The sequence below is a fragment of the Tenebrio molitor genome, chromosome 3 (genome assembly GCF_963966145.1).
Source record: "Tenebrio molitor chromosome 3, icTenMoli1.1, whole genome shotgun sequence".
Taxonomy (NCBI): domain Eukaryota; kingdom Metazoa; phylum Arthropoda; class Insecta; order Coleoptera; family Tenebrionidae; genus Tenebrio; species Tenebrio molitor.
In genome coordinates, this window is record NC_091048.1 from 13,982,258 (window position 1) to 14,054,346 (window position 72,089).

The following is a 72,089-nucleotide window of genomic DNA, read 5'->3' on the forward strand; positions in this document are numbered from 1 at the left end:
GTTGCATACAATTACAGGAAACTTTGCCAAAATCGAAAACTTTTTTTCAAGATTAATATTAACACCGTTGCTTTAAAACGGACGTTTCTTTGACATTTCACGGAAAAATCTGCTTACCAGTGGCGTCGCGTTTGGCAATAAAGCTGGTAAATTACCCATTCTTACGAATGTAAAATGTTGCTCTTGTTTATTTTATAAATTTTCTTCATTATCAGAGAAAAAAGTAATACCCAATTTTTGTGGCGGTGAACAGTATTTATGCATCTATAATACCTTCATATAAATATAATTTAGTTTTAAAGTCATTTTCCTACGGGACACAAGTGATGGGACACCCGGTACATACAATACCTTCTCAAAAACATAATTATAGGATCTGAAAAATTGTATGGACGATTTTGAGAAAGGAAGAAATCGCTTTCTGTTCTTTTAATATTAGTATTAGGTAGTACTAAATTATACAGGGTGCGTTCTAAAAAACGCCGCAAGCCATATCTCCGTTATTTATGACTCGATTTAAATAAAACAAAAACTAAAATAAATCACCTTAAAAGCGCTATAAGCACAACATAGACTTTTTTTTTGAAAAGTCATTCAAGGTCAGACGATAGTCAACTTTGTTTTTTCAAATAGCTTGGTATATTTTTTATACCCATTTTGAAAGAGATTATTTTTCTGAATCTAGTGATATGCCACATGTTAGAATGCATTTAACAGTAACCGCGAAAATAAATTAATAAAATAGCATTATTGGAAATGTTTTCTCCAAAAAAAAATCAGGTTACTATGGAAAACAATCCTAAACGCAATAGGAATACTTTCTGAAGAGCAGAACAAAAAATAATGTGACAGAATGTGTAATAAATATGTACTGCGTTTAGGATTGTTTTCCATAGTAACCTGTTTTTTTTTGAAGAAAAAATTACAATAATGAGTGAATAATGGTATTTTATTTATTTATTTTCTCGGTTACTATTAAGCGCATCCTAGAATGCAGCATATCGTTAGATCCAGAAAAATAATCTCTTTCAAAATCGGAATAAAAAATATACCAAGCTATTTGAAAAAACAAACTTTACTATCATCTGACCTTGAATGACTTAAAAAAAAACATTAATCTATATTGTGCTTTTAAGTGTTTAAGTGTTTTTAAAGTGATTTATACCAGTTTTTCTTTTATTTAAATCGAGCCATAAATAACGGAGATATGGGTTGCGGCGTTTTTTAGGACGCACCCTGTATGTTCGAAAAATGTGTATCTTGGTGAAATGTAATTGAAAAATGTAATGTAATTGAAACTAATTTGAATCATCGATTTATAAGTTGAGTCAACCTTGATAACTGTTGATAAGGTTTTATCTTTTTCTTTATCTTATTCACCAACAAAGTCCCAACTAAACTGGTTGTAAAATGAGTGCATCAACAAGTTTAAAAATTGGATTTCATAATAAAAAAAAACAAAAGCCGGGCATGCCAGGTGTGTATGATTGTTTTTAAAACATCTTTTATTTAATAATACTGTGTGAACAACAATTACTGATTGAGTTGGCAATAAATTCTGGTGACTTTTATGTCATGTTCCAACGAGAAAACCATTTTATTAATAAAAGAATACAAAAACCAAGGCGTTTAAATATGAAATGTATACCAGCTTGCAATAGTGTCAATAAAACAAACCGAAATAAGTACAATTCACAGTCTTGAAAATTTCATGTAAAATTTTTTATTGCCAACTTAAACAGTTATTGTTGTTCGATACCGTCAGAATTTGAGAATTTTCTTCTGTGTGAACGGATTTTGATAAATGTTACAACTTGTCAAAACGAAACGTCAAGCTAATTTTAAAGATTTTAAGCGATTTGAAAAGGCTTTAAGGGACTCGTCGAACAAAAAAATGCAGCAAAGTTTATAAACGCCATTTTAGTCACGAGTTTTATTAGGCACGAGCGTAACGAGTGTTTAATAAAACGAAATGCTTAAATGTGTACCTATTCCGATATGCATAATAATCCAATGAATGTGTACAAATTGTCATCTTTGTTACCTCAATGTTATTTCTTGCGCTGTGCATGTACAATATTTGTTCAGCAGCAATCAAGCTTGTAGATATATGATTTTAGATTATTATTGGCGAGATTATACCGGTGAAATACCTCATGACGCTATACTTGGAGGTTACGACGTTAACAAAAAACCAACTTATATTGGACAAGCATTTCTTGCTGATGTCGGTATCATACCAGGAACTATTTACCCAGGACAAGTTGGTATTAGGTTACCATTCGGTTGGAAAGCAACTTTTTCTGATATTGCGGTCAAAGTAGAGTTAATTTTTATTAATTATTTACATAATAATGTGCTTATTTTTAGATTCTTTGCAGTAAACATTTAAATTGTTTTTCTTGGGAACCAGCTGAAAACAAGACTTTACATTCCACAACAATTGGAAGACATTTAGTAGTTGGTGGTTACGAAAACGGCCAAAAACTAAATGTGGGAAGAGTTATGTATGAAAATCAAATGATTGTGGGTAAAGTTCTCGGATATAAAGCAGGAAATGCAGGTTGTTATTTCGTGTTTGGGGACAAAGAAATTGGTGTCGGTTCTTATCAGGTTTTAATTTATTACTAAAAAATGTTTAAATGACAACCGTCAATTTACATTAGTAGAAATTTAACCAGAATAATAATCAAGTTGCATATCTATAGCTTTAATTTGTATAGTACATATAGAAATACCATAGTTATTAAAAAAAAGATAAAGATAATATTGAGTACTTCTAAAAGTCCTGTTGATTTTTTTGTCTAGAAGTTCAATCCTATATTAGCTCACATAAGTCATTGGTAATATTGTGTAAATAATAAAAATTTAATAATTTAAAATTTGGAATAAATTTGCCATCAAAATGTGTACCTACCCGCCTGAGTATAAGGGCGAAATTTTTCTGTTGTGATTTAAATGGAGCCTTGTCAAAATAAATACATTGTTATAGAAAAAATATAATAATTAAGAAAAATTAAATAATATCATCCATGAAATCAATTTGACGTGTCACGTCATTTTCGCATCCACTAAATTGAATTTTGGTTCTGTCGAGAAATTAAAAAAAAAAAAAACTTTGAAATATGCAGATTAATACATCGTGTTAAAAACTTTTGTCAAAAAATATTACACAGTAATTTCCCATATCAATATTAACGCGAAATCGTAATCAAACGTTCTTTTTTATTATACCTGAATCATAATCCCTGTTTTTGACAGTAAAATGCGGTTACTAATATGCACATTCTAACATGCGGCATATCGTTGGATTCAGAAAAATTATCTCTTTCAAAATTGGAATAAAAAAATATACCAAGCCATGTGAAAAAACAAAGTTGATTATCAGCTGACCTTGAATTACTTTAAAAAAAAATTAGTCTATGTATAGTCCTACAGAAATTCTAGTGGAATTCGGCTTTGGTTGTAAATTTATGTTTGTCACTTGAAAAATAGAATTTTATGCTGCAGCAATAATCCTACTGATAAATGCTAATGAGGGTTGTCAGTTTGGGGTTCGCAATGTTAGCTTCAGGCAGGGATGTTACAGGTAGTGGTAGTTGTATTTATGACAACGGTTATTACTTGATAATAAAATCTTATTCTTCGGTTGTTGTTGTTAAATTTACAACCAAAGCCGAATTCCACTAGAGTTTCTGTAGGACTATACTGCTTATAGTGCTTTTAAAGTGATTTATTCCAGTTTTTGTTTTATTTAAATCAAGCCATAAATAACGGAATATGCCTTGCGGCGTTTTTTGGAACGCACCCTTTATACTGTTTTTTTACATTGTTGTAAGATCGAAACTATAGAAACCATACATACACATAAGCTTTTCTTTTTTTCACTTCACTAAAATACAGTATCGCGATTTCGTAATACCGTAATACCGTAATACCGAGGTTCGCATTATTGCCGCTTTACTGTATGTGGACAGTTATTGTTAATTTTTGAAAAATACAAGTTTCGAAAATACAGGGTGTTAAAAACAAGTGAAGAAACAGTGTGGCGGTGCACAAAGAAAAATTGTATAGCGACAATTTACACTTAAAATCGTTTTTTTTTTAAGAAAATGCTACTCATGATTATAGTTTTGAAGAAGAATTATTGGAGATACTAAAAATCGGTAACTCCGTCCAGAGAAAAGCTCAGGAAGATATTTCTGCCAAATCAGGATACTTAGTGCAGTTCAAGTGTTAGTAGAGGTCAGTTCACGTAGAGAAAATTTCTTGAGCGCAGTTCGAGTATTGGATAAGGCTCTAACGGGTTTTGCGTGCAGTTCAGTTGTCTCGCTTCATACAACCCCATAGAAAAAAGTCACCGGCGACCCGACAGGCCACAAATCTGGACCGTAAGTTCCGATTAATCGTTTCGGAAAATTTCTAAAGTCAAAATGTGGAGGCGAGACGGAAAATTATTATTATTCACCCAATTGCGTGCAATGTGAGCATTGTGACAGGGAGCATCGTCATGAAAAAACCTCAAAAATGCTCTAGTTTCTAAGGGTACATCCTCCAGCAAATGGAAAAGGACATCCTTAAAAAAAATTAAATTGTGTTTCGCATTCACAAAATGTGGTAAAAAATTGTACAACAATCAATTAAAATTACACCCAGAGTAAAGTTTCATTAATTGACGAGTTCTTCCACCGGTTAAAATTAACACACTCATCTCATTTATTTTAAATATTAAAAAAGATTTTGACTATTTATTTTTCACTAGCCAATGGTAGATATACCAATTGTTTAATAATTCAGAATGATTAGTTTTGCAGTTATTTACTTCATTATTTACAACACTTCCAAGAAGTGATTTTATGTCGATTTTACCTCAAACTTACTCGTACATATGGCATCATCGTTTTGATTGTTCTCTCTTATTTCCATGGATACAACAAAAATGAACTATTTGCGGATTATTGGGATAAATGGAATGATTTTAATGTTTTAATGTTTAATGTTGCCACATTTAGTGTATAACAAATAGGTCCATATTTTCTACAACAAAGAAGAATGATTTATTTTACATATTTGTACCTGATGCACATTTTTATGACTACTTAATAACGTACTGCTAAGTTGTTCAGCGAATTTTGGGGCCAAATGTTTCTTTGTTTGAAGTAAAATTAAAATCGTTTTTAATACATATTTAAAATAAATGAGAATAGTGGCTCCTCCATTATACCAAGTTACGTCCCCCTCGCCACTGACTCACATTTTCAAGTTTCAAATTTGTAACGTTAAAGATGCTAGAAATAAACGCAGTCGATTTTTTTCTTTGCAAGATGTTAATGTTTCACTTGATAATGTGTTATATACAGGTGATCAAGAAGGACTGTTTGAGTTGGTAATACTGAATTAAATTTTTAAATGGTACAACTGGAGTAACTTCCGGTTGTTGACGGCTTAACACTGACAGCCTCATCAATCATTGATAAGTAACGTTTGACATTTCAAATTAAATTAAACATTCTGGTGAATCTACTCGAAAGCCTAAAAAAGTGTTAATTTATGTTGAGAGCACTTCGAGCATATATTTAATTTTTAGATCATTGTTCTGCATTTCAAGTTTAATTTCTTTTTACCGTTAATTTTTACTCTCATAACCTACCATTTTGTCGCTATTAATGCTACGTCAGATATCTGTCAAATAAACCAACAAAACATATCCGCTTGCAGTGTTGCAAATAGCCTAATAAAAAAATGTTCTTAATTGTATTGCCAAAGAGTTCTTCTTGATCACCCCGTAATATGTATAGAGCTTTTGATTGAACAACGCTGATAAAATAATTATTCTTTTAAAACTGTTTCTATGTGAATTGAAGGTAAGTTGTGAACAAAATAAAACGAGACTACGCGATTCGATTGAAGACTCATTAATTTTGATTCAGTTATAGTTACGTTTTCTTTACTACGGGCCGGTTTCACCAACGCCAGTTAAAGTTAACTGTAGGTTAAAATATACGAAAACATTGTTATAACAATAGGTAACTACGGTAACGAAGCATTTTAACCTACAGTTAACTTTAACTGCCGTTGGTGAAACCGGCCCTACATTAAATATTTTTTATCTATAATATATAACTATAACTATAATAACTAAACTCGATAATTTGTTTTGTATTCTGATACAATTGGTTTTATTAATTTGGTGGGTTTCTAGTGCTACGTTTTTGTTTGTTTTTGAATGTTTTTAGAAGCAGAAAGTTTTGATTTTTCAATTTGTTTTGTCACACATACCTACATACAACATTTTGTCAAAACTGTTGTGAGGGAATTTCGTGAAAATTGTTACTTTTAAATGAGTAACTTATTTTGTTATACAGGCTGATTCATCTTTTACCGCCGGTGGGAAAATTGACCTTAAAAATTATGATTTCCCTTTCATATTTTGCAGACCTAATTTATTATCCATAAGGCACATAATATCAAAAAATGAAATTTATAAGTTAATTAGGTCAAATTTTGGCATTTTCTCAATTATTAATTGTTTAATTTATTCAACTTTGTAGCATATGCACACTCAGGTATTTTCACACAATTTTACCATGTTAAATTAATTTTAGCGTGTGGTATTATTGAAATAAACGCATTTTGATATTCAAATTTGTATTTGCTTCATAATTTACGACATAATGTCCAAATATCTTAACAATAAGATTTATTAGAGGATTTTTACTGCCACAGCAGGGGGTCCTTTGTAAAATCGAAGAAATTCATCTAAGCAGGTCAGTTTTACAAGGTAGTCATTGTTGGAGAAAATTTACAACACTAAAAGCCAACAACCATCAATAAAAGCAACTTTTCCATTAAAATCGATTTAATTCAAAAACTATCAAACATTTTTCGAAACGGATTGCAGATATTGATTTTATACGCCATTAGCCACATTCTGATGCAAAAATTTGAACATATTTTTTTTTTGAAAAACAGTTTTTTATAAATATCTGCTCAATAAAAAAACTTTTTTTGAAATTAATTATACCGGTCGAAAGTAAATTTTTCGACAAATCAACTCTGTAAACTTTATAAATTTTTCTCAATTCTTAAGGGTCATTTTGCCACCGGCGGTAAAAGATGAATCACCCTGTATACATTTAGATTTATATGACTTTACAAAAGTTTAACTATACTTAGATGTATTTTTATTAGACATAAACATTTGATGTTTGAGCGTTGTCGTCTCCGTATCGTTTTCGCTATTAACAAGTCAATTTGTTGTGAGATATGATATTTATGTTCGCTCAATAAATCTCTTCTGCAGACAAGAAAAACAAATCCTAAATCACGAAAGAATGTCAGAAGGGCATTTAAATGCGTTAACACCTCTGGACACACAACTTAAATATCATCGAAAATCTGCAAGATGACATTCGTCGGCACTTTTAATGTTCACCAGATGTTGGTCTTGAAAGTCTAATTTTCTTTGATATTTAATATCTGCTTCATTTTAGGCGTGACACCAGACTATCACAAAAAATGCAAAGAAAACACACATGTATTATGAAGTTTTAGGGTTTTATTTACAAGTGAAACTTTACAATACAGTTAATAAATACAACTTCTAAATACAACAATTGCGGATTTTTACACTAATTATACAGAGTGGGACCAAAAACTAAAAATGTACCAGTTATTTTTATATTTACAGTTAATTATGGCACACTTTCCAGTTTGTTTCTAAATTAAATAAGTACTTATTGCACCATGGAGATCAATCATTGTTGCCATTTTTACTTGAACTTTCAAGAACCTAAGTTGTGTCCGTGGTTTGCTAAGTGGAAATACGGCGCGTAAGTCCCCGAGCTCGTTGCTTGCAAAGGGTAAACTCCCCCGTACGGTACATGATGGGAATATAATAGTCCAGAATGAGTGTGGTGGCCAGGAAAACCGGGGAAACCACCTCCGGTGCCGACATTCGGTGGTGGAACCGTCGGTGAGTTTACGTCCATTCCAGGATTTTGTTTTTTCCATTTCGTTCTTCGGTTCTGAAACCATATTTTCACTTGTGTTTCAGTTAAACTTAAACTCAGTGCTAGATTCAGTCTTTCGCAGACGCTGAGGTAACGTGTGGTTTTGAACTTGTTTTCTAAAGCTACTAGTTGCTCGTAAGTGAAGGCGGTCCTTGCCCTTCGCGGTTTCCCCGTATTTTGGGATTTAGAATCGGATTTTTTCTTTTTCATATTGGGATCCTTGATGTCTTCACTTATATCGCTCTGAATTTCGTCGTCGTCGTCTGAATGATGGTCCTTCCCTGAAATTAAATGTTTCAATGAATTTTTGGATAAATAAAAAAAATGTCAATCATTTTGCTAAATTAATTAACAACCGTAATTTTATTTTTATAACATAGATATAACACCTCGCCTGCGACACTATAACATTTATCTATATAGCCATGTCCATTTCATAACCTAGTAGCACAGTTGCAATATTTAATTCCTCAAAATTAGTGCCTTCTTGTAAATCCACACAAAAATATTTCATAATATGTAGAATATTTTAAAAGAGCTTAAAACCTTAGTTACAATTATTAAAATCGTAGCAACAATTGTTTTTAAGCTTAGTTTAAAAATAAGGAACATCGCCGTCGGTGTAAACGGGCAACAGCACTATAGGATAAACAATAAACTATTATAATATACAGGGTCGCTTTAAGAATGGGTACAGTTGATTATTTTAAAAACCCTTTCTAGAATCTCCGTGAAACTTGATATACCCTTAGGAGGATCTAAATTCTATAAATGTGTTTTTGAGATACAAAGCCAACTTGATTTTTTTTAAATGGGATGATGGGTAAAATTTAACATTTTTGAATAAAGCATTTTTTTCTGAATTCAGTGATATGCTACATGCATATCTTTGTTTATTTTAAAAGCAAAAAAAAATTTCCAAAAACTTAATTCTCAAAAAATAAAACCAATTTGGCATTGATAATGCTGTCATCTGTCACCTGCATATTAACCAATATTAAATTTGTGTGAAAAAATTAGTGTAACAATGGTACATTTAAATGAAACTGAGCGTACAAAAATACTTATGATATCATGGTTGTATATGGCGACAAAAGGCACAGTTGTGCTCAAGTGGTGACTCTTTTTTTTAGTTTTCTTCAAAAATAAAATATGCATGTAGCATATGATTGAATTCAGAAAAAAATGCTTAATTTATTCGAAAATATTAAATTTGAATCATCATCCCATTAAAAAAAATTAAGTTGACCTTGTATCTCAACAACAAATGGCGGTACAAAATTGAAAAAAAATATGTTTAAATAGAATTTAAATCTTGCTAAGTTTCACGGAGATCCTACAAAGGGTTTTCAAAATAATCAACTGTACTCATACTTAATACCGACCTGTATATTACAAGTCTATATTTGTTGTGTATGAAAATGTCTTATTTAAATCAATTCAAGTGCGTTTCAGTTTCACATAAGCTTGACTGTTCTGTTATAACTTATAAGGTATAACTCATGCAATAATTATTGCAGATATGTAGTTGTAAAATGTAGAAGTATTAATAATCATTTTAAGAATAATTTTCATTCTAAAAGTTTAACCATTGAAACTTAAACTATTTAGGCTGATGATTGAGACTTATTTTTCTTTTAATATTATTAATGGCAAGAACACATTTTACCAAACGGAACTCTAGAAAATCGATCAGAATACACAGGGTGTATCTGAAATACGTGTGTTAATTTTAACCACTGGAAGAACTCGCCAATTTATGAAACTTTTCTCTATAACATTTTGCAAAATTCACAAAAGTATTCCAATATTTTTTGCCCCCCCCCCCAATTTTTACCAAACGAGTCGTTTTGTGTGATTAACTAGTCTCTATTTTTTTGTAACCATGAAAATTTTAATTTTAATTATTTAATTTTTTCTATAACAATACAACTTGTTGACAAGGCTCCGTTTCTATCATAACAGAAAATTTTCGCCTTTACCCGTAGGCGGGTATACACTTTGATGGCTAATTTATTTCAAAATTTAAATCAATTTGTAATGCTTTTTCGTAAAAATGTTATAGAGAAAAGTTTCATAAATTGAAGAGTTCTTCCACTGGTTAAAATTAACACACGTATTTCAGATACACCCTGTGTACCCCCAAACTTAAGAATAAAATGCAAAAATATGCTTTACAAAATTTTTGACAAGTGTAACTGTTCCTGTTCACAAAATTTTGCGAATAAGTTAATACATATTCCGAGTGGGTAAATTGTATGGATTTGATTAAGGATAAGGACCCTATATTTTTCAAAAGTTGGTTCGCGATTTAACAAATATTTACACAAATAGGTATAGGTGCTGTTATAAAAAATTTAAAATTGACTAAATTCTATTCAAATTTTCTCAGATGTTTATTTTATTAGTTTTTGACTTTGCTACACATCACGAGTTATTTAATTCAACTTGTTAAACATATCTGAACATTATAAATGCCATATTAATATAACCCTATTTGTTGTTTACTTCATAAATCCGTACCTACCTATATCTACCAGTTATTTATACCGGGTATCAACCACCAAACCTGGCCATAGGCACATTACACATATTAAAATAATATATGAGTTGCTATGAAACATATTATTGTTTCGTCAAATTTGCCCAATAATTGAGCATAATACTGCTTTGTGATCGTTCTTCCCTTTTCCAAATTTCAAAAGTATTTCTACTTTCTACGTCTACCTACATCAAAAGTTTCCTAATGGCATTGTTTGTACGGATGATAATTATAGCTGTCAGTATGACACAATAATATGTTTCATAGCAAATCATATATTATTTTAACATGTGTAATGTGCCTATGGCCAGGTTTGGTGGTTGATACCCGGTATACTACATCTGTCCGAAAATATGGTATATAGTTCTCCCAGAGCTGCAGCGATTTTATGGCAGGGCAATAGTAATTATTACGCCTGTTGAGATGCCGATAAGCGACATAAACACACCCCTGTCAATCATCATTTTCGTTCTATACCTGTCAGTTTACAGGGTAGTACTTGGACGAATTTACGATTAGGGGTTGTACTTGCGGTTTAAACCTATTGTTGGTGTTGTTAACGTTTATACAATGGTACCCTGTCATAAAATCGCTGCAGCTCTGGGAGAACTATACATTTGTATATGTATTTTCAATTTCAAACGTATACCATATTTTCGGACAGAGGTAGTACAATTTAATACTTTCAGACATCTATAACAACGACTGACGTTTGTAATTTTTTCTCTTCAATACAATTCTACAGTAGACAGTTCTGTGGTTGCAAGAATGTTTTCTTGTTGTTGTTTTGAATAAGTACGTAGGTAGGTATATAGTTATTTTGTTTTGCCCGTTATATTTTCATTGTTAATAAAATGATGAAATGAAATAATGTTATGACGATTTATTAATTAGTTTCCCTAATAAATAAATAATACAAAAATACAACAATAAACATTTTCCCAATTAATTTATTCTTCTGAAGGTTTCTTCTAACTTACATTAAGTTAATTATTTTCGATTTTTCTCTTGGATAAAAAACAATCACATAAATAAATATGCTTAAAACTTTTGCTTCAATATCAAATTTGCTCTGCGAATTTAACCTCAAGAGTAACAATCACGTTAAACGAAATACAAAGTATCTTTAACCGAACGTATATCAAGAGTCCTGTGGAATTGTGCGGCTCTATGATTTTATTGTGTCGAACTATGTCGAGCCGGTCAACAGTCAAATGTAAAATTATGAAATCTTAGCGTCAGTTATGAGTCTTAGTTGTTTTGCTTGTACTTTTCTTCATTTTTTCTATATTCAAACTATTACTTTTCATCTTATAACAGTCTTCATCAAAAACCTGTCATTAATGAATTTACATGACCCTTCTTTTTCTATTTGGTACCACAATATGTATATTTATTACAGAGCGGCAAAAATAAAATTTATTCGAATTCCACAGGACTCTTGATACACGTTCTTTAAAACACACTTTCTATTTTTAAATTGTAATAAATTTAGAACTACATTATTAGATAAAATCGAAATTGTCGAATTTTTAAAATTTTAGTTTTTGTTTTTATACTACGAGTAGGTATCATGCCACAGACAGGTTTTTTTTAAATGGCACGCCATAGTTTTTCATTTTGGATAGAGACAAAGTATGACATTGACAATAATTTTTTTCGAAATAATCAAGTTTAATGTAAAACAAAAATGCACAAAAAATTGAGTTTGGTTTTGATAATATAATATTGTTGAAAAGATCAAAACCATTCGATAAATATCTGAGCCGAAATCTGAAATCTTGGGAAACATGACGTAGAGGTCTGGAATATTAAATTCGAATCGAATTGTTTGCATTTGGTTAACACAATTTTTTGTGCATTTTTGTCTTTACTTTAAACTTGCTTATTTTAAAAACTAACAATGTCGATGTCATACTTTGACATATAGCCGAAATGGGAATTCCAACCTCTATCCAACCTCTATCCTTTGAAGGTGGCAATGTAAGTAGATATTTTTTAAATTTGTGCTTTAATAAGAATGAATTAGCGAGAGATAGGCTAGGTGAATTTGTTAAATTTAACGAAAGGTTGGTAACAATGGATTACTAGCCCCTGTTAAGAACTAACATTGAAATTTCTAACATCGCAACCTTCAACAAATACCATAACCATAAAAAGTTGTGGTCGACTTTAAAAACATGTTACCCCATTTAGATATTCTCCATTTTCATATATAAAATAAACTAGTGGTCCATTGTTATTTAGGTTTTTATCTAGAAAAACATTGCTAAAAAAATGTAAAAATATCGTAAAATAAATTTTGTTGTCCAATAATTTACAACTGGTAAGCAGAAAGAATACATAAAGAGTTTCTCGTAACTAGAACGACGGGAGTTTTGATAGTTTTAAACGCTTTAAGTTGTAATAATAACTTTTTTGTTCGACACTGTCAGAATTTGAGAAATTTCTCCTCTGTGAGCGGATTTTGATAAATGTCACAACTTGTCAAAACGAAACTTCAAGTTAATTTTAAAGATTCTAAGCGATTTGGAGCCTTTAAGGGGCTCGTCGAACAAAAAAAAAGTTGTATTCAACTCGTTGTTGTGTAAATTGGGCCTTTTTTGGCCCACTCATGCCAAAAAAAAGCCAAATTTACACACGAATTCATTAAATAAACTACTATTTTTTGAATATCGTAATGAAATTGACACTTTTTTACATGCAAAATCGTAGTGAAAGTAGTACTTTTTTACACGAAAAAACGTAGTACTTTTTTTGCATCATTTTATTCCTTGGAGATGATTGGCAAAGCATACCTATTTTTTTTTTGGAATTTTTCGTAAATCCTTTTGGACCATATTTCTCAACTTACATCGATACGCAAAAAAATAGTGCGTACAACACGTTACAAAGTCTCTTTTTTTCACTTATTTGCTTGATTAACTCGGGCTACGCCCTCGTTAATCAATCTGCAAATTCGTGAAAAAAAGTATGACTTTCTTAACTACATAGTTGTACAAATAACTATATTATCTACCTACTGAAAATTTTGTCTAGCAGGTTGCAATTATGCAAGGGCCACAATAAAATCCTAAATTCCACGTATAGCAACAAATGTGCCAATAGACGCAAAAAGTGGGAGTAAACAAGAAAAGACTACATAAAATTTCAAACTTATGTTTAGGTTATCTGATGTGACGACTAGTTTTAATTTACATGATCAAAATATACAGGCTATCTGTAAATGATTGTCGGGTCTAGCCAGCTTTGGAAAAAAATATTATTGTGCCGCCTTTTTGAAACAGGTGCCCAATTTTAATTCATTATTATTAACGGTCACATACAAATTCCTGAATATACTTAGGTACACTGTGTGGCGGTATGAGTTTTCCCTTGATGGTGTTGATATTAAATACATACATACATGGGTGTCCCAAAAATGGCGTACTAACGGTGCACTAAGGTGTAGAAGAGATTATCGTAAACGTCAGAAAATTCTATTGGACTTATTTGCTGATTTGGCGGTCTTTGAAAGTGGCACTTAACACGTCAACTATTTTGAAATATATGTGTGAAATTGTCATGACAGCTACCTCTAGTCGTACATATTCTCACAAAGTACAAGATCAGTCACTACCAATATTTAATCCTGGATAATAGAGAATTTAGAAGCTTTGGAAATTGAAAAAAATATTTTAAATCCACTACGGTAACATTGCAAGCTAACGATGTACGAATATATATTTGTTTACATTGTATTACCGTTAATAATAATAATAAAAATAATTGATTTTTTTGTCGGAAACATTTTTTCCATATTTCTTTTCATGTACATTTAAGCATCCTCGATAAGGTAGTAAGTAGTTTGTACGCCAATTTTGGGACATCCTTTATGTATATGTATTAATCATAGCGGAAGTAAATCAGAGTTGAAACTTGTCTAGCTAAAAGTGAACAACCTAACCTGAAAATATGACATTCAGTGTCGAATTTATTTTACATATAAAGCGGAACATTCAAAATTTAACAAGTTTTCATAGCAAGCTGGCCAGACAATCCTTTAGAGATACCCTGTAGAATTTAACAAGTAAATGTTAAGAAGCACGTAAGACTGAGAAAAGTGAATATGAATATGTACAGTGGTGAGCAATAAATTTTGGTCAGCAATGTCATTCTTTGATGCAATTGAAAGTACTTTAGTGTTAAATGGGCATAACCTACGAGTACCTTAAAATTTGGTATTGGAGCCAAGATTTTTAACAATTTAAAAAAACACTTGACAGTTTAGTGCATTAAGTATGTACTTACATTTTTTCGACATTGGAGGTTATCAAGCGAGGAAAAAATTTAATTTGTGACAGTACCAGGAAATTTTAAAATGACATGGACGACTAAAAGGTATTGCTCTCGAGTGTACATTCTTTCCCACTTCATAACTACAGAATTATTCACGTACGATGACGAGCCTGACCAAGTAAAAATGCAACCCAAAATACGATTTATAAAGCAATCTCGATCCATATTACATTGTTATAATGCACATAAAACATAGATAGCTTTTACCGTCAGCCTAATGAACGTCAAGTTCTGACAGAAAAATACCTCTCTTAACAAAGTATATATTTTTAATAACAATAATAAGCAATTAAAATCACAAAAGTAATGGGTAAGCAGGATCATGTCCGTTCTGTCATCGTTCGAAAACATTTTCAAATAGGTTCTAAGTATGAACTAAAAATGCAATGACAGATATACTTTTCAAACTAGTAGAATACCTACTTGGATTCCTGTTTTAATTTTTAAATACCAAAACATAATGTACAGTTAATTTCAAAATTATAGAGTACACCTAATTTTCTACAGTGTGAAATGCACTTACATTTTTTGTCAATGATCAATGTCAATTTGGACAAACAAAATGCTTAAAACGCGAAAATGCTCATTTTTTCCAAATTAGAAGAAGGGTGGTCGATCCAGAGGTAGCTCAGTATTATAACATCGCGAAGAGCATCGTGCAGAGGATGAAACAGACACTATTGTGGTATTCTAAAATATCAGCGACATTTTATGTTGTCAAACTCACCTAACCTATACAGGGTGTTTTCGAAGTTGAGGCGTTCCTTGTAACAGGAGGTAATATACATTATTCTTAAGAATTTCAGCCTATATCGTCTTAGTAAAATGTTTGTATTAACGGAGATAATTGATTACTTATTTTTATAGTTTTCTAAAATTTTGAGTCCGGTCCTGTCTATTTTTTCGCTGTACTAGATTAATAAACTGACGTGGCCCAGGATGGTATCTTTCCGAAAATCGCTCTGCGTACCTACTCTCTGTGAGCTCGTTATTTTCGTAATGATAAGCCATTCTGATAAATTAGATGACAACTTTGACACTTTGTACATTGCGCTCAATAATGTCAGGGCTTACTTGTTCCGTTTCAGCGCCAATTCTCTGCCGCAAATCTTCTAAATTGTTTGGTTTAGGTATTAAAATAAATCTTCGATTTTAACTAAACCTTCTATTTTAACTAAACCAAAAAAAAATGTTTCCCTTAAAAATTAAATTAATTTTTTTAATAAAAATTTTCATTTTCTCAAAAAAATTGTTATGTAAGGTACCAATTTACACCATAATTTAAGTAGTTCGACCATCTATAAAAAACAGCAAAAAAGGGGGTTGTCATTGAAAAAACCAATGATGACGTCATTGTGCAAAAATACATCACGTCATAAGTAAAATTTTTATGTCATAACGTGGATAATTAAAAAATAAAATTGACCTGTTCGAGCGTTTTTCTTGAAAACATTAAATAACGCAATTATAAATTTTGTTCCTTACTTTATCATCACACTGTAATGGTATTTTTTTTTAATTTGGCGTCGAAGTTGGCGTTGGAGAGTCGATTAAGAACCCACCACTCGTGTAAAAGCGTAAGATTTAAACAGCTGATCCGTGATCCGTAATCCGCATAGTGCGTTCACAATCGACTCTTCAACGCCAACTTCGACGCCAAATTTAAAAAAACACCCGTTATATGATAAAGCACATTATTTTTATCATTTTTCATTAATGCATGTGACAGTAACAGTTGTTATGACTAATCTAGTAGAATTTGTTAATTTATCTATTAAATTTTAACCAAATTGATTATTTGATTTGATTCAGTAATCAAAATTAGAAAAATTTAATTAATTTGTTAAATAATTACGTTTCTGTACTGCAAGATAAACGTTCTGTCAGTTTTAAGAAGGGACTACTGTATACATACTTCTATTGTGAAGATACGGTACAGATTTTCAAGAATAAATGATCGTCGGTTGATGACGACACCTTTGTTGTCGAGTGGAAGCTTGTGCTTTGATCACAAGAGTGTAAAATTTTGATAACAAAGATGGTAAAACAACAATAACGAACAACTTAAATTCAGCGTGCGCCAACATAAATACTTTACCAACTTTACAGCGTCTTAGCATTCAAGCGGCATCGGCTGGTTTAGACAACGGAAGGAATAACGGAACCGGGACATGTAATTAACAGCCTTAGCGTAATTGCCTCCGGGCTCGTTAGCAAGCCGTGAACTTTGTAATTAATCCTTTGGTTTTGCTGCTACTGCTTTAAGCAGATGTATTAATTATGGACGGAATACGCTCGTTTTAACTCCACCTACTCCCTTCTTCTCTCCGTAGTTACTTTATTAAAATATTTAAACACTCTGATGGTTTTCTAATTGCAATCTATTGTTCCGCACTTCATAAATTAAACGCCTCTCCATGCTTAGCCCGGTTTATTATTACACTAATGGCACAATCTCTCATTTATTAAATTATACTAGATTACGAAGTCATCTCTTTTTCAGTGGATTTAGATCACTTAAGTTATGTCGTGTATAAAATTTAAAAATGTAAATATGTAAAGAGCGATCAAATTAATTTGTAATCGAGTTATCCATGAATCCGAAATCGTATGTCGTTACTTGAACTCCACGCTCCAATAAACCGGGCTTGAAACACAGGTTAGATCTCGACATATCAATCGCAAAAGACATACGAATTCAAATCCATGGATGACTCGATTACAAATTAATTTGATCGCTCGATACTTATGTTTTGTGAAATAAACTTATTAGTTACAACGTGATCATGAATAACTGAATCTGTTGGTAACAATGAAAATTTGAATGATTTTGGTACCACTGTAATCTAAATGAATTTCCGATTGTCAGCTTTGACAGAGTTGACAGGCGAATTTGATGTTTACCATTAAAGGGTGATTTTTGTAATAGCATAAACATCCGACATAACCTATTTTTTTTTTGTGTCAAGTTAAAACATCCGGTCAGTGCCAATTACGAAACAGAAAAACACCTATATTTTTCAATTGTTTCATTGCCAACAGACTCAGTCAATGTTGATCACGTTGTATTAGTCGTTTATGTGAGATTTGGGATTTTTGGTTGACAGTTTTTATCAGAATTTTTTGTCTATTGCAAATTGCATTCTAAATTAAAATAAACTAGGCAAAAGTGAATAGGGAATTCCACAATTTTTCTTGGAAAGCAAAATAATTGCCCCAATCCTCCCACGTATTCTTAAACACAAGATAAATTTAAAATGTTACAAGTACTTGAAACATTACATTTAATGTGTAGATTAATATATTTGTAACACATTTCATTACAAATTTTAAAGGGTATTTATAAAAAATTCAAAAAAGGAAAAATTCCCTATTCATTTTTGCCTAGTTTATAAATTTGGTATTAGGGGTTCATATACTCTACAGTGTCGTTACATTAAGTTGTGCTATTCTTTTCTGTCTTCTTAGTTTTTCATTTTATAAAACTGAATAAAATTATAAAATTATCGTTAACAGTGTTGATAACGTAGTTTAGTAGGTACTTGTGATAATTTTTACGGTGTTTATTACCACCGCATTGATTAATTGGGACGCAACGCCGCAGGGGTCAATGTTAACTAAAGACCGGATTTTAGGCCTATTCGTCATTTGTCCAGCCATTTGCCGGAAACTTAAAAATAAATCTCTTTCGCAAAAATTACGTCTTTTGGCGTGCATTTGTTATCGCCTAAAATGCCTATTTTTCAAAATAAACGCCTTAATTGCCTAAAGGGCCTAAAAAGTGTTTTATAGGTCCTAAAGGCCCTTATTTTCGACCTAAAATAGGATATGTTTATAAATGAACTTTTTCGTCAATTTACAATTTTTTACTGATGGTGATTTTGATTTAGTGCGGATGTAATTTCGGTACTTTTGACACAATCGACAATCAAAGTGAGACTGCGGCTTCCTTTAGCCCCCAACATAACGTTTTGTATGATATCTACATGTGAATTGCGCAAAAACAAAAGAAATGCCAAAAATAAAACAAAATTATAAAGACAAGTTAGCCCAATGGACTGATGACAAAAAATATACATATATAATTTCAAAACTGATCGATAATTAGGAACAATATTTTGTTTGTCAGGCGAACAGTCGCTAAATTCAGTGTAATACATAATTAAAATAATAACTAAATAAAATAATTTGATTACTACTTTTATATGCGTGTAAAGTACTGTTAACTTCCGATTTTTTTTTTTTAATTTTTAATTTGTTTTTTTATTTGAAAAGTTTTCGTTATATCTTTTAATAAAGTACTATTTCAGTGACGCCTGTTTTTGTGCCTTTTTTTATAATTTTAGCGCCTAAAAGTGTGTTGTAACGACCTATTTTAGGGACCTATTTCTATAAATTTTAAGCACCTTTAATGATAACGTTAACGTTATATCTTATGTTCTGAATATTTGTTATTGTGTATAGTAAAATAATCAGTTATAATACCACGCGTAGTCAAAGATTGCCGAATATTTTTGTGGTGGTATCACGAATGGTCATTCGCTTTATGAACACCATGAGTGCGTAGCACGAATGGTGTTCGACAGCGTAATAACCATGAGTGATACCATCGGAAAAATATTCTACTATCTTGGACTACGAGTTGTATTCAACAGACTATTCAATGAACCAAATCAATGATTAAAATAAAAATTTTCAAAGCTAGTTCGCAAATCTGCGTTACACATGATTTCATTGTTCAGTTAACTTCGTAAGAAAGTAATAATTTCCTTGAATAAAAATAATAATCAAGGTTTGTTTAAAATATTCATCTCGACCACTAGTGGAATACTCACTAGTAATATCCCGAGTGCATGTCAAATTATCGACAATTTGACATGCACGAGAGGATATTTTGCCAGACTATTTCCTGAGAAAAATTTACATGATAAGTAAGTACATACATACAAATAAACGTAATTCTGTGTTTAAAAATTGGTTATTCTTTAAATTTTTATGTTGTCGTTGACGGTCATTACATTTGCACTAGTGCAAATTAACGATAATTGCACTAGTGCAATATTATTGCTGTAATTCGATCGATATTGGCTAAAATTCAAATATTCGAGCTTTTTGATTGGCTTAAATTTTTCCAAGGAAATACATAGTCAGTTATATTTTCACTAGTGGAATATTCGCTGGAATTTTCTGTTGCTAGGCTACGAAAGTAAATATCTGCTATTTTATTGGTTAATATTTGAAAAATACCTAACAGGTGAATTGAATATTCAACTTAATCCGTAGTTAATTTTGTCTTTACCAAATCCTACCCTACCGGTAATCTCGCCATCAAGATTTTTTAATGGAATTTTAATGAGAAGGGTATTCAAAATAGATCAATAAGCCCTCATTACGTTGATTCTTTGGAAACGACATTACCATGTTTATGTATAATGTGACGTTTCGCACTATATTTTTCTTACTTGGTCGAATAAAAAACGTGCATTGGTCTCTATTAGCTATGTACAAAGTTTTTTATAAACAGGGTTCAAGCACAGAAGAGAAACAAACAATTGTTTTTCTCCTGTGGTGCAAGTACCTGGGAAAAACTCGTGACAGTTGCGATAAATAAAATTATTGGAAGCAAAGCTATCATGGATTCATAATTTCATTTTAAAACAATACGAAATTTAAAATATCCATGTGAGTGTTACAAATCTATTGTGGGTTGCATTTTCAATTCCGCCGGGCTGATTATCACTCGTGAAATACCCTGTATAACTTACACACATTCGGCTCGCTAGATGAAAAACACTTCAATTGAAAAAGAAGTTGAAAACGAAAAAAGAAAGATTGATTCCTTGGATGCGGTTGGTATTTAATACTTATTAGCTTAGGTATTAGTCTTTCCTATCCCACCTATAATAATTATTATTAGTGATCAGTTACAAAACAAAATTAACAAAAATTTTTACCTATCAACAATTACATACCTATAATAATTAATAAACTATTAGCCGACGATTATTCTTTTTTTAACTTTATAACGATTGAATAATAATTATTTTTTATTTAATAGAAATTGATCTTTGTTAAATCGAAAATGTAAAGCCAAATATACTCCGTCTAACGAGAGATTGCGAGATTTTAAATTGTAGACTTGTAAGACAATACTACAAATTGGGCTAAAATATGTACATTAATTAGAGCATAATTTCAGGGCTAAAATATTATTGCTTGAAGGATATATTTCAAATTTTCCGCGTGCTAGAGGTAGGTACTACTACTACTACTTTCTCTACGTAGAATTTAGTGATTTTTACTATCCACTTACTAAACTCCCGCAAGTTGCCGCACTGCCGTTCTGAGATTAGTAATTTTTACTTTAACGTTGGCTCAAAAATTTGAAACTTATTTAGGTAGCTACTCAATACTTATTATAAAATGGAAAGAAGTACCTGTACCCATGTAAACAAATAACTACGTGGAGCTGAATTACAGTAAGTATCGAGCGATCGAATTAATTTGTAATCGAGTCATCCAAGGATTTGAATCCGTATGTCTTTGCGATTGATATGTAGTGTCCGACCGAAGATTCGGTTTCGGTTTCGGTTTCGGCCAATAATCGGCCGAACTTTCGGCTCCAACCGAAACTGTTTTTGTCGCGTAACGCTCGTTGTTGATTTGATTATTATTAAGTATCGGGTGTTTTTTTTTTTAATTTCACCTCGTAGTAGGCGTCGAAAAGTCAATTGTGAATGCACCACTCGTGTAAATCGTAAAATTTAAGCAGCTGATCCGTGATCCGTAACCCGTATAGTGTGCATTCACAATCGACTCTTCAACGCCTACTATGGCTATGAGGTGAAATTTAAAAAAAACACCCGATAATACTTATATACTTAATATAATATTTAATATAAATGTTTAATTAAGACCGACAGAAGTTGTTTTTTAGTTTGATTTATGATAAAATAGTAAGCATAAAGATGTTTTTGTTTATTTTTGGATTGAAGACAAACAGTTGTATCTAATTACAAAGGTCTGTGTCCAAAAAGTAACTGAATTCAAAAGTTTCGGTTTCGGTTTCAGTTTCGGCCGAAACTGTAACAGAGGCCGAAATTCGGTTGACACTATTGATATGTCGAGATCTAACCTGTGTTTCAAACTGTGTTTATTGGAGCATGGAGTTCAAGTAACGACATACGTTTTCGGATTCATGGATAACTCGATTACAAATTAATTTGATCGCTCTTCAGTAAGAACAATTTTTCGTCGATTGATATGGATAAAATTGGACACAAGGCTCCTTGAAATTTTAAAGGATTATTTTTATCTGTAATTCATAATATAAAATACCGGGATATCAAAAATTATCTTGGTCAAAAGGTGGTCGTGGATTTTCAAATAATTATCGAAGCTAGATCATGCATTTGTGTCAATCATTTTCTGAATGTCCAAATCTGGATTTTTATGTGCTTACTTATGGTTTGTCTCAATTCAAAATTTCCACCACCTGTTGAATTATGTTGGCAAAATAAAAATATTTCTAAATTGGGGATTATTATAACCAAAGTTAGCAATATAATTATTTTATAAACATGATTCGAAAACATTAAAATTAGTTGATAAGTTTATTTTGCTTTTAGAATTTGATTTTCTATCTACTTGCTGCATTTTCTTTTCCTTTATTCGAAAATTTTGAGTTGTAAAAACGGAAATTGACAAATGACCTAACAAATACGCATTTTTCGCCAAACAGTGTTGCCGGTTGTATTTCCAACGTAGAATGCAGTGTTGTTGGAAATTTAGAACTGAGACAGACTATACATAGGTATGTATGTCTTACAAATTGTGTTGGTGTGTTTCGCGAAACTGACTCTGTGACTCATAAAAAGGTGCTGGTAGGCCAATCGAAGAATGTTAATTGACGTTCGTCAAAGTCAAAACACACGAAATAAGTTGAGACAGACGTTTTCCAATCCATGACCACCTTTGACCAAGATAATTTTTGATATCCCGGTATAGGTATAGTTAGATATCCATTTACATATTTATACGGATAGCAAATTGACTCATTATTAATATGTATTTTGTTTTCAAATATAGACGAATGATTACTAAAACGTAATAGGTACCAATATCTTTAGAAATCTAGTTTCAATTTCAATTGACACCAATCCACAATAGGTAGGTATAGTGAAATGTTTTAAATAAACAACTGCCAGTGTCAAAATTAAGGAAAAAACCACACTGCACTACCCTAAAATGTGCGCATATGGACCAGCTGTACCTATAACAATTTTACACCAAATCATAGTTGAGGTTATGTTCACTTTACTTCCCGTACCTTTCTTCCGTGAATTCATTTTCAAAACAAATTTAACGAGAAATCAGGAGAAATCTTTTTCAAATTTGAAATAAATTCTCGGTTGTCCGGGCGGAGGCTCAATTACCTACATACATTATAAAAATGTTGACACTCAGTGTGACTAATCGTGAAAATCACTGTTTCGCTCATACCAACGCGACAACGTTTTGACAATTGTTTATTAAAAAATTTCAATAATAGATATAGGTAGAAATGTAGGTAGATCAACACTGTACGCAGTTCTTCAAGACTTTCTACTACTGGTAATAAGCGCGTGTATTGAAACAAGTCCTAAAGCGAATTCCACCACCTCCATCCAAATCCAAATGATAATGGCTGACAGAACCTCACCGCACTGCATTGTTTTAGCGGTGAACAGACAAATGAATGCGGTTAACACGTTTGTCGCTTGTTACGTATTGATTTCACAAGCTCCCGTGATGTTCTCGAATTACCGCCGCTTAATCATACTGAGCCCCGGATTTACCGATTTAATCGGCAACCACCAGACGACGAGAAATGCATACATAGGTACACTCTATATATAGCACATGCCACACTATCTTAGAAAATTTAACCGCAATACTTGCAATAACTGAAGGTTATAATAATTATAACTTAGGTATTACCGAAGCTCGCGTGGTAAGCATAGGTATACCTACCTAATTTACGTGTAGCAATCAGTTAAACGTTTATAATTGTAAAAACTGTGTTTTAACAGAAGTAGGTATACATACTTGAAGGTTTATTACTGCATTGATATTACTCTCTACCGTGCAAAGCTTGCGGAAGTTTTTACGATTGCTAGATGAAAGACTTCCGCAAATTTCCTCACCTGTCTCGCTGTCGTCGTATTCTGGTGATCCTCTCGATCCGTCGTGCGGCTTCCAACAGCAAATCCCATCACTGTAAACTCCCTGTCGGCCCGTAAATTTGTTAGGGTCCAAGATGTTTTCAACAGAAAACGCCAATCTGCGGTTCTGGTGAGGCACAACCGACGGACTCTGATCACGAGGACTCTCCGACCGGCTAACGTCATCACTACAAACACTCTCTGACCGTTTCATATCTTTAAAACTAATAAAATCACTACTGGAGTCAGTCTTGTTTGATGGAATAAGATTTTCGAAGGACGTAAACTTATCCTGTCTCCTGGTCAGGTCTACAGGACATAACGTATCGTCGTTTTCAACGTCCACGTTGAGTTCTTCGTCAGTGTCGCAAGTTTTATCGCACATTTCGGCATCGCGTGAGTCGTCCGATATCCTTTTCGGTTGAAGGAAGATTTGCGATTCGGTCGAGTGTAATGGTGAACGTTCTTTTTCTATGGGTTCTTGGTTTTTATGTGTTGTTGCTATAATTCGTTCCATCATCAGCATTGTCATTATTGGTGGTCACTGTTTTTTAACGCATCCGAATCGATTTTTATGAGATTTTTAAAATAAGGCAAAACTCGCTTGTTATCGTACAGGGAGATTTTGATATACTAAACTAAATTTGATCTCCCGAAATCGGTTTAGGATGCAGCTTCCCCACACAGAATGGCGAAGCAAGCATCAAGTTGGCTTGGAGAGGGTACAATTGTCTGTTATTGGCCGTTGGCACGCTCGATTCGACCACCGATTGGGTGGATTGTTTTTGTGGGTGTGGTTTATTTAAACGTAGTGGAGTGATCTTTATTTGCTTTGTAATTATGAATATGATTTGTAATAACAAAAGAACCGAGTTGGGAAATTATCAAGCCCATGATTGTCGGGCATATTTTGGAACAAAGGCGCTTATTTAGACTACGCTGATGAAACAATTTAAATTTAGTAGCGTTGAAAATGTTATGGCTAGTCGTTTAATTAGTAGGGAATTGTATTGTTTTCCAGATAATGTGGATTTGTGATATCGCCCTATTGGGCCATTAATATTGTTTATCACGTTGTCTATGATCTCATTAACACGCATCACGTCACGACTATTAACGATGACCAAACCGAAAACTACCCTTATTGTATTATACGAGGGAAGTCCATTAAATCATTCTCCCTTCCTACATTACATTATTAAAAATTAACTCTTTTACATATTCTGTTTGATAATATCGGGAGTCTAAATAAATGTCTGTTTAAGAGTAGGTAGGTACAATACTGGGTCACTTCCAGACAGCGTGTGACGTCACGAGGAAAGCCAAACGTCAAAATTTGTTTATATTTTCAGAAAGTATCAAATAGAGTGTTTTAATCATTCTTATGGAAGATTGAAAATTGTGAGATAAGCAAAAGCTTGGTGGCAAGTGTCTATAATAATTGCAGTTGATACCAGGGTGTTTACCTACTGTTCATCGAACGTCGCAAAAGACGTTGAAACCTGGGAAGTATTTTTATACCCTATCAATATTTTCGTGATTGTAAGTCATTGTAAATACAATTTAGTTGAAAAAATATTCGCTACATACCTGGTGTATTATGAAAAACCTTTGGTGCTATCGGTGCACACGAGTTCCCGTCAGCATAATATTTTATACCTGGGCTTGGACATAGGCCCTTTAATCCTGCACACGAATTCCCGTTAAGGCTAAAATGCACCACAAATTCTAGACTAGAATTCCCGTCAGAAAAAAATCTTGGTTATTGAAAGCACTGTTACGAAAGTAAGATTCAATGATGAATCTTCTATGTTCTGAAGTAAAAACCATTTTTGCGTTTTGGTTAATAGTGACAGTTGTTTGACGTCTATTAGCTGACTTAGCACAGATACGAAAAATCTGACACTGTCAAAGTCACAGACGGCCCTTATCTAAGTATATAATTGTTGATAACAGGGTATTTGTAACTTTTTAAAATTTTAAACATTTTTTTTTGGTCCACGTAATGGTAAACAACAATGGTACCTGGCAATGGCTAGAGGGGTAGGTAAGTAAGGGATTGAAGCGCTCTTTTACCCTTGATGGTAACTCGAGTTATGGATTATATCAGTTGATAATTACCTGAGGGGAATTCTTACATTACTTTATGACAAGAAATAAGTCAACCTGGAATTCGAGTGCGCCCGGTGCTATAACTTCCTTATTTTTTATCCGATTTTAACAAATGATACGTCAAACAAAATCGTTTTAGAAACACTATAGTCCGACATGCTATGATTTTTTTTTATATTCTATTATTGGCAGACCGCAGCTAACTTTGTTTTTTAAGTTGCACTATATATTTTTTTATCTTTATTCTTCTGAATACACAAACATTAAAATTAAAAATCAAAAATTTGTTTTTAATAAAAAAAATAGAATTTCCAAAAATCAAGTAACCATAACTTTACTATAGCAAATGTTTGAAATTACCTCCATTCTCTCTAAGGCACATTCGACACCTTCCACTGACGCCCATTGCGGCGTTTAATAAAAATTCTGCTGGTATTTGTTCACATACTGCTACGATTCTTTTTATTAAATCAGCTTTGTTATCGGCCGGAGTCAAATAGATATTGTCTTGAATGTCCATAGCTGTCTTAGTCGCTTTGCAAAATTAGAATGCACTTTTATTACTGTTTAATGTGGCTGCTTGATTTAAAAAAAATACATCATTTTTTAATTTCTTCTTTTTGTTTCTATGCATGAGCATGGTTGTTTACATTTTTATATTTAAAATAAAAATCTCTATAAAACTGAGCAAAAAAGTTAATAGTGCTATTTGAAAAAAAAAAAAATTAATTTTAATTTTATTTTTTATTTCAAAAATTTGACTTTTTTTTTTGGTTTCATTCTGTATTGATTTGGCTAAAAATGAATGGAATTAAACATTTGTATTGATTATGTTCCCTTTTCTTCATTTGCTGATCACAAAGAACAATATCCTTAACTTTTTTGGCGGAGTGTATTTGCCTCATATGTATATAATTAAGATGTAAGAAGCATTTGTTGTGATTTGGTGTTATTTAAATGATTCACAAAATAAAAATTAAGCAAAAACGATAAATACACAAACTTAACCTCACTTGTAAATGACAATTTTCGCGTCATTAATGGCATTTTATTCCACGAGGCAGTAATTGTAAAGCCTAAACACATCGTTCTACTAAAAAAAAAGAGTTTTAGTGTTTTTATTAAATTCTGGAGGTTTAATTCGGTTTTCGATGAAGCCTTTACTGCTTGTGTTCTAGATGGCAATGCCACTGGCGCACTGGTAAAGTCCCTAGATATATATCTAGGGACTTTACGCACTGGCGGTAGAGTCCAATTTTTACCCTTTTCCGATGACGTCATTATCTAGTAACTTCACGTATATTTGAGGTAGTATCAGAAACACATTTGAATTGATCATAAATAACTATATTATGATTCAAATTTGTTGACAATTGCTTCGAAAGATTATGTTTGTAATCAGTATGTAATAGTGTAGGAAATTAAAAATTGTTAAATTGACCGGAGCATAAAATAACCACAAAGTAACCAACAATAAATAAACGTGACGATTTTTTTCTTTTTTTCTGTTTCTGTCGTTTCAATAAAGAGAAAGAGAAAAAGGAAATCGTGCCGTCATCTCAAAAGGATAAGAACTGGACTATACCGGGGCCGTGTAACAAAATTAAGTATAGTTTGTTTCCAAACTATATGCAGTTGTATCAGTTTATAACACGAACTACGTGTGTGTAGCTATCTCCTTTCAACACATGTCAAACAAGTTCGTTGCTTCTGCTACGTTCGCTATTAAGATTGTCGCTCTAGCATCTCATTCTAAACCGTACGATTAGAGTAACATAGAACTATTGACGTGCGTCGGCTTCGGCCCGGCGTAAGATGTCCACCAAACGTCAAAATGTGAAGAAACGACGAAAATGTAATTCGATTTATCCAAAGCTTTGGAAATCATGACAAAAATGTCCCAAAAACAAAACTACAGCGTGATCAACAATGATTGAGTCTGTTGGCAATGAAACAATTGAAAATACTAGTGATTTTTGTATAGTAATTGGCACTGACCACGCACTGGCCGGATTTTTTTACTTGAGATGACATTAAAAACATTCTTGATTATGCAGGTTATGTTTATACTATTACAAAAATTAACCTTCGTTGGTAAATTTTAAATTTGCCAAATTTCGTTGTTACCAACAGACTCAGTCATTCTTGATCACTCCGTATTATTATTGCAATCGGAACGAAATTCGAAATAAATACACAACTGCGCATGCGCATCATGAATTGAAAAAGTCTTTCACTAAATCGACATCTAAATAACCAATGAAAACGTCTTTGCGGCAGGTATCTACAGTCTATAAAATTCTCGGGTTCTTCGTGCCCATACATTTTTAGAGTTTTTTCGGATACCTACCTATAAGGGTAGAACACTGTTATCAAGGTTTTTTTCCTACAATAGAATAATCACCGAAAACATAGGACCACCTTTTATAATGTAAAGAAACCAAAAAATTGTCAAAAACATCAAGTGAGTGTTGCAAAGTACAGACTTGAACATGTACCTAAGTATAACAAAATTAGGTTCGATGGGATCAATCTGAGCGACATTATGTATGGGTGCATGAAAGAAGATAATTACGTGTTACTAAACTTCGGGAGATTCTTTAAGAAAGATAGAACAAAATAACGGCCGGAATGTTTCAAAAACGTATAGTGTATACGTTTTTGAAACATTCCGTTCTGTGTGAACGCTTAAGTGAGGATACTTCGAGGGAGAAAAATGTGTTTTGTTTTTTGTTGTAGATTTCATACTTTGAATTTATTTCTGTTAAAATTATTTTTCTCCACGACTATTAAAGCATTAATGCATTCTTGTTGGATATTCAATGAAAGAATGATATCAATTCCACACCCCGTGATAGAATATACTGAAATCCACGGCCGTCGGCCAATCATATCGCTCGTATTTTCATTCCATCAAGGGCAGATCGTCAATCAGATGCGTTTGTAAACAATAAGACGCGCATCGCGTAGCAACCGCCAAACGACGCAAAATTTTAATTGCCAAGTAAGCATTAAAAATGAAATTAAATTCAATTTTCAAAGATTGTTATTTCTTGGTATAAGTAGGTAGTCGTTGAGAAAGTATAGACTTCAACTCGCGTATAATGGCTATTATTCAATCGGACGATTCCACCACTGCCTACGGCTGTGTTGGAATTTTCATCCTCTTAAATAATAGCCATCATTATACGCTCGTTGAAGAATGTACTATTCTACAGGGTGAGTCGGGATAAACGGTCGAGACTACATGAGTGTATTTACACGTAAAAATAATCTAAAAAACTCATGTTCTTATCTTCTTATCCGATTTTCATTTGTTTTCAAGTTATAGCGTTCTATTTGTATCCAAATTTTTGCTTATTTTTACATTCAAAACATTTTGTAATCAGAGTATGCCATGTTGGTTGAAAAATGAAGTGTACAAAGTACAAGTGAACACTCGGGAAGCACTAATTCGACGTATTTGAAATACTGCAGCCAAGAACAGCATGAAGTAATTAGGAGAACAACAAGCGCCCTTCGTAGACGAAGTAGAAAATGTTAGAGGTCAATGGCGGTATTTTTGAACATTTAATAAAAGAACGCACTTATTAAGACAATGTTAATGTTTGCAATTTTGTTTATTTGTTAGTACGCTAAAACTTGAAAACAAATGAAAACCGGATAAGAACATGAGTTTTTTTTTTCACGTGTAAATAGATACACTCATGGAGTTTAGGCCGTTCCTCCCGACTCATCCTGTAGGTATAGTTATTTGTGTTTTACGTTAAATAATTTATGACAAGAGTTTTTTTTTGTGAGCATATCGAAATTACTAGACGTTGATGTACATTTTATTCAATCGTTATTTTTCTAAAACATGCCCAATAAATAAACTGAAAATATTATAATTTTATCATTAATTAGGTTTCTTGTCCCAAATGTTTACAAATACATACAAATACATACATACATAAAGTCACTTCATGCCACTCTGCTAACTTTCATTTGTGTCTGATGAGAACCACACTCCTCACATACGTAACTCTTTTAAAACAGGACTATGTGATTTCATATGAATGCGTGGGCAAATAATGGATGACATTTTGAAAAAATCAAGAGGGAAAGAAACGCTTTTGAAGTATGCTTTTGAAGTTAATAATACGAACTGTATAATAAATCACCGAAAAGTAGAGGCGTGAATGTATCTTTAGTGTTAAAATAATAAAGCCTCCAGCCGGAAATTAAAATGGTTAAATGTGTGGACAAGTTAACGACAGCTAGTTAGTCGAATGAAAATGGTTTTGTGGACATATTTACAAGTCTGTATTTATACACAGTGCAGCTACTGATGTACTAAACATGTCCACTTATCATCTATAAACATAATTTAATAATGGCCGTTTAAAATTAGTTTAAATATTTAAGTTAATGGACTTCTGTTTTTTATAATAATATTAACACCAATGACCTACTTCTTTGTGGCCAGAACATAACCTGAATAGTATAATTGAGTGAATAAGATAAACGATTAAAAAGTATGTTGTTTGAAGGTTAATCCTCTAAAGCAGTGGTTCTGAACCAAAACGCACATACTGTGTGGGTGTATTTTTTCTGAAGGAGTCACACATTGTGATGAAAAATATTGTTTAATTGCAGAAAGCAAACTAGTAAAGATTATAAAGGGGTAAATAAAGGGGTGCAGGAAAACATTTTGAGAATTGAAGAGGTGCTGGGAACTACATAGGTATAGGTAGACATTAAAAACCACTGTTCTAAACTGATTCGAAGAACAGAATATTCCATGATTACATACATACCTAGTTATGCATATTTATTGGATTTTAAAATGGTTTTGTTACACAATATTTATGTTTTTGGCATCAGACATAGTCGTGCTTCAGATATTCGCGTAATATAATAAACATTATCAAAACGTAAATAGCAAATGATTACAACTTACTCGTACAACTGTTTACTTATTAACACTGAAGGGCAATCTTGCGTTATTTTTGACATTTGATATCTGATCTGACAGCCATGGACACGCCCACAGGCCCACAACGGGCGGCTCGTCTTTAATCACAGTGGTTAAATACTGGATAATAATTTCGTAATTTCGCTTTTTTAGAATTTTGGACAATTTATTTATTAAATATTTCGTGTAATTGATAAATAAATCGTGACAAATGCTTCAAATGACCTTACATTTGACTCGGTCGAGGCGCCTATGGACACTTCTACTCCTAGGACTTGAAGTACTTCTACTCTGCTTTTAAAAAAATGACACTTTAACCTTCTTTATGGAAATACACAAAGACCCGATTTTCGATTGCTTGAAGATAAATACATTTTATTTCAACGTGTAATGATTAATGAAGTAAATTTTTTGCCCTCCTCTACTCTAACTGACATGTTTACACATCTTGAACAGCTATGGTATCTTAATTTTTACACACTAAGCAAACTATCTGTCACTTTCCCGCACGGAGTGTGTAAACTAACAGGAAGCTTTCACCTCTGAAAAAACTGTTAACTTATCATAAATAACAAGATATCGCTACCATTGATCCGTTTACTTTTCAAAAATGAACCTAATTTAATTGTTTTCATCTGAAGTCTGATGGCACCATCTTGTGGTATAAATTGTAAGCATGTCAGTCAACGCAATTTATCGGTATAATAGAATAACTTCTGCTATTTCATTTATCAAACGTCAGTATAAATGTCAGTCAACGTTGACAGGTTTTACAAAATTATTGCTTACAAACGAGTAATGGGTCATCGGCCAAAAAGATTAACACATTACTAATGCGGTAGGCATTTTACATCGCTCGGTTTTTTTTTTAACACTCCCGCTTCAAACTAAAAACCCTGCGCTGGAAAATGTAGCCTACCGCATACGTAATGTACATAATAATTAAACTAATACTTTATGTTTCTTAACCCACAGTTTTAACAACCAAAGCAAATTAACCTTTCAGAACAGTGTTTCGGAAAACTATTAACTTCAGTCTCTTCGAAACTAATACATTTGAAGAGTTTTATTCCTTGTTTTACACTGCAGTGTAAAACAATGCGTTTTTATCATTTGGTCTATATAAATAAATACATGCCTGTTGGAATTTATTATTATATATTTAATCTGTTTCTTTGTTCTGAATCATTTAAATGTACCTATAATTTAGAATGGATACGTGGTAGGGCTGTGCAATCTTTTTTTTAATAAAACAAACAGACATTAAATTCTATGAAGAAGACTCTTCATAGATTTAGTTAGTTTTGTTGAAAAACAGTATGTATCTACATAATTAATCTTTTTTTTATGTTAAAGTCAATGTAATTATAATTTAATTGTTAAACTACGTCTTTACATATTTCTGTTTGAGTGGAGTTGGCGATTGTCGAACAATGACGCCGTTTATCCGTTCCTTCAAGTATCCATAAACGACAATAGTCGTTTTAATCGTATTTGCACTAGGTCCGCAGCCGTCGTCCCTCCGGAGGTGTTCTCGTATGAGAGTCGCTCGGGTCTTTATCGGGGCGACCGTTCTAAGTAGCAGATGTGTCAATTTCATTTCAATCAGAGGATAATGGGCGCCGTAATGGAATCAGCTCTTGGTCTATTTGCCAATACTCTATGTCGGCCTGGCCCTTTTAAAAACTTATTCGTCTTGAAGGTGACTGTAAAATGTGAACACAAATTCAAAACCTCAACCGACGAGTATAGGTATGTTTCTAACCTAATTCCCCCTTTCGCCGTAAAATTATCATAAAAAAATTGTTGTACAGTGTGAAATGCAAGATTTTCCGAAAACTGAACCCATTAATCAATCGATTTTCTACTTTGAATAGCAACAGTTGTGCGGTTAAATTGAACATTTACAGATTGAATGGGAATCCAGGAAATAACAAAACGAATTGAATATATAAAAAAAAATAAACTGGAGACTCGAGGAATGAATGAAAAACGAAATCACTCTAACATATGTCAAATTAAAAATACAAAACTAAACTGTACAATGAAGTACCATACACAATTTAAATTAGGCATTTCGATGAATGACCGACAGCAATGGGAAAGAAAAATCGATCAATAATAATAATAGGATCAAGTTAAATAGTCAAGAACCAATTAATCACAACAATTATTCTATTATGGCTCAGGCTTTCTGGCGATTATGGACGCTATGCCCTACGGTCAGGATGGTATTGAACTAAAGAGATGAGGTTGAAAGAAATAACACATAGGCAGAAAGGTTGTACGTTTTATTCTTAATTAAAAAATTCTCTTCTATCCAAAATTAAATTTCACGATGGTTCACCTATTGTCAACACACCGGATGTAGGAATTTTTATACCTCGTTTACCCATTTATAAAAGGTGACAATGTTCGCACAAAATACTTAGGATTCTAGTTTATTTTTTCATCAAATTTCTATGCATTTTATGAAAATCATTATGACTATACAGAGTGACTTTGAAGGTTGTGCAGATATTTTAACCTGTGATAGAACCCCACAAAAAGTAACGATTGAGCCAATGATGCTTATACAAATGTTGATATTTTTCGAGAAAATGGGGCTCAAAGTTTTTGAAAAAAGTCTGGGAGCCACCGAATTTTTTGGAAAAATGGGTCAAAAATAAATCACAGTAGACTTTTTTTGTTGTCATTTAATTCAAAATTAAGTCATTTTGAACATCACATTGAGAACATCAATCTTAACCTCAATTTAAATCACAAATGTCTTTCACCAACCTGGAGAAAACCGATATGGCCTTTGATCTATGACGAACATTCAGAGCTTGCACGGCAAATCTACGGTGAAACCTGAAAAGTTGCCTCAAAGGATAGGTCGTAATGCACGAACCTTTGTAAACGTTGCACAGCATCTTCGTGATTTCGGGCGTTTCAAAATGAATAAGCGTGATCTTGGCCGCCAACGAGAAGATCGCATTTTAGTTGCAGAAGGAGACATTCCTCACGAAATCCAAGAACGTCCCTTCCAGCAGTCATTTTTATTAACGTGTGGGTTGGTGTTGTTGAAAACCACATCGTAGATCTCTATGTTTTACCTTCGCCTCATTACATTCAAAACGCCGCTCCTTTCAATTTGTTGTTTAAGCTTTTGTTGTTTTCTGAATAAGTTGGAGGCACTATTTTATTATCAAGTAGCGTTTGAGATCACAAATTGTCTACGCCCATGCATTGAACGCTTATTTGCATGGAATCCGCTACGACATGACCGAAAACTTGCAACGCTTGCTCTGGTTTGTTTTCTTTTTTATCACATATTATATCATATAGGTATATGACAGCCTAAAGTTGACCGCTGACTGATAACAGTTATGTAGCGTCCAGAATTGACCCGATAAGGCAATACTGAAATATGTTCACGTTAAGTTAGTTATACATACAACATTTATACGAAAAGTAAATAATGTTATTATACTTATTATAATTTAGGACAAGAAATTTTGCACTTTAGTGTATAAATGTAAGTGTAAATGACTGTGATGTACTTTGTTAACATGTACTGAAATCATTGTAGCTGTTTCATACTCAATTTTAATACGCGGATTTAATCTCTTTACCTCACTAACAACATAATTTTCTACAAGTTACTCAGTAGCAATGCTCTTTGACATGATCTTCAGAAGACGAACAACCCACCAGTACATTATCGAAGGTAAAATAACAAGACCTAATTTTTTCATTCAACGAGTAAAATTGTCTAACGCAAAAATGTTTAAGTGAAAATTGGGAAATTTATCAGATATCAAAAATTAGGTCGTGCTATTTTTGGCAAGATTAATTCCAGAACACAAACTTTAACGTTAATTATTTATTTATACTCTATTCTTTATCTTGGTGAGCGGTAGATCCAAGCCATGGGTAGCTTTGTGACTTTTACTTTTTCCACCAAATTTTTGTGTGTCGTAAATCAAATATTAACTGTTATCGCTGTCATTCAGATTCCTAATCTTCGTCAAGCATTCATGTCCAAATCTAGCAATCTTATGTCGCTCTGAAAATTATCGGCCTGTGTAGATTTGATTCACAATTTAGCATAGAATCCAAAAATGAAATCAAACTGGGTAGGTTCCGTTTAAAAAAACATAACTTTAGTGTTTTTATAATATTGGGACACCTGTATATACAGAGTGTGTCGTAAGTCGCGGACAGCCTTTTAAACACGGGTTCAGTGATGCCTACCAAGTGATATAAGCATGTTTCCAAATGGTTTTCGGACATTTTTCCTCAAACTTTAACATCAAAGAAGAAGACTAATTTTAACATACTTATCGCTATAACCACTAGGAGTTGTTCTTAACTTATTTTTGATTCGTTTCGAACACCTATTTTGTTTATAACACAGATAATTTTAGTTATGATAGGTTCTTATTCTAACATTTGAAAGCTCACTGTGTCTCAACAAATTTAGATAAAATAAAACTAACAACCGTAGTGGATACTCGAAAGTGAATACTTCCAAGTTCCAAGAGTGTATCCGCGACTTTTGACACACCCTGTATAGCGCAATATTTTCCGAATATGCAGTAGAAGCGTAGCTATCATCTAGAAAAAAGAAAAAGTTGATATCTTTAATAACAAACAAGTTATGGCGCTTTTCGCAACTCTGGGACACCTGTATATGTTTTGTTTTGAGGGAGGTTATGGGAAATAGTTATTTATGGTATAAGTGGGTTATTTAAGATATTACCCACAAGAGGTATTTGTAACCTACGAGGGCTTGCCCGAGTAGGTTATTACCTCGAGTGGGTAGTACTTAATAACCCACGTATGCCATACAACGTTTTATCCAATATTCCAAAATTTTTAGATAATGACATTATTGATGAAATTCTGCTCCCGATGGGTTATGGACGTTAATAACCCACGGTGCTAATGGCAACGTGGGTTAAAACAACAGACTAGTTATAGCCCAGTTTACTCAATTAAAACTAACTAGTAAAACACGATATTACTATTGAATGTTGGATAAAAGTCTTTTATGCTTATATGTGATATGTGGGAGTGAGTGTTGGTTGAACCACGATAGCAGGTTGCGATTCACCTTAACACAGATTTGAAAATATATTTACGAATTTTCAAAACACATAAATTTTAATGATGAATTACATATTCATTGTGCTGTTTAATACAGGTAGGTACAGATAGTAGTGACAAAACTATATGTAAATATGTAATATAAATTCATACCTTATTTCACGATTCTCATTGTATCGCATTTTTATGTTGTAAAAATTGAATTTTTACTAGAAATTTTAACTTAACAACTACTCTTTATACTTTAAAATATTTCCTGTGGAATAAATATCGTGAAAAACTGATTTTTTTTCCATAAATAGCAAAATTATTGTTTAAACGATTGAAATATTTATGAGCCCCCACCAAAATATTTCTGATTTCAACTAACATATAAAAACAATCATCGAAAAAAAATCATCAAAATCGGACGTGTTCTTGAGGATTAAGAAGTAAAAACCTTCTTTGACTCGACTATAAAGATACCTACTAAAAAAATGTATCGAGTAGATATTTCGCTAGATTGGATTAAGAGCATAAACGTGTTATATTTAGCTTTTTCATATTGTCATCTGTAAAATGTATTCATTATGTATCGTAACATAAAGGTCAACCGACAGGAAGGGCGTTAGTTCAGCGGTTAGACCATGAAATTTGTCGGTGTGAACCTCCCTAATTAGCTAATTAGACCGAATTCACTCCCTAACATTAGTTTCAGTGAGTCCATGATTTATGTTTCGTCAATTTTTAACAAGACACCAGTTGTTGATGAGATTTCTTTTTGTCTTTTATAAGCTTGAATATAACGAGAGCAATTTTTATTCAAATCGCATAAGCATCATCGCATCGTATATCAAAAATCCCCATTTGCACTAGGATATTCAGCAAATTACCTTCCGGCGAACACATTTCGAAGATAACAGTATACATCTATAAAACATCGGAATATTATGATGTCCCATAAACTCTGATTTGAGCGAGTAGAACGGTTGCGAGCTTTGCCGGCTTTATTAAATATTTATAAAACAATCATCATTCGGCCATCAACCAACATGGCGGACGCCACACGGGATCTCACAAACTGCAAACTGTTATGAACCACTTAAATATTTATACTTGAATAGAGATGCCTCTTAAATTTGTTTTTGGGAAATCGACCGAGATACTTACGCAAGCTCGACGTTTGCACAATGGGACACGAATTTTTTATTGAGATGGAAAAACTAAATAAGATCGGGGTAAGCTATTCTTTTGGTATCCGTAAGGATACTTTAAAATTTCAAATTCATTAGATAAATACTAGTTACCTAAATGTATTTTAAATATTTAGATAGTAGATCTAAAATATGTACTATTTTATGTATTTAGGTAGCAATACCTTTTGGACATTTTCCTGAAGATTTTAATTTTAGAACAAAGACGCCGAATAATATGTATCGCTGCCTTGAGGTAAATTTGTAACTGTCATGCCTATTGATTTTTATAAAGAAAAAAATATTTATTTTGATAATAAACAAAAAATATGTGATCTATGACCTAAAGATGTAAATATATAATTTTTGACACATTCTCACATTCACAGAAATCTGTTCAAACATTCAAGGTTAAAAGTTCTAAGCTAAGACATGCAAAAAAATGCACTTCTAATCGATTTAAAATTCTCAAAAAATTCAGGAATGATCGTGCATCGTTGTGGAACATTCAGTAAAAAATTCAAATTTTTTAATGAAACAGGTAAATATTTCGTTTTAATTCGTTGAGAGTCCTTTCAAACATTTAGAAATTTGGTGTCAGTGAAATCATGAAAACATCACCTGTTTTTGAAATAAATGGAATTGAATATTAAAGTGCAAAATTTGGCTATGATTTATTATTAAATTGGGCGGTCATTTCCACAAAAGAGGTTGACATGGGTGACATTTATGGTACTCTTTAGGGACTTAAGAATTAGTAGAAAAGTTCTCAATAGATGTTTGTTCGCTGTTTACCAACAATGAGGTACAAATTTATTTTTATACAACTGACATTAAAAGTGACGTTTTTAGTGGAAGCTAATTTGATTAAAAATTGCTCTTGATAATTTACCGTGTTAAAAGTATTTTTAACACTAGTAAAAAAAAAACTTTTAACACTAGTAATTTTTTATTTATAAATGTTAATATAAACATTAGAGTTTGAGCAATGGCTAACATTAATTCCATCGGATGAAGTCATCTTATTTCTCATCTTCACTGGAACATTATTGGAAAGGCTGCTGACATCATTGCTAGGTGATGAGACTCCCAACGTTGTAGGAGCTTGAAGAGAACTGCTGCTTTCCGAGGGTTTTTCTAAACTATAAGAATTCTCAAACAAAGACGATGAAGTTGCGCAGGTAGTAGGAAGAATATTGCATGCGATTTGATTTTTATTTCCAACAGAGTCGTCGATATATGACTCTGCAACGTTTGATGATTTCCACCCTCCAAATCGTTTTATCGTCATTAAGTTAGCTCCTGAATCTGCCAACAGGGATGCTGCCGATCTTCGGAAGCAATGACCAGTAAATAGCTTAGGTTCTGGTAGTTTCAGAAGCTCAGCAATTTCACAAGGCATCTTACCAAATGTATTTATGCCGACTGGCTGGACGGTGAATTTATTGTTGTAACATTTCAAGAAAAAGCGACGATGAGTGACATTAGGTGGGCGTAATGCAGCGTATTTACGACAATAAGTAACATAACTGCCCACAATACAAAAACTACGATTAACATTGGTTTTAGTGTCTGAAATACGAACTAATAATGAGTCTTCTAATTCTTCTATGTCGTCCACTGTCAGGTTACACAACTCTCCTCGACGTAAGCCGCCAAATAAGCCAAAAATGGTTGCAACTTTCGGCATCAGATATTTGGCGTCTGGTGTTTCATTCAAAAATCTGTCAATGTGCTCCCGTTTTAACACTTTGGACTTCTTTGCACGGTTTTAGAAATGCTATTAATTTGTGATACTTTCATATATCCACATCGTTCTTGATTCGTAGACTAGCTTTTATCATCGAAAAATTCGACCATAAAGTAGATGACTTCCAAACTTGTGATTTTTCTTCAAAGAACGCTAAAAATACATTCTCGCTGAACTTGCCTTCCACTTTCTTGTGTTTGCACCATTCCAAGAACCTGTTGTAGGCGATGTTGTATTGTTTTCGGGATTTTGAGGGCAGCAGATCTAAAGTTGCTCTATTTGCTGCTTCTTTAATATCGGCGGGAAATCCCTCGTCGATATCGGCATCATTAACCTTTTCTTTGTAATCCATTCTTACGAATGTGGAACTTAATGTGTTTTAACAAAACGCAATGAAAATTTTTCGTTTCTAATAAACACCATTCAAATGTCAATAAATTAAACTGACTACCTACCTGATTTTTGCCGCAGAAATTAAAATAAATATCAAAAATACGACTACGTTTTTTAAAGTAAACCAGTTGTATAAAAAATAGATGTATGATGGACGTGTTAAAAGTGATTTTATTTTGTTCGTGAGGTTGGTCAACTCGCTGCGCTCGTTTCCCAATCTTCCCCACTTACAAAATAAAATCTCACCTTTAACACTTACATCATAAATAACTATTATGACACTGTAGTTGTAAATCTTGGTCATTTTTCGCTGTTAATGTTAAAATTGGATTAATTCAAAAGCTATACTCTAAAGAAGGTAAGAAGTCCCACGGCAAAAATATGAATTAATGGACATTTATGGTAATGACTTAAAAAATTTAAAGTAGATACATTCAAAACTACTTTATTTGACTTCTACGTTTCATTTCTGTTGCAAATCGAAACTTTTATTAGCTCAAATTTTTTATTTTTCATGAAATTACACAAGCATCAGCGCACCGTCACGTTTGACATGGGACTTCTTACATTATTTAGAGTATAATAATTTTCTTTTGATGCGAATTTCATAAATGCGTTCTTTGAATTAATTGTGAATAGTATATGAGCGTGTACAAAAATTTTTTTTGCTCAAAATCGGTTTTTTAAATTTTAAGTACGACTCTGAATGAAGTGATACGGAAAAATTGGTTGCACACATCTGAAGCCTTATATCAACGGAATGTAACCCTAAAGTTTTGTAATTTTTACTAATTTTTCAAAAGGGTTTATCGCGAGGGCGGTAAAACTTGAATCACCCTGTACAGAATTCATATTTCAATTAAAATACAATGTTACACTATATTTTCCACTTTTTTGCAAACTATATACAGTGTGGAATAAAATGATTTACATCTAGTTACCTTTGGAATTTTTGCACATGTAAATTTTCCTGTACCGCTCTACTTTTTTTTTGAAGTGCCGAACTATTAGTTCTGTCAATAAATGTCATCAATCGAATTGTGAATTGTTACAATTTACTAAATTGAATTAACAAACGTTGATGGCCACTTTCAACACTAGCTGTGACTTGCTTTTGTTAGCTCCTTTTTAATTTCAATCTCTGCTTTGCATTCATTTCATCCCTTCGCAATAAATCACAGTTGGAATTTTGGAATATTTTGAGGTTAGGCTTTCTTTTTTTTTTTTTGTAGAGCGGCATTTCGTATTTTTACAAGGGTAATGCAAAGGTAACTAGATGTAAATCATTTTATTCCACACTGTAGTTTTTGCCTATTGCTTTTTTTCGATTTTTTTTTTCAAATATTGGAATTTTTAATAGTTTGTAAAACTGTTTACAAGTGTGGAGCAAATAAAATATTCACCAATACACGCAAGGTAACGCGTTTTACTGGCTGCAGAAGGTTCTAGGGCCAGTAAAAACCCTTTTATCATGCTAATAATGTTAAATACTATATTGTTGATTGAACTCTATTTACTGCTTATGTTAGTCAGTATTTTTTTTTTTGGGTTTAGAAAATCTGAAGGTGCTGGAATAAACTCTCCCAAGTAGTTTAAAATGACAAAACATTGACCAAAAACTATCAAAATTAACTAAACAATAAAAAAATTTCAACACTCAAATTCAACAGTGAATATTCTTATATATTTTTTTCTATATCAGATTTTAAAGTGTGCTTTTATCAATTCAAATGAAAAGGTCAAGTAGCATTTTAACCCTAAGAGTAGATAAAGTGCTACTTTAACGGCAAGGGGAGATAATAGTTATTTATGGTATAAGTGGGTTATTTAAGATATTACCCACGAGAGGTATTTGTAACCTACGAGGGCTTGCCCGAGTAGGTTATTACCTCGAGTGGGTAGTACTTAATAACCCACGTATGCCATACAACGTTTTATCCAATATTCCAAAATTTTTAGATAATGACATTATTGATGAAATTCTGCTCCCGATGGGTTATGGACGTTAATAACCCACGGTGCTAATGGCAACGTGGGTTATGTATGTTATAACCCACGGTGCAAATGGCAACGTGGGTTATAACAACAGACTAGTTATAGCCCAGTTTACTCAATTAAAACTAACTAGTAAAACACGATATTACTATTGAATGTTGGATAAAATACCTAATTTATTTTTTTATTACCCTAACAACGCTCATACTAACGAGATTTTACAACCCGACACGATTAGTAATGATTTAAAAAAAATGTTTTAACAATAAAATACAAATGCTATAGAAAAAAAGAGAATATTATACACGACGATAAAATTTAATTATTTTCTCGAGCGTAATTAGCGTCGACTAACGACTAACGTCTCCACGTTAAAAAACGCTCTCGAAGATAAAATACGATTTTATCGTCTTGTATTATACCTACACGACGATAATAGTAGTTGGTTTAACGAGTTCTTGTGTAAATTGGGCTCTTTATGGCACTCGGGGGCCAGTTTAAAACGCAAGTGAAACGAGTTTTAAACTGGCCACGAACGAGTTGAATACAACGTTTTTTTGTCGGACGAGCCCATTACAGGCTCCAAATCGCTTAAAATCTTTTTTCTAACACTAATATCTTATACTGTTTCCATGGTGCATTTGAGCTCACACCTTATGTTTCCCATAAAATACGCTTTTCTCTATAAGACACGTCGTCAATAGCAACGTATCTTATAGAGTCATAAAATACGCTCACACATATTATTCAAGTAACATTTTATTCATCATTTTTACAGTAATTATCACAAAAGTGAAAAGTACAATTATTGAATTGGAATTGTCACATTAGCTTCGTGCTCTTGTTCCTAACATCTTCTTCTTTAACTTCTGCTGTTTCATCCAATGCAAGTGCCCGGCCATCGAAAACTGGCAATCTTTACATTTTCTTCAAATGATTCTTGCCGTAGTGTGAATTAAATTTTAATGAAGTTCTACACACTTACCCCATATCAAGAAAAGCCAAAATGACATCTTCCGTTACCTCCGTGATTTTTATTGTTCCGGCCTTGAAACGAAACATACACCTTTTCGTATGCACTTTTAGACTTCATTGGTAACAAATTGCCCCTTTTTTCTTATTTCTTCTGGAACGTTTTGGCACATTTCAACGATGAAAATAGTTTTTTTCCAAATTTGTTGATATTATTACCATAGTACCCACGGCAACCTCCGCATTTTGTGTATTGTGACGTGCCTCGAATAATTTCTGAATTTATTAAAATTTCTGATAAGATGTTACTGTTAGAAAAAATCTTGAAGACAATGCGTGTTTTATAGTTTAAAAATCTTGATCTATTAAATCCTCGCTCCCTGCGGTCGCTCTTATTTAAACTACGATCTCGATTTTTAAATCACCTATAAAACACTTGTTGTCTTAATAGCTATAAAATTAGCTTGACGTTTCGTTTTGATAAATTGTGACATTTATCAAAATCCGTTCACACAGGAGAAAATTCTCAAATTCTGACAGTGTCGAACAAAAAAATGTAATTATGTTCTCGAGCGTAATTAGCGTCTCGACGGTAAAAAAACGCTCTCGAAGATAAAATACAATTTTATCGTCTTGTATAATAAATAACTATTATTTTTATAGAAAACTGTGACATTATTTTCTGTAGAGCTGCACAAATGTGAGAGATAGCCCACCATTTCTGAGATACCTATATATAGGTGTATCTAAAATAATTAGTGTGTTAATTTTAACACGTATCAGAACTTATTAAATGAAACGTTTTTTTTTTTTTCGAAAAAGCGTTACAAATTAATTTAAAATTTTGAATAAATTAGCCATCAACCTTACATGTTGTGTATGTGTATTATTTAAATGGTAATGTCACAGAAGTGTCATAAATTGCAGGAATTTCCAAAATTTCACAATGATGCTCTTCTAGTACGACTGCCTTTAGGGGATGAATTTTTGCGGAAATCATTGTTTATGGTTGTTCTACAGTTTAGTATAAACGTTAAACGATTTAATTCACAAATACATATGTAAAAGGAGTTGAAATGGCGTTTTTTAGACTGGAGGTGTAGAGGATTAGTCATGGACTCATGGTTTTGATAGTAACCATTTAAGTCATTTACTAAGCAACATTTTTCAAACAATATGAAACACACACTTTAATCGATTATATTAGTTGCACTCGAGATGTAACTAGATACTGATTAATTCCCTAAGTCAACCATTTGCCAAGATACGGCAGTACCTTCGTATGCAAGCAAGTTATACAGAGTCAAGTCTCATATCATAACATGAGTGAGACTACTAGTATCGCCGATAGCTGACGCTTCTGGCGGTAGTGGAAATCTGTCTACTAGTTTGTCTAACGTTGCGAGGCCGTGGCACATCCAAAATTTTTGTGGGTTTTCAACGCCAACTGCGATGAGACAATCATTTATTTATAAGGACCCTGTATTAAGATACTCGTATTATCAATATAATTTCCTTTTGCGTATGGCTTTTGAACGATTACTCCTACCGATGTAATTCAGATGCAGATCATTAATTTTGATCACTTATGACTCCATACAAGCTTCATGAACGAGTCCATAAACTTTATAATTTTAACGACACTGTAGTTTTCTTCGTCGGCCAGTATCTACTCATTTCGTAAACTGACAGGTTGAGTTGTTCTCCAGAATGCACACAACATTTTTACATGATACGGAAAAATACTTTTATCGACTACCATAGCGAAAATACAATTTTGGCGTACTGATTCAAGGAGAGAAAGTGTCACTTTGTCTGTCTAGGCAGGTAAAGTACTTTACCTGACTCTGACTAGGCCTACTTACAAATATTTTGAAGCGTACATAATAAATAATTAATCGTACGTGGAAGAGTCGGTTTTGAATAAAACAAAAATTGCAAAAACAATTCTTGGCGGTATTCACCAACAGCCAGCACAGCCAGAAACTTTCGCCGATATAGAAATTTTACAAAAATCTGAAATGGAGAAAAATCCAAATACTTGTTTAATTGGCGAAGATGTGGAAAAGAAAAGTAGTCATATTAACAACATAGTAACAAACACTTCCAAACCTTTTTCAATAGCTGCTCCTTCAACGTCTGGTATCAATTTTAATAATCCATCTGGTTGTACATTCACATTTAATATATATAATAAATAATAATGTTCTAATATTGAAATAGTTATTTACTTTCTAAAATATAAATCTACAGTTGAAGTAAGCAAATAGATTGACTTCCGTAAGTAGCAGTGAGGTGGTAGTCGATAAAATCTTGTATGCAACACGGCAGTAAAGTGTCTTTATCGAACTTGTTTGCTTGCTCGACTCGGCTTCGCCTCGTCTCACAATCTGCAAACTCGTTCGATAAAGTGTCACTTTACTGCCTTGTTACATAAATAGCTATTTTTCCCTACCGGTTAGAAATGTAGGCTGTGGATACCTCATTTGAGGTGAGAAAATTCAACTTTCTCGCTAAGGTAAGAAAGTTAATCATGAAATTTTTATGGTAAAACTGTACCAAAATAGAAATGTCAAAAGTGTCAAATGTGAAATAAGTTATTGATAAATGAAAGCCAATTCAATAAAGCAAGTTGGTAGATCACTCATATAATCTGGAAAATAAACAGATACGCTAGGTAGGTAGATTACTTTACCCTGTTTATATCAAATTTTCGAACAAACGTCAAATCTTCAAATGCGATGACAAGTTAATTAAACAAATAACCCAGCCTACTATTCAATTCTCAAAATTTTCGTTTTAATCAGGAATATAACCATCTTTTTTTGACTTTTTTCAACGAAGTTGTGCTTGATTGATATGACACCCATAACAGACTAGGCTGTTATTCAAATTTATCAGGCCGAGGCCATTATTTTTGCTACCGTTGCTACGGTTACGGCACAGATGACAACTAAATTTAATTTTTGAAGTAAAGAGAAATGTCAGTCTTACAAATAAATCATCGTTAAATGTTAAGTATTATTGGGATAAAGAAAAGTAAATAACGATATTCGGCCGATATGCAAATAACAGATTCGATTGATTATAAAATCTCGGCTCCTCTTCGATTTTACAAACTTCCATCTTGTCTGTTATTTGCTACATATCGGCCTTATGACGTTAATAACTATACTTATCTTATTTATCGTTTTTCAACTTTTCAGGTTTAAAATGCCTAGTGGTTATTACTAGTTCCTTTGATTTCATTTTGGTTGTTACTAAAGTGAAGCGTTCTTATGCATATGTTGTTTTGTTGGTGAAAGGACCATTATGATACATGTATCTATATGTACTGGATACTATTATCAGAGGCACCATTATTGTTTCAACATGAAAGTCATTTCTTCTTGTGAATGAATTAGTTACGTTTTGTCATTTAAAAAGATATTCGATATTATTTTGTTATAGTTAATTAGTTAATTTGGACAAATAACGAGCACCCAAAACATTCTGAAAATGTCCGACTCTATTGTTATTGAACGATAATGAGTAATGATCTAGTTTTCTTATACGTTATTAGAGAAATAATCCCCTAAGGCATTGGGTGGTATGAATAAAAATGGAGTTGAAACTCGAAGTAGAAACTCGCGAGTATGAGCATGAACTTGGAGTTTATACTCCGTTTGATATGAATAAAAATTATTTCAGGGTTGACTTCAAAGCTAGCCTGTTTTCAAAGTCGTAATATTGTAAATTCGTATTTATCTCCCCACCAACTTGAAGTGGCAACTAAGCTAAGATGCGAAGCAGCAATAACGACCAAAACCGTGGCAAAGTTCTTCTTAAATTAGATTTCAAAAACGCCTTTAACTCAGTCGAAGGGGATTGTATTCTAAAAGAAGTGCAATGTGGTTAATCATTTAATTTGTTCTTATGTTGGAGCTCAGCAAGGAGATCCCTGCGGTCCCATGATTTTTAGTCTTGCCATTCAACCAATTATTTTATCTTTGGATTCTCAACTGAATATTTGATATTTAGGTGATGGAATCTTAGCTGATTACCCAGAAATAGTTTTGTCCGACTTTAAGAAAGAAAGTAACAAAAGGGAGATCTTTTGCTGTTCTGGAGACAAAGATTTAAAAGTCATAAAGGAATTTCAAAATTTAGCAGCAGGTATTAAAATTTGTGACCGAGGAAGTTTATCTCTTTTAGGCTCTCCAATCTTTGACCAAGGTTTCAAAAACACTGTCGAAAAAACTATAATTACAGTTGAAAATCTTTTAAACGAAGCTGAACTTCTTACCAGACACGTCGCTTATACTTTAATCAAGAACTGTCTTTTCATACCAAAATTTAATTTACAATGATTTCAGTCCACTTTACCGATTAGATTTGGTGGACTGGGAATTCGCCGCGTTTCCGATATTTGCCTCCCTGTTTTCCTATCTTCAATCCATGGTGTTAAAAAGCTTGTTTCTCTATTATTAAAATCAAAGGATGAGCATATTATTCACCATTATGATGAAGCTTCAGCAGTCTGGGATGTAGAAAATGAGAACGAAAGACCAACAACCCCACAATTTCAGAAGAATTTTTATAATATCAATATCAAACGAATAATTGCCAATGACTTAATCTTTAATTCACCTAGAGACTTGGCTCGTTTTAAGACTTTGCAATGCAGAGAATCAGGATCTTGGTTACATGCAATGCCTTCTCCTAATATTGGTACTCTTTTAGATAACACTTCCTTCCAAGTTTGTATTGGTTTAAGATTGGGTTGTAATCTTTGTACACCTCATATTTGCAAATGCAATGCGAAAGTTGACGAAATTAGAATCCCCGGTCTAAATTGCTCAAAAAGCAGTGGCAGATTTTCCAGACACACTGAAATTAATTCTATTATCAACCGGTCTTTGACTTCTATTCATGTTAATTCAACTTTAGAACCAAACGGACTGTCTCGGGATGATAGAAAACGCCCAGATGGGATGACTTTAGCACTATCGATTAAAGGTCAACCTTTAGTTTGGGACGTGTTACTATTGTAGATACACTTGGAGACAGTTACGTTTTGAAAACTTCTGAAGTTACAGGTTTTGCCGCTGAAATGGCTTGCAAACGCTAACATAGCAAATACATATAGTTCAATTATTTCGTCAAATTACATATTTAAAGGTTTAGCCTTTGAAACCTTAGGCCCTTGGTGCAAAGAAGCCATCGATTTCATTAATGTCATCGGAAACCGACTCACTGCGGAATCAGGCGATTCAAACCAACAAAATAAAAGAATGAGTAATTACTCATGGAAATAATGGAAACGTAATGAAAAACTGCAAAATTGTAGAAGCAGTGGCGGATATTTTTTCGGTAAATTCTAAGTCCTGTACAGGTTTCAGTCCCAGAAGTAGGTACAAAATTCTAAATGAAGGACAAGTACAAAGCTTATGGGAAACTTTAGCATCCATGACATATCCCCAATTCTTGTTAATTTGGCTGAAGATTCCGATTCGGACTTAGAAAACAGCGACGATGACGAAGATGAGTAGGAAAATGCAAAATCATTTCATTGTTACGTTCAACTGCCTTTTCGTTTTTGTTTAGTGTAACTTTGCTCAGTTTTTGTTTCAAAATAATTAAATAAATTTAATTTCACTATACTTTAATTGGGACCAGTTTTTACAGAACAAATGACCTGACCCATAACTTAACTTTTTAAAAGCCCAAATTCGCGCTAAAAAGATGTGTCCACAAGACAGAAGTTACTAAATTTAGTAACCCTAGTTCGTCATTACAAAAATTAATTTACTATACATTGTTTTGGAAGTTGTTTGACGTTTGTACCTAAATTGCGGAAAAAATCTGGATTCAATCGTTAATTTACCAAAAATAAATAAAAATCTCATCACCGTACTTTTCACCTAAAAAATGACAGTGACAGCGACAAAACTGACAGTTCACATGAAAGCGGCAAAAATGTAATAACATGGGCATGGCCTACTTCGACTACAATCATTTAGAATATCCCTGTATAATTACCAAATTATTTTTAAAAATATCTAATCTTTGACATTATTTTTGAAATATGTCATAATTTTTGCGTCACCGTCAAATTCTCGTGCACAAAGTTAAAGTGTCGTTTGTTGGTACACGATTTCAGTATTTTGGTGTAGCATAATGGCAGAACAACAACCTGGTTCTGTTGTAAAAAAAAATCGAGGGGAAAGCCAGTTAGTAGTGGTCAGAAAATAATGATACATAATATCTACGCGAAATTTAGAGAGCAGAATGAAGCGCTCTCCAAAACAGAAATGGTAAAACGGGTGTCTGAAGCAGCGGGAATTGGTCTGACATTAGTTTGGCAAACCATTAAGGAAATGGAAGAAACTCATGCAGTGAAATCGCCACCAAGTAAAAGGAATCGCAAAATACTTTTTGATGAAGGTCTGGCAGAGGTAGGTAACAGCCCAAAAGTGGCAAAATTGCATAGGTCATGATAGGTCATGTACTTCGTCAAGAAGAGGACATGTATCGATTAGATAATATTGCAGACGAAAGGGAATTGGAATTCACCGTCAACACAGGCTCGAGTGACGAATCAGATGATCTTGAGTGGGAATTAGAAACAGGAGATGTTTCGACCGAGAACGATGTCCTTACTGATTACGTAGGTAATTCAACTTGATGGTGTATTTTTCCACTGAATAAGTTGTGGATTATTATCTTCGACCACTTCTAATGAATGCAAGTTTTCACTGCATTTGTAACAAAGGATTAGGTTGTTGTTTAGTTTATTATGTATTCCAAAAGAAAATTTAAGTCCTTTATTTATGGTCTTGTTTTATTTTCAAGTAAACGTAAGATTCATCGAATGTTGTTCTTGTTCTTAATTGAATTTGTAGACAATAATTTATAATAAAATGCCAAAAAACAAATAACATTGAAATTTTCTTCGTTTTTAAAATTACCCCTCTACTATAGGCAACCAATTTTACACAATTCTAAGAATTATATTGTGTAAATGGGGCGGCCGATGCTGATGCCACCTACTTCGTTCTCAAAAAAAACACACTATAGGGCGTTATAAGGTCTTCGTTGCTTAGTTACGACCAAATTTTGACTGATTGGTTTATTAACCAAATCATTGTCAATCCAAAAACAAACGAAACTAGTCGAACATTAAACGTTGAAGCCACCACGGGTGTTATAATGATACGCCCTCGGTCGGCGTACTCCTCTCGGACAGGAGGCCCTCGGATTTCACTCTGCCGACCTCGCGCGTTATCAACCTTATAACACCCTTGATACCTTATTAACTATTATTTACAAACACAGGTGATTTTTTTAGTTGTATGCTTCACTTTGATCATTTGATTATAAATTAAATCATTCATCACATATTACAGTTTTAGTAACTGTTTTTTGGAAATCACTTTGTGATATTGCTGTGTTATTCCATTCGTTTATAGATTTTTTAGGGTAACGAGATTTGTTGGGTTTTTGGGGGATTGACTTTATTGATTTTTAAGCAACGTTACGCCTTTTTACTGTTTCAGCTTCCTCAGGACCATAACCACTGTCATAAAAATTAATTTAAAATCATAGTGCACGTGGCTCGTCAGAATTGGACTTTGTAATGGTTGTAGAATTTATTTTACAATTGCAAGTTACAACCAGTTACTGCAAAGTAAGTAGTAATTATTATGAAGAGTACCATTGCTTTTCCCATTAAACTGTTTTATTGCTCATGAATAATAAGTTGAATCATATACAGTTGCTAATGGAATAGTGTGAAAAGAAACTTAAACTTAGGCAAGCAAAGAAAATATTACATACCGAGTGTCAATTACCAAACCTGGCCATAGGGATTTAACATGAAAAATTGTTTTTGCATGATTTCTGCCACACTTGTCTCTGTGTCTGCCTTCTGTCAAAAAACGTGCAATCTATCATAGTATGGAGTATACCTACGAGGGAGGTATGATAAGATTGATAAGTACCCGTGTTAGGCAAGAAGCAAAAATTAAAAAAAAAAATCGATTTATTATTCAACATAACTACTTTTTGGCTTGATACACTTGGCTCAACAACTTTCTAACTTTTTCAAGCCTTCCAAAAATAGGATTTGTCAAACTGCGAAATAGGCTTCAGTTTCGGTAATGACCTCCTCGTCCGATGCGAATCTTTTTCCACCAAGCCATTTTTTTCATGTTTGGAAACAGGAAGAAGTCGCGGGGGCTAAATCTAGAGAATACGGTGGATGTGGCAGCAATTCGCAGCCCAATTCCACCAATTTCGCTGAGCAACGAGGGATCGGTGTGCCGGCGCATTGGCTTGGTGGAACAGTACTTTCTTTTTCGCCAAGTGGGGCCGTTTTTCCTTCAATACATCGTCAAATCTGCCCAATAATTAAACATAATACTGCCGTGTGACCGTTCTTCCTTTTTCCAAATTCCAAAAGAAATTCTACTTTCTACGTCTACCTACATCAAAAGCTTCCTGTACGGATGATAATTACAGCTGTCAATATGACATTAAACAAATATATTTCATAGCAACTCGTATATTTTTTTAAACATGGTAATTTTAAATGTGCCTATGGCCAGGTTTGGTGGTTGATACCCGGTATAATAATTTTGTCAATGATACTTACTAATTACTTAACTTGAGCAACGTTGTTTTAGATTTAGAAAGGTGGCAGTTCTCCTTATGCTGTGACACTCATAGATTTATTCCCAAATATACAGGGTGATTCATATAGTATATACAAACTTTAACCGGTGGTAGATTCCAACTCCTAGACACTCTTACAAAAATGTCTAGGTTCTAAGGTTAAAATTGTTGACGATAAAGCATGTTGAAGATGTGTATTACCACCTTTTAAGAACTGCAGATAAATGAAAATATTTTACTTTGAAACAAACCGTCAGGCATTGTTGTCAAAATGAAACTAAAGCGAATTTTATAATACCAATATTTTCTCAATAGCAACAATTGTTTGCCTCTATTGTGACATTCTTGACATTTGTTATATATTGGCCGTAATTTGGAATAATTTAGCGAAGAATGGCATTTACTAATTGTGAAAAAACCGATGTGGTAATTTTTGCCAATTTTTGATGTATGACTCAAAATTTTATTGTCAAGAGCCTTTTGAGATCCGAATCTGCCACTGGTTAAAATATTTATGAAACTATATGAATCATCCTGTATAACGGGTGTTTTTTAATTTGGCGTCGAAGTAGGCGTCGAACGTGAACGCACTACACAGGTTACGGATTACGGATCAGCTGTTTAAATCTTACGCTTTTACACGAGTGGTGCGATCTCAATCGACTCTCCAACTCCTACTTAGACGCCAAATTAAAAAAAAAACACCCTTTACATATAAGTTTAACAGAAAAAGTCAAAACCAGCTAAGACTTTAGTGAAATATTTGATTCTTCACCTATATTTGAAGTAGAATATTATATTCACAAAATTTACGTAAATGGCTGTACCTGTACTTTTTTATTATGGAAACATCTGTTTGTTTTGTTTTCTTTCTTCAACTTTCAGAAATTTAAAACCCAATTAGCTTCTGCTTTTTGTATCTAACACCAAACAATTTACAAACATAAATCAACAGGTCGTGGTTCTTTGATTAAAAATAGACTATAGTTAGCTGTGCAGTTTCGTAAATTTGACATAAACGTCATTCGTTTGGTTAAATAAAATTGTGAAAAGTATTGCCTGCATAAAGGCGCAACGTCAGAAGGATTTTTATTACATTCGCCATAAATCAGGATCATTTCTGTTTTCTCTTCGTTCGATTACATTTTAATCGTTTTTAACTTTTTCGTTAATGCCAGTTGTGACATATACAATTATTGGAAGCAAAGCCATCCTGGATTCATAATTTCATTTTAAAACAATACGATATTTAAAATAGCCACGTTAACTTTAGAAATGTATTGTGGGTTGCATTTTCAATTCCGTCAGGCTCATTATTACTCGTGTCACCATATACCCTGTATATGGTGACAACGATTTCACTTTGTTTATTTTAAGATTTTGATATCTAATGTTTCCTGAAATATTATATTAACGATTGAATTTATATTATACATATTTATATAATATTCCACTGTAACCTCAATTATTGCTGCTGGCATCACCCTTGATTGCACATTAAACTGCAATGAAAACAATATAAAATATACCTATTTTGCTCATCTCTCTTGAAAATGTAAAAGGGACGGGTTTGTTATAATTTTTAATTAATATTCGCGCCCCTCTGTTTGTAGAATTAAAAAAAGAACGCAAACATTTGAAATGAATTAATTGTAAGCATCAATAAATTAGCTCATTAAAAGTTTACAAACACATTTTCATCCTGACATCGCATTGTTTATTAGTTTCAATGTTTTTTTAATATGCATGAACCCAATTAAAAATTTTCATTTGGCTCTGTTTTAATGACGAGGCTGCCTTTTTTGTGTTTTATTTTCAATTATTTTTCACGTGCTTCACAGAGTTTCCATTAATTAAAAATCGTCTTTATTTGATGGCGATTGTGTCACGTGAAGGGTACGCGTCTGGATACCGTGCAACAAAAATTCTCAGTGATTTGTCAGTCATGTTGGATTTATCGCCCCAGAACAAATTCGAAGAATGTCAAAAACTTTAACTAGCGGTTAAATTTAGTTTTGCATCATTAATTAGTCGTGCGGATGGTTAAAGCGCTCACCTAAATAAATAGATTTGTCAAATGATATATTACTGGTAAGCTTTAAAAAATAATTAGCGTCTTGTGTGGCTGTATCTTCTTCCCGGAAGCTGATGGACTGCCGGCCGGACCAGATGGCCAATTGAACAATATTCAATTTGAATCAATTTAAACCGTGTAACAAAATCAATACTAGACGAGGGTCGTTCCTTATTTCGGTAATTGGTTTCTTGTATTTGTAAGGCCGGTAATCTCGTATTCTTCTTATCTAATTTCTTTTCCTTGTGTAACATGGCACCAGTGGCGTGCCCAGTGCGGATCGCGTACACATTTCACTTAACTTAAAATATTGTGTCAACAAATCTTTATGAATAATTTCAATTTTTCTGTCGAGCATAATAAGGCTTGGCTAGTCTCCAGGCGAAATTAAATGTCTAATAGCATATGACCACAAACGTTTATTTGACTGAAATATAATTAGTGAGGCTGTTTAAATTATTTTTAGGTAATTGAAAGCAGGTTTGGAGGCGAATGCGAATATTTTTCATCTCTCGCAGAATGAGTCCACGAGTCCAGGTTTTCTTGATGCTTTTATGTATTTTTACTTTAATATAATTCACAACGATGAGTGAGTTTTAGTTCCAAAAGATATAGTATTTAATTGTGGACTATTTTTTAATCGTTAACTTCAGCGTAAAAATTTCTTTAATGGGGAATCATTATAACCGTTATAAAATAACAATACATGATGTATTTCCCAGAACACATTAAAAACATTAGATTAAATGTAATATTATATTATGCAACAAGATTTATAAATGCCTTTTTAGTCACGAGTTTTATTAGGCACAAGCGTAACGGTATTCGTATTTTTCTAATGTCATTTTTTTTTAATATTCATATACTTACTTATATTTAGCTGAACGTTTTCTAAATGAGATTTAATGAATGTGCAACGCCTATGGTTTGATCGAAATAAAATTGTAGTTCCTGGAACCAATACTGCTAATTAGGTCTGGAATTCTCATACACTCACCTTATGCGAGATCTATTTCTGACAGGATGCGAACCAATTTGTAGAGACAAATTAGTTATTTGGTCCCCGTAAAAACAGATTACCCTGTTGGTTGAGACTTAATTTACGCTTAAAGCAGATTAACCTGTCAAATATTTCTTCCTGCCTGATGTGACGACTAATTTATGTTTGTTATTGTTAGCCTGTTAGCTCGATATTTATAAACATGATCCCCATGTAAAAATCTGATTGTCGTCGCCAACTATTAAATTTCCGTTTCGAAATTATCCGTTTTGTTGGTGGATGGAGTATATATCCACGTCCAATTACCATTAGTAGTTTAGAATGAATATAGCGCGTTGAAGTAATTTGGCAATTTGTTAGTCGTTAAAATTCCCAGCTGCTTGAATCTGTCATTTGCCGGTCGGCTGGTTCACAAGTCAACCACTAACATGTGTCGCCATTCGAATATAAATAAGATATTCACACTAAAAACTAGACTGAAAGTCGCCGAAAATAACTGCTGAATGAGCGGATTGATGGTATTCATCTGAGCGTGGATACCCAAAACTGTCGTCTAATTAATTTTTTATGCATATCTTGGCCAACATTTACCAAATTCTCGTGCGCGGAAGTAATCCTTTTTAATTTTAATCTTCTTGTTTCAGTCGCATTTAGGGTAATTTATACAGTTTATACAGTACAGAGAACATAATCATTATTAAAATATTTAATACAGGTAGACAGCGCAACGTAAATATGCATAAAAGGATGACTCGATATTGATTTATTCTTAGCGTAAAAGGTATGTGATATACAAAACTGATTATAACGAAAGGTAGGAAGGTACATATTCATATGTGAAATTTAGGTGATACCTCTGTGTTAAGAATTAATCTGGTTTCTTAAAAGTTGATAGAATCATGTTCCTAACGTTAACACAAAATGTCTGTAAAAGAGATCCATGAGTATGTGAACAACGTATTAGGTGCGAATCTATACCTTCATATCAAGTGATTGAAACTAGTGAATGTCATACCAGTTTACAAAAAAGTTACTGAAAATGTAGTTGTACATTTTAGATTTATTAGAATTTTTTCTAGTGTTTTAAAGACGCGATTTGACTATGTAATTAATAATAAATTAATATTAGGTACTCCCCAGAAATAATTGTTGTCACGTTACCAACGTGGTTTTTCCAAAAATTAATTTTGTTTATTGGCAGTTTTTACAACTGCAATTATTAAGCTTCCAAACAAAAACCAATTTACGTTGTGTAAGTATATTTACTGACTTCTCTAACGCTTTCGGTTGTGTTGATCATCACGTATTGTTTTTGTATTTGTGAAAAAGTTACCTTTTGAATCGAAGTCAACCACTCAACTTTTGGGATCCGACACTTTTAATGACATAATTAAACAGTATGTTTTACTACGTTAAGCATGCAGCAAGCATTACGGTAGCATATATGTTGATGACATTTAACGATAACATATACAGTGCATTTTTTTTAACTGTTGCCATAGGGAATTGCATGGTAAAACTTTTACCCCCTGTTAACTTTTGTTCTGATGAAAATATTCAAACCATATTTGGAACAAAGTTGGAAGATTTTTTAAACTATCGGATAGTTTACAATTCAATATCCTAAACTGTTGAAAAAGTTGTGAAAAAATTTTTTAAAGCGCGCCGGAATAATAGTACGTCGAGCGGTCGCCAGAATAGCGTCCCTGTCGGCTCAACTCAACCAGCACCTGACCAAATTCCGTTACAGTGCGACACTTACAAAATAGTCGAAGAAAAACATTTCGAACAATTCCTTTGATAATTTCTGTTAATTTGTTAAATTATTTGTGCGTTAACGTTGTCACGTTTGGTTTTTTTTTATAAAGATATTTAATCATAACCACGAGAAGATCTCGCTATTTGATTTTTAAATGAAACTGACAAAAATCAAAAGTGGGGATAGGCAGTTGCTGGTTGAGCCGATAAGGACGCTATTCTGGCGGCCGCTCGACGTACTATTATTCCGGCGTGGTACAAATATTTTTTTCACAACTTTTTCGACAGTTTAGGATATTGAATTGTAATCTATCCGATAGTTTAAAAAATCTTCCAACTTTGTTCCAAAAATGGTTTGAAGATTTTCATCAGAACAAAAGTTAACAGGGGGTATAAGTTTTACCATGCAATTCCCTATGGCAACAGTTAAAAAAAATGCACTGTAATTATCTGAATGAAATTAAATGTTAAAATAAATAGTTACAAAATATTTATCAATCTTACTAGTATCATCAAGAACTGCTTTACAGTACGAACACAATAAAGTAAACCTGTTTCACATTCATACTTTTCTTGAGATTTTGAAGGCGACAAATTTAAAACTACTATTTCAGCAACTTCCGTGATCGCAGATCTGAAACATTAATTTACTTCATGATTGTATCCAAGATTTTGCACAACATATACAGAGTGTCTATAAAAGAACATATATCAAGAGCACGGCCTCCTAGATTCATAAGAGACTCGTCTCTTATCCGGCCTGCCGCATTCGTAGTTCTAAGCATTATTTTTGTTTTATAGGGTGCGCCACAATACGGGGCTTATGTGTTGTACTGGTTGCCTGGCCTTGCAGGAAATTATTGTTTTATAGACGTGTTTTCAACATTTTTCATCAGTTTTAACGCACAAATACATCTGACACTTTTTCAAAATCTCAAATCAAAAACATTTTCTATGAACGGTAAATTTAATTTCAACAATTTTCTTTTTTATTATTTTTTTTTATTTGTCTGTGAGTGCAAGTTACAAAAATTTACAATGACAGGAAGTTCTAATTTTTAAATAAGTGTCTCACTCACATTTTACAATGAACAGGACCATGAATTAGTGGATTTCCCGAAAAATATGAGGCTAAGATATTCTTCAAAACAAAATTTATATTTTCCTTTGGAATGCTTGGTAGAATTTCTACTATTGAAATTATTGTCAATTGTAGTTTGCGAACGAGAAATTTGAATTTTAGCTTCTTCAATGAGTTTAGGGTAGATTGTAAAGATTATAATAATGAAGATTTACAATAGTGGTAAGTTTATCCACCTGCTAGTTCCTAAAAAGGGATGCCGAATATCGGTAAAATGCAGATTGTTTGTCCTCCCTGGAATGAACTGCTCATAGTCGTACATCTTCATTATTATCTAAATGTTTAATCTACCCAAAACCCATTGCAAGTGAAGAACCTAAAATTCCAATTTCTCATTCCCAAACTATACTAGACCCACAAATTGATCATTGGGGTAACTTAGCCTTCCTCTATCTTAGTAATACATTAATTCCAATAAAGGGATTTTCTTTTTCGAATTTGGATCTTGTAAATGTGACAAGCAATAATCACATCCATGGATTGCCTCCGTTATTTTCATAATTAAGTAGCCACATAAAAAAGCCGTTGCCGCCGTCTCAATTTGAAAATTGGTATGTACTTGGTAAATAAGTAAATGGAGACAATTTTTCTAGTTTTTCCAGAGAACTATCTTGCAAGGTGACTGAAACATTTACATTGGTCCTTAAATTTTGGAATCTTGGTAAAATTTTACTACTTGCTTATTCTGCGGCACTCATGATATTACCAGTATGATCTCTCAGTCCTATCTTCCATGCCGCATTTAAAGTGATATTATTGGGTAGATTATGATAAGAAATGTTGACTTTATGTCATGAACTAATACAACATTTTTTCTTTGTTTGTGGCATTTTTTAAAGTTTCGACTGCACTTAGTTTTTGAAATTGACAATTTATTATATAAAATGTCATTATTCATACGTATTTTTAGTTGCATATATTAATATATGGGTCACATTAAAGCCGCTAGATGGACATACTATACGGGAATTTTGAAAAACAGACATTTATCGAATGCGACAGGCCGGATAAGAGACGAGTCTCTTATTAATCTAGGAGGCCGTGATCAAGAGTCCTGTGGAACTCGAATATAATTGATTTTTGCCGCTTTGTAGCATATTGTGGTACCAAATAGAAAAACAGAGGTTATGTAACTTCATTAATGACAGGTTCTTTGATTGTTACAATAAAATCAATTAAACGCCTTCTTGCGGCAGCAATCCATACTCCAACCTTTAAAGGATGCAATTGGGTTTCTACAAATGCATGTGGATTTTCTGAACTCCATATTCTAGTTTTGTGCTTCGTCAAAAAAAAAAAACTGATGTCTAATAATAATCTGCAAGCAAAGTTAAAAAATTAAATTGTTCAAATTCATTATTAGGAACCTGTCATCAAATTGTTCAAAAACCAATTGCAGTATTCTAAGCGCCTCTCAGAATCACCTGGTCGAAGTTCTTGAAGTGTTGTGATTTTGTGTGAATAGAACTTCAGGTTTTTCTAACGGTACATCAGCCTGAAGTGATAACTTCCTGAGGGATTTTTTTGAGCTTTGTTCCATTCGTTGGAGTAAATCTTCGACAATTTCTTCATTCACTGGCGCTCTTCCTACACTTTTACCTTTTTCAATAGTTGCCACAAATCTATCCACAATCCTTCTAATGTGTGAAATTAATTTGTTTCCACGATGTTGTCATTTGTAAATTTTGCGAAAAATTGTTCCTTGCAAGCGTCTATAGAATAAAGCCACTCTCCAGTCTGCAGGGTACCATTTCGGTAATACGACATCACAATGAAGGTGTTTTGCTCTAGCAATAAAACCATTGCAGTTTACTAAAAAGATTGCTTATTACTTACTGTAAACATACGAAAATAAATGTCTCACCTTCGCTACTTCCTAACTTGTTTTTGGTATTCACAGTTCACACTTATGCGGAAAAACGTTTTACTCTTAATAAAGACTGTTGAAAAAAATCACAAGCAAAACAACTAAGACGCCGAACTCACAAACTGATGCTAAGATTTAATTATTATGTAATAATTTGACATTTGTCATTTGACATCTAATTTGTCAGCTTCAAGGACTCGACGTAGTTCGGCCAAAAAAAATATAGAGCCTGTGTATAGAGCCGCATAATTCCACAGAACTCTTGATATATGTTCTTTTATAGACACTTTGTAGATAATAGTATATTATACACCAAGGTGAAGAAGTTCATGATTATAGCCAGAGCGCCAAGAGTAGAGCCCGAGGCGTGCCGAGGGTTCTAAGGCGCGAAGGCTATAAGGGACTTCTTCACCATGGTTTATATACGGGGTGATCAATAAGGACTGTTTAAGTTGGTAACACTAAATCGTATTTTAAATCGTATAACAGGAGTAACTTCCGGTTGTTGGTGGCTTGTCGTTGTTAATGCTATACCTATATCAGATATTTGTCAAATAAACCAACAAAACATATCCAGTTACAGTGTTATAAATAAAAATTTTCTTAATTGTATTGCCAACTTAAACAGTCCTTCTTGATCACCCGGTACTATTTTTTCCACTACCAGAGGTATTTTCATATTTGGTGGCGGAAACAAAAGACTGAGAAATGTCACAAAAATGTATTGTCAGTGTCAAATTTCTCATAAACGCCGTAAAAAGGAATGTCTAGGTAAATTTAAATTTTCGCTAAATAGATTAAAAAAATAAATTTTAAGGAAACCAATTTTGGTCAGTGGATCAAAAGGAAAAGTTATTCTCATATAATCAAACGTATTACAAATTTTGTCTCTAGTTCGACGATAAATAACTTTCTTATTGCCAATTTGCTGCATTTCGGTCGAAATCACGAACGTCTTTGAGAAATTTGACACTGACAATACAAATTTGTGACATTTCTCAGTCTTTTGTTTCCGCCATCAAATATGAAAATATCTCTAGATACGTTAAAACTCTTTCGGATAATAATTATTAATCAAATTATTTTGTCTGATGCGATGATCCGAGTTCTCATTTTTCAACGGTTGCTATGAAAATCGTCTACGTTAACCAATGAAATCAACGAAAATGTTTCGTTGCTAAGTGACTGCTGTTCATTATTACCCTTGGTTAATAATGGAAATTATTATTAACCTTGGGAGAGAAATTCTACTTCTAGTTTGTGGTAGGTGCAAAAGTTCAGAGCCTGCTGTGATTTTTACCTCCATTCTATTCCATTCTATTTTATTATTCGTTTTAGTTACAACACAAATAAAATACTCCCATTATTTTAGGTGTTTCTTTTATTTATTTTATTTTCAACTTTTTGTAATGCTAGAAGGTTCGCGAACGTTCCAGAACGGGCTCTCGGACCCCGACTTCCGGTGCCGGCCGCGACAATCTGCGAGAGGAGTGGAAAAGATGTAAAAGGTGGAACAGACGCCATTTTGGAGGTTCTCGACAAGTGCTCGGTTGACATTTACGACCGAATCCGTGTGTGTGTGTTTGTGCTCAAAGGGGGAGATTAGGGGGTGTTTTCTCAGTGCAACAGGTGCTGGCGAACCCGTGGAGGAAGACCGAAGCGGCTGGAAAATCGTCCAGGAGGAGCTCCAACCGTACGCTGCGGCGGATCTAGGCTTCCTTCACGAGGGTCAACGACCCTACGCGTCAACGGATCACATTTAGCCACCCTGTTGGGCCGGCGTCATCCCCCAGGATCCCACCAGAGAGCAGGACCTCACACCGGACTGTCCTTGGCCGAGGAACCCGAGTCCAGGAACAACTCTTATCTGGCAAGGTCCTTCAGCGTCTTTCTTTTTCAGTCCGCCATTTTGGCACTTTTCCTTTACATAGTTTTGCGCTATCAGACCTGAAGTGACCTCGCCAGAGAAGACGCGTCAGCTGGCACTCCCATTATCCTTTATTACGCCGGGGCTATCTCTTACTTACTTTCGTTTATTCCTAGGAAGAGTCGAGGGGAGGAAGGACCCCGAGGACTTTCCGAGGATACGGACGGCGTGATAGACCAGCGGCGGAAGAGGGACTCGGAGGATCTTCCTCCAGCTCACTCTTCCCTGGACTCTCCTATTTGATTCCAAGCCCCAGACCCGGTGTAAGGGATTATTCATTTTCACCTTCATTTCATTTTACAATTTTTGAGTATTGCCTTATAGAACCGGTACTTTTTGTGAATTTAAACTAGTAGTTTAAGCGCCTTCTGCGTTTTATTTTTGGATTTGCATCTTGTCTCATCACCTACTTCACTTTTAGGACTTTTGAATTTGTTAATTTTACCCTAGAGACATTTACTTTAACTTGAATTAATTTTATCGTTTTGGGATTAAGTTCTATTCTCTTCATTTCATTAAACTACAGTATATCGCTCGAAGTGGCATCTAGGTTGTCGTTATTTTTATTTAAAGTGTCACGCTGTATGCCTGTATGTCCAGTAGTGGAGGATTAAACTTTGAAACTAATATCTGTGTTTCTGTCTGACACCTGGTATACCACCGTATTCGTATATCATCATTTGTTTTCTTCAACCGTCTTGCTCTTGAGACGTAGTGTGTGTGTGTGCCGGACTAGGAGACAATCAGTCGCAAAAAAGCGTTATTTTAAATTTTCCCCGGAGTAGTCGGAAAATTTAATTTTACACTAGTGCAGGTAAAAAAAATAATAACGTAACAGTACCTACTGAAAAACGGCATCTCGGTTAAAATACCTGTTGGTTAACTTTTGACCACTGTTACTTAACCGTAAAATTAACCAACCACTGAACAACTGGTTTTTTGAATTGTATTCTTATTTGTTTTATAATAAAATTACTTATTATTTGCGTTGTTGAGAATTAATTTTACAATTGCATGTGAAGAAGTGTCCATTTTGTTTAAAGTGAATTGATGTTTCCGTCTGTCTACGTCATTAAACACCAATGCAATTAATTCCCCCTAGTTTCAGCTGCAAAGTAAAAACACCGCGTGCAGGAAATCGTTGTTTCCGCACTCCCAGGACAACCGGGGAATACCGATTTAGAGGCAATGAGTACAAAAATAGTATATTATGATACAAGTTTATAAGGAAGCCTTTAAAGCACGCGCGACGAGTTTAAGAGCACGACGGGTAGCGGAGTGCTTTTAACGTCGCAAGTGCTTTAAAGGCCCTTATAAACGTGTAAACTTCGTCCAGCGAGAGATTGGGAGATTTTAGATTGTATTAAATTAACCCAACACTACAAAATGCACTAGAATATATTAATTAGAGCATAATTTCAAGGCAAAAATGTTACTGCTTGAAGAATATATTTCAAATTTTACCTGCGCTAGCTACACCTTTCTCTACGTAGAATTTAGTGACTTTTATGTCAACCAATCTCTCGCTGGACAAACTATATCATACGCTACTTTTTATTATACCTGCACTAAAATCTAAAAATTATAACAAAAAAAGTAAAGTGAAATACCTTTTCCCAAGTAATCTATGTCATTAATCGTTGACATAGAAATGGTCAATTGTTGTTGTTTCGTTGCTATTATAACTTTTCTATAAATGTCTATTTATCATTGTTCAAAATGTAGGTGAATTTGTTGTTACCTAAGCAACCCTTAAAGCTTTATGCCCGTTTGCACCGAATTTCAACTTAATCGGGGTTACTTAATCATGATTATCTTTTAACCATGATTAAAATTGTGTTGCTTTGCACCACACCAAAATTAACTAATCGTGGTTAAGTCACGTTCGTCACGTTTTTGTAAAATATTATGTTGGTTGGTATGGTTACTATTTTTTTGGAAAAACAAGCGTTGCTGGCACAAACAGAAAAGAATAAAGAAGAGGCTTTGTACTGGCGACAACGTCGAGAACATGATTTAATTAAATTTGAAATAGAAAAGGAAACAATGATTGTGACATTACAAATAAAGCAGAAGGAGTTAAATGAATAAATAAATAGATTTGTATTTGTTGTATAAATATATTAAAAAATTCTATACATTTTATTTTTGTTACTTATATGTATAACCTACAGTCGGGCGAAATAATCATTAATAAATTGCCTTCTTGCTAAAGTACCTGCAGCTACACCAGCATTGTTTTCGTATTGTATATTTGGAATTTGACCTTCTCCTATCAAGCGGTTCAATTCATGTTCATCAAGTTCTTCTGGCACAGGTGGAGGTTCAACATCACCCATTTTAATCACAAATCATTTGGGTATTTAGAGAGAAATACGATTTTCTGTTTCGGTATATCTCCCCATCTTCACCACCAGGAGACTGCACTTAAATGTGAGTACAGTCAATGGCCCCAATAACTCTGGGAATGCCGCTACGTCATAGAAACGTTTTTGGATTGTGCGTATATCATTTTCTGTATTGGGAAAACCAACGTACACATTATAAAGTTGTGCAATGGCTTCAGATACCCGGACAACTATTCTTGAAACTGTTGCCAAATGCATTCCCATGTAATCCGCTATCTGGTCTAAATGCCCTCCAGTTGCATATAAACGTAGGCACGCTAACAATTGGTTTATGGGGGCAACGCTGTTGTTTCTGTAAAAAAAAAATCAATATACTGAATGAAAAGTGATTCATCGAAATGTAAAAATTTTTATGCACATAGGTATCTACTTACTTGTCTGTTGTGTATTCTAGCTGATCTTCTATCATCGTTAGAAGCTGATATACACAGTTTTTTTGTCAAGCGAAACCTTCTTCTGAATGTTCCTTCGTCTAAATCCTCAAAATAATGTTGCCTTACATATATCTGACGAGGCAGACCATTTTCAATAAAATCAAGGACTTCAAGATCATCATCTTCCACAATTTCGAATTCTATTGCGTTCATTTTGTCAACAGTCAACAGTCGCAACGACATATGACATATACGATTTCGTTTTAATCACGGTTAAGTCCTTAACCGGCCAAAACTCGACCGGTTAGCTAACGTTCACTTTAATCGTGATTAAGAGGATGGTGCAAAGCTTTAACCGGCCTTTACGAATTTAATCAGGGTTAGTACTTTAACCGAGGTTGGTGCAAACGGGCATTAGTGTTTTAAAGGCCCTTTTTCGCACGCATTTTAGTGTCAAAAACAGGGATTATGATTCAGGTATAATAAAATAGTAGTTTATTTGACGAGTTTGGCCCTCGAGTGCCAAAAAAGGCCCAATTAACACACGAACGAGTTAAATACAACGTTTTTTTGTTCGTCGAGCCCCTTAAAGGCTCCAAATCGCTTAAAACCTTTAAAATTAGCTTGACGTTTCGTTTTAACAAGTTGTGACATTTATCAAAATCCGTTCACATAGGAGAAAATTCTCAAATTCTGACAGTGTCGAACAAAAAATGAAACTTTCCTCTCGTGTAGTACACGGTATTTTTTCTACATGTTGCAAATTGTTATTTTTTCTCTCTTTCTCGTCTTGTGAATGTGGCAATTGACCCTAGGTCACAAAGTGGCTATTTGCAGATTAACAGTTTAACAGTGTTGCCAATGTGCTCCAATTGCATCTACAAATTATAAAAATAATATACAGAGTGGCTACGAAAATTGAAATCACTTTTCTTCATATTGCCAAGAGATGTCGCTGTTTTTACAAAAAAAACAAGGTTGGTAGAACTGACTAATTTGAATAGCAGGTTGCCTCGTTGCCATTTAAAACAATAGTTTGAATTTTTTCCCCCCGCATACTCATGACGTCATAATGCACTAAAGTGCATAAAAACCACCCAATAAACCCCACGGAGCTTATAAACCTTGAATTCTATTCGAACACTAAAAATGTCTGGATTGATTTTACGTCACGAGTTACTTTTCCCCCCGCCCATCAGTGTTCAACGAGGCAACCTACTATACAAATTAGTCAGTTCTACCAACCTTGCAAAAAAATGGAGGATAAAGAATAGTTGAATACAACGTTTTTTTGTTCGACGAGCCCCTTAAAGGCTCCAAATCGCTTAAAATGTTTTAAATTAGCTTGACGTTTCATATTGACAAATTGTGACATTTATCAAAATCCGTTCATGCAGGACAAAATGCTCAAATTCTGACAAGTGTCGAACAAAAATAGTTATTTAATTGAATGGCAAATTTTTTTAGACATTTCTAAAAAAATGATTTAAACCAGTCATTAGTGTCATTTCATTAATAAATGACAATTATTAAAAATTACTTTGAAGTTTTTCTTGTGACATCAAAAAAGCAGGGAAATGGCATTATCGAGTCAAAAGTTGGATTATATTCAATAAAGGCCAGTTCACACATATTTGTCAGTTAAATGTCAGTCGTGGCCAAGATTCCGTGTCCGGAATAGTAGATACTTCATCAGTAACTTAACAGTCACAAATTATATTTGTATACAGGGTCTATCAGAACTGGCGGGCGAAAATAATACGGTAAATTCATCATCTTCTGGGAATAATAGGGAAAATGTTCGAAAAAATATATCTTAAATAGTAATTAGGAAAGAAGCAATTTAAACTGACCAATCCTATTGTTGATGTTAAGTTACCTATAAATTATTTTCCTGCTTTATTTGTAACTATGGATGCATTTCAAATGATGCATATGCATTGTTGGGTATCTGCATTGTTCGTGCAATGACGGACGTTTTTACTTTTTAGGTTATAGTATTTTTCAGGTTATAATATTTCTGCTAGCATGTTCCCAATTGGGAAAACGAACTGCGTACTCCTGAGCAGCAACTGGCACTCTCATCACACTGTCCATATAAGACAAGCATATCAAAATATTCTGAAGAAGTAAACATTAAGCGTTTTTAATGACTTTTGTAATTGTCAGAAATAATTTATTATGACATAATATTCAATTATTATGTCTTTGCAACAATCAAATTTGTTTCGGTAGTTACTAATATAATTTTTTAAGGTAATTTTATATCTACACGCAATTGGTCAATTAAAAACCTTCTTATTTTAAAATCCAATTAGGGTGGATTTTTTAAAATATTTTTCCTATTATTCCCCGAAGATGATGATTTCGCCAGTTCTGAAAGACCCTGTATTTGTTGTAAAATTATACAAAATCACGACCTGCTGTATAATAACCGGCCTGTTCAAAAGGGTAATTTGAGTGATCCCCGCAGAGCGCTAGTGTACGGGCGCTTTTTGGGGATATTATTCATCTTAAGTTTTTGTCACCGAGAGTTTTTCTCGTTCAAATGACATTCGAATTTAAAATCAAAAATATAAAAATACACTTGTATTCAGTATTGTTTTAGAAAGAAAATATGAACTTGCTGTACTATGCCGGCCAAAAAATTTTGGCCGTCATTGTCTGTCAGTTCAAAAAAAAAAATGTAATCCGTACTTTATTGTCATCATAATTACCGTCTTGATTATGAACGTTATTTTTTGGGTGGTAAATGACAAAGCTCTAAATTATTTTGTCATTTCTACTATACAGAACGTTTACCTCAGGTTATCTATGTACAATTGCTCTAATTTTGTTCATTCATGTCGAATTTTTGGAATATCTGAGCTTCAATCAGTTTAAATTGATTGTCAAACTGACATGAATGGAAGGTGGGGTTACGATTCCTAAAGGTTTATTTACACTTTACTTGAATGTCAAGAAAGTGACGGCCAAAATTTTTTGGCCGCCATGGTACTCGATCTTAACTCTAAAATTATGTCTAAACATATTTTTCGGCAATCGAATGCAGGTTTTCACGGCCGTTGTCAATAGGGTTATTGTTTTCCGGGTTGTGCCGCGGTTGTCTGGATTGCTGGGTAGCTGACGTTTCAATAGCCATGCTGCTATCTTCTTCGGAACTTGTGAATAAACTGTTTATTTACAAGCTCCGAAGAAGATAGCAGCAATCCAGACAACCGCGGCACAACCCGGAAAACAATAACCCTATATTTTTCGGCATTTTTATTCTTTAGAAGCGCCCGTACTGTGGCGACCTCATCAGCGAAAATTGGCTCTTTCTCGGAAACATTTTCGCAGTGCTTTTTTAATTAAATGAACAGGCCGGTTATTATACAGCAGGTCGTGTACAAAATAAACCAATGATCTAACATAAAATAAATAAGTTTCAATGTTTTTTATCTTAAAAAAATCCTTTTTAACATTTTTCTTCCCTTTCAAAGGAAGTTATATCTATGAAGGAAGTCAGGAAGTACAGGAAGTAACATACTAGCGCCATCTATTGAGACGATCGTAGACGGTAAAATAGGTTTCTTTTGTAATTAAATAATATCACGACCTGTAGTGGAACTATGTAAATACTCAATCTTAACTCTAAAATCATGTCTAAACATATTTTTCCGCATTTTTATTCTTTAGAAGCGCCCGTACTGTGGCGCCCTCATCGGCGAAAATTGACTCTTTCTCGGAAACATTTTCGCAATGCTTTTTAATGAAATGAGCAGGCCGGTTATTATACAGCAGGTCGTGAATAATATTAACAACGACCTGCTGCTGTATTATCACTGGCCGGTTCAATAATGTAGTTTGAGTGATCCCCGCAGAGCGCTAGTATACGGGCGCTTTTTGGGGATATTATTCATCTTAAGTTTTTGTCACCGAGAATTTTTCTCGTTCAAATGACATTCGAATTTAAAATCAAAAATACAAAAATACAATTGAATTCAGTATTGTATCAGAAAAAGAAAATATGAACTTACTGTACTCTAAAATCAGAAAATCATGTCAACCTATTTTCGACGGAAATTGGCTCTTTTGCGGAAACATTTTCATAATGCATTTTTAATGGCATGAACCGGCCGGTTATTATAATACAGCAGGTCGTGATGCGATTTCCTTATTTTAAAGCGTATTTTCTAGAGGTTACTTCGCATTGGCGTATATTTTATAAAATATGGTATACATGGTGTCTCAAAATTCGCGAATTCCGAATTTAGAATGTGGTAGGGAAGGCCCCAGTGGAGCTCGAAAAATACTTAGAAAAAAAATCGCTCTTCCTGAAGAAGATACAGGATGTCCCAAAAATGGCGTACTAACGGTGCACTACGGTGTAGAAGAGATTACGGTAAACGTCAGAAAAATGTGTAAAAAAGTCTATTGGACTTATTTGCTGATTTGGCGGTCTTTGAAAGTGGCACTTAACAGGTCAATTATTTTGAAATATATGTATGACATTGTCATGACAGCTACTTCTAATAGTACATATTATCACAAAGTATAAAATCACTCACTACCAATATCTAATCCTGCATAATAGAGAATTTGGAAGGTTTGAAAATCGAAAAAATTATTTTAAGTCCACTACGGTAACATTGCAAGGTAATGATGTACGAATATATCTTTGTTTACATTGTATTACCGTTAATAATAATAACAAAAATAATTCCACTTCCACTCGATACTGCGTTTAATTTAAATAATAAATTGAATCAAAATTGCATTTTTGGGTACAAACGTCAAAATGACAATGTAGGAAATTTAATCAGCAAAATGACAACGTAAGAGGAAAACTAACGTAAAAATTGTTCAAGATGCATTCCATTTTTGAGTAAACACGCGACAACCCTGTTTAAAAAGGACCTCTGGCGTTATGGCGATATACTCACGAATTCTTTGAATTCTTCAATCGTAAGTACAGGTGTTTGGTAGACTCTTTCTTTTAATACGCCCCACAAGAGAAAATCTAAAGGCGTTGCTAGAACCACATATGTTGTTGTCTTGTTCATGTATTCAGATCCAACTCTTCCAATAATAAGGGCTAACTCATTTTGTAAAAAATTTAAATAATATTAGTCACTCAAGATATATAATTTGCCACATTCCGCACTCGTACAATAAATAACCATTCTACACTAGTGGCGAAAATACTTTCTAAGTAGTTTATCGTAGAAGCTATCGTTCGGTTTTCGGATGAGTATAAAGAAGCCTACTTCTAGGATAGTTGTGCAGAGTCATTATAAATGATTGTCCCATCGCAATTGGTGTTGAAAATCCACACAAATTTTGGATGTGCCGCTAGCCTCGTAACGTCAGACAAACTAGTAGACAGATTTCCCCTACTGCCAGTATCACCACCTATCGGCGAGACCAGTCTCACTCATGTTATGAGGCTTGAGATACATTCAACTACGCTGCCAACGCTTACTGCGATGGGACAATCATTTATATTACATTACAGGAGTTGTAAAGAGCATATTATGTACAAGTGGATGAATTGCATACTAGCGACGAAGGAGCGAGTAATGTAAATCCACGTGTACGTAATCTCGTTACTACTCGAGTAATGTACAGGTCGCGAAACATAGTTTGATACTTAAGAGGCGCAGATAGGATGAGAAATCCGACTTACAAGAAAGACCGAAAATCCTCCGCGGCTTCGTTTACAGTGGGTCTCTCCCCACTACTTCCCACAATTTCACTGCGCATCCATTTCCCAAGTATCAAGCTACGTTTTGCGACCTGTACTATACTTTTTCTACGACCGGAATGATCCTCACAAATTCTAAAATTTTTTTAAAGAAATTTCTAAATTTCTAAATAAAAATATTTTTCTACGACCATTATACAGGGTGTCCCAAAAATGGCGTACTAACTACTTACTACCGTATCCAGGAGGTTTAAATGTACACGAAAAAAATATGGAAAAAAATTTTCAGGCAAAAAAATAAATTATTATTATTTTTATTATTAACGGTAATACAATGTAAACAAAGATGTACTCGTACATCATTACCTAGCAATGTTACCGTAGTGGATTTAAAATAATTTTTTCGATTTCCACTATTGTGCAGGATTAGATATTTGTAGTGAGTAATCTTGTACTTTGTGATAATATGCACGATTAGAGGTAGCTGTCATGACAATTTAATACATATATTTCAAAATAATTTTCCTGTTAAGTGCCACTTTCAAGGACCGCCAAATCAGCAATTAAGTCCAATAGAATTTTTTAAACATTTTTCTGACGTTTACGATAGTCTCTTTTACACCGTAGTGCACCGTTAGTACGCCATTTTTGGGACACTCTGTATGTACTAAAAATTTCAGTGATTTCAGATCATTGAAAATGTTATATTTTGCCTTTGTTCGGTCTCATCTCGAATATGGAAGTATTATCTGGTCTTCAAATTTAAAATCTGGAAAAAGTCCAGCGTCGTTTTCTTAAGTTTTTGGCCCATAGAGTTGATGGTGCTTATCCCGAAAGGAACCGCTCGCAATCTGAACTCCTCGAGCGTTTCGAATGTCAGGATTTTGAGACTTAATCTTTTGAGTAAGCTCTACTTTCTGGTTCCCCACCTGACCTACCGAAACCAGGTTTGCTTTTACCTACCTACTCCGCGTATTGATGTTCAGAAACATTCTCCTTTATATACCATGTGCGAAAATTCTAACGTACATTATAACATGCGTTTGACATCTTTCGGTAACGTTTTCTGTATGTATTTCTTTTCTCTTGCTATTCTCCTATCCCTTAATTGGTTCTGTGGGATATACGTACTCTACGTACTCTATTCTAATAATAATAATAATAATGTTGATAAGCACTGCACTATTACTTGATAGTAATATCCGTAATAGTGTATGTACTCCGGAAAAATTGCCGTGCCGCCGGGTGGTGGAGGGTTCGGAAAAATAATTATAGATACAACAGAAATGCATTATTTTAAAAGATGGTTTCATTGCATTGGAAATTTCTTATAAAATATGCCAACAGTACATTCTATGAAAAGGATTTAATGTTATTTCTTTCCAATTCATAAATGTTTGATAAACACTCTATCTGTCGCGAAAATTCTTTGGCAGCACATTGTTGGTTGCAATTTTGAGCTTTTCCATTATTTCAGGCGGCGTAGACATTTCATCCTCGCTTGCGCTGAACATTTTACATCTAAAATTGAGTACACTTAGTTAAGAAGAAAATAATGTTTTCCGACGACCATAATGGCACATTTCACACAGTTTTCCCTTAGTGAAAATTTAAAATTGCAAACAATTTCAACACGAAGACGAACGAACGGCCTACCCTTGTGAAATGAAAAATTTGAGAAATCTGATTGGCCGACAGCTGTGTGTTTTTATTTTGCACACAGGCCGATGATTAACGATATCTACCTTTCCGCGCAACGGCATAATTATTTTGTCCGCAGCTAGGTGCTCTGCCGAATGATAGTTTAAGTTTTAACTTGACATTTGTACCGTTAGCAAGTGGAAGAGGGAATTGGAGAGAATAAATATAATATATACGGTGCGATCAATTAAAAAATAAATCGAGTCGGCGTGTTACCTATGGCAACCCATGCTATAGCATAGGCTCCAAAGCAAACTCGATTTATTTTTTAAATGATCGCTCGGTATTATACTATCTTTAGGAACGAGAAATTGGAACTTTAGCTTCTTCACTTGTAATGGGTTTAGGATGGGTTGTAAAAATTATAATAAGAATGACGATTTACGATAGTGGTAAGTTTTGCTTGCCGACGTGATAGTCTACTCTACCTGCTAGTTACTAAAAAGGGATGCCGAATATTAGCGTTTTTTTGTTTTGTTTTTTTGTGGTCGTCGGAAAATATTGTGTATAGTATTTTTATCTTCCTAAAGAATTTTGGCTTAAGTCATAAATAAACCGAACAAAGACCCTACTTAAAGAAATTTATTGTGATATTGTACCTGTCAATCCACTAGCCGGTCTCGGAGAAAAAAATTACCTGAGGTAGTACTCAAAATATTTGTCGGAGACCCTCTAGTGATTGACAGGCACAATATGACAATAAATTTCTTTAAGTAGGGTTTTTGTTCGGTTTATTTAGGGCTTAAGTCAGAATTCCTTAGGAAAATACAAGCACTATATAACACGTGTTGAAAATTCGATTTCACACTCGTTTGCTTAAGCCACGCGCCTATGGCTTGTGGCTCAATTCTGCAAACTCGTGTGAAATCTTCAATTTTCAACACTTGTTATACGTCTTACCTTTTATTGAATAGCGATCACGCTACGAAATAAATATCGTCGGCTTTCTTTAGAAACC

At 33.5% G+C, this 72,089-nt stretch overlaps 1 protein-coding gene and 2 long non-coding RNA genes across 3 annotated transcripts; 1 reads left to right on the plus strand and 2 right to left on the minus strand.

Annotated features, from left to right (window-relative positions):
* The first annotated feature begins 1,322 nt into the window (after positions 1 to 1,322).
* On the plus strand, positions 1,323 to 2,882 carry LOC138125848 (uncharacterized). Its single transcript, XR_011157535.1, has 3 exons — positions 1,323 to 1,477; positions 2,121 to 2,320; positions 2,371 to 2,882. It is a non-coding gene; the product is annotated as an uncharacterized lncRNA (long non-coding RNA).
* A 4,656-nt stretch (positions 2,883 to 7,538) lies between these two features.
* On the minus strand, positions 7,539 to 24,745 carry slou (slouch). The gene is made up of 2 exons (XM_069041395.1): positions 24,078 to 24,745; positions 7,539 to 8,293 (listed from the first exon to the last, which is right to left on the minus strand). Exons 1-2 carry the CDS (start codon positions 24,625 to 24,627, stop codon positions 7,785 to 7,787), a joined length of 1,059 nt encoding a protein of 352 aa, XP_068897496.1. The 5' UTR covers positions 24,628 to 24,745; the 3' UTR covers positions 7,539 to 7,784.
* A 38,317-nt stretch (positions 24,746 to 63,062) lies between these two features.
* Positions 63,063 to 64,159, minus strand: LOC138127238 (uncharacterized). Its single transcript, XR_011158157.1, has 2 exons — positions 63,745 to 64,159; positions 63,063 to 63,662 (listed from the first exon to the last, which is right to left on the minus strand). It is a non-coding gene; the product is annotated as an uncharacterized lncRNA (long non-coding RNA).
* Positions 64,160 to 72,089: the final 7,930 nt, after the last annotated feature.

Coding starts and splice junctions, on each gene's coding strand:
- slou (XM_069041395.1), bottom strand. CDS start 24,627: ATGACAATGCTGATGATGGAACGAATTATAGCAACAACACATAAAAAC. Junction 8,294..24,077: donor ATACGACGACAGCGAGACAG/GTGAGGAAATTT, acceptor ATTTAATTTCAG/GGAAGGACCATCATTCAGAC.